Raw genomic sequence first — 72,089 nt, forward strand, 5'->3', positions numbered from 1 at the left:
GGCTATATCATTACATTAGCGCCAAGGTTTTCCCAGGCCAGTTTACGGTGACACTACATGTGTTGACGCAAAACTATGGTGCCAACATTGGCACCCTGGCCACGCTTCACCTTCTGCCCTCAGATTCTACAAATGGCCACACTGATGTCCTCCGGCGTCTTGAAAATTCCCACACAGCCGAGAAGGGCATTTTCCCCCCCGCCAATCCATGCTGATTGCCTGCTGCCACTGACTTTGCATACCTTTGCACTGCTAGTTCTTTCCGGAAAGGTAGGCTCCTGCATAGCAGACGGTCCACCCCGAGCACGTTTGGCTCCAGTCCTCACACTGCTGCCACCCTGCTGACTCGCGGCCACGCTGCCACCCTACTTGCTCAGCAGCTGCCTTGCGCGCAAGCTGCCACCATCTTCTCCTGATGATGAAGCCCCCTCTTTACCTGGCTCCCATGTGCGATTGGCTACATCATCATCCACTTCTGTCATTGATGTCACCCTCACCAGTCTCAGGACCACGTTCCTGACCGCTCACAACACCCGCTTCGACACGACTCTCATCATCGCTACTTGCCTGCCTACTAAAAGAAGCAGCATATGGCTGGCCAGTAGCTGCTAACTGTCCTCTAGAATCTAGCGCTCGCTGTAAAGTGGAGCCGAGCCAATGGCATACAAAACTTCTCAAGAAGAAGGAACCGAAAATGAAAAAGGCTGGTTCAGGACAGGTGTGGGCACAGAGCTTGTTCCCGGGCCATGCCAACTAAGCGTCATGTCAGATGAACCCATAGACCCCTGGCTGGGGGTGTCTGATGTCACTTGGGATGAGGTAGAAGACTGAATCAACCATTCAAGTACAGCTGGGTTGCTGGTCAAAACACGACTGCTGGATAACACTGGCAGCTCTGGCCTGTCACTGCGACTGTTGCTACCACCCCCCTTCTTCTGCTGCTACTTCTGCCAGCTCCAGAAGTATTTTGGCCACTGCTCATTCCCTTAGAATGGCCTGTCACCTGACTGTCAAATATACTGTACTGTAACAGTAACTGTAAGGGTAAAAGACCTGTAGTGTCAGTCTGCAATTTCACCCCCGAAACAAGGATAAAGGAATGTTCTTATACAGTTAGGTCCATATACACTCAGCTAAAGAATTATTAGGAACACCTGTTCTATTTCTCATTAATGCGATTATCTAGTCAACCAATCACATGGCAGTTGCTTCAATGCATGTAGGGTTGTGGTCCTGGTCAAGACAATCTCCTGAACTACAAACTGAATGTCAGAATGGGAAAGAAAGGCAATTTAAGCAATTTTGAGCGTGGCATGGTTGTTGGTGCCAGACGGGCCAGTGTGAGTATATCACAATCTGCTCAGTTACTGGGATTTTCACGCACAACCATTTCTAGGGTTTACAAAGAATGATGTGAAAAGGGAAAAACATCCAGTATGCGGCAGTCCTGTGAGCGAAAATGCCTTGTTGATGCTAGAGGTCAGAGGAGAATGGGCCGACTGATTCAAGCTGATAGAAGAGCAACGTTGACTGAAATAACCACTCTTTACAACCGAGGTATGCAGCAAAGCATTTGTGAAGTAACAACACGCACAACCTTGAGGCGGATGGGCTAAAACAGCAGAAGCCCCCCCCCCCCCCCCCCGGGTACCACTCATCTCTACTACAAATAGGAAAAAGAGGCTACAATTTGCATGAGCTCACCAAAATTGGACTGTTGAAGACTGGAAAAATGGTTTCTTGAACATGACAATGAGTTTACTGTACTAAAATAGCCCCCACAGTCACCAGATCTCAACCCAATAGAGTATCTTTGGGATGTGGTGGAACGGGAGCTTCGTGCCCTGGATGTACATCCCTCAAATCTCCATCAACTGCAAGATGCTATCCTATCAATATGGGCCAACATTTCAAAAGAATGCTATCAGCACCTTGTTGAATCAATGCCACGTAGAATTAGTCTTTAACAAGTGAAATGCATGCTCTATTGCTGTGATGGCTAACCTTGGCACTCCAGCTGTGGTAAAACTACAATTCCCAAGATGCCCCCTTGCTTGGCTGCTCTCAGAACTCTATAGAAATATATGGAGCATGCTGGGAGTCGTAGTTTCACCACAACTGGAGTGCCAAGGTTAGCCATCACTGCTCTATTGGATTCAGATCAGGTGACTGACTTTGCCATTCAAGAATATTCCACTTCTTTGCTTTAATAAACTCCTCAGTTGCTTTGGCTTTATGTTTTGAGTCATTGTCTATCTGTATTGTCTATCTGTATTATGAAACGCTGACCAATCAGTTTGGCTGTATTTGGCTGTATTTGAGCACACAGTATGTCTCTAAAAACACCCAAATTCATCTGGCTGCTTCTGTCCTGTGTCACATCATCAATAAACACTAAGGACCCAGTGCCACTGGCAGTCATGCATGTCCAAGCCCTCACACTGCCTCCGCCGTGTTTTACAAATTATGTGGTATGCTTTGGATTATGAGCTATACCATGCCTTATCCATTATTTTTTCTTTCTATCATTCTGATAGAGGTTAATCTTGGTTTCATCTGTCCAAAGAATATTCTTCCAGTAGTGTGCTGGTTTTTTAAGATTTTTCTTTTTTTTTTAGCAAAGTCCAATCTAGCCTTCTTATTCTTGAGGCTTATGAGTGGCTTGCACCATGCAGTGAACCCTCTGTATTTACTTTCATGCAGTCTTCTCTTTATGGTGGATTTGGATATTGATACGCCTATATCCTGGAAAGTGTTGTTCACTCTTAGGTGTTGTGTAGGGGATTCTCTTCACCATGGTAATTATTCTGTGATCATCTACCACTGTTGTCTTCCGTGGGCATCCAGGTCTTTTTGCATTGTTGCTTTCTTTCTCGGAATGTACCAAACTGTAGATTTTGAAACTCCTACCGGTAATAGTGTAGCAATTTCTCGGATTGTTTTTTCTGTTTTCGCAGATGAAGGATGGATTGTTTCACCTGCATGGAGAGCTCCTGTGACAACATGTTTACTTCTCAGCAAAATCTTCAAAATGCAAGCACAACACCTCAAATCAACTTCAGGCCTATTATGTGCTTAATTGAGAATGAAATAATGAAGGAATTGCGCACCCCTGCCCATGAAACAACCTTTGAGTTAATTGCCGTATTACTTTTGGTCCCTTTAAAAAAGGGTCCACATGTAAAGGAGCTGAAACTGTTAAACCCTTCATCCAATTTTAATGTTGATACCCTCAAATGAAAGCTAAAAGTCTGGACTAAGGCTGCAGTAAATGATCATTTTACAAATCGAGTATTCTATCGATTATTTTTTACGATTAATCGAGTACTCTAATAAGAAAAAATGAATTAATAGACTGTTTTCCTTTATAAAAACTCATCAGACCCCCTATCATCAGTCCCCAACACCCTTTGCTCCCCCCTGTGCGATCAGCCCAAGTGCATCAGTTCCCCCCGGTGCCATCAGCTCCACTATTCCCCAGTGCCATCAGCCCCCCGTGCTATCAGCTCCGTTCCCTCAGTGCCATCAGCTCTCCCCCCATTCAGTACCATTAGCTCCACTCCCCCAGTGCCTTCAGCTCTCCCCACCCAGTGCCATCAGCTCTCTGCCTCCCCAGTGCCTTCAGCTCTCTCCCCTTGTGCCAGCAGCAGCATTTTAGAAAAAATACAATACAAAGCGCAAGGAAATTAGACTTCAGGATGAATAAAATTCAGATCGAAATCCGCTTCATCAACTTCGATTCGTTCATCTCTAGTTCCAACCAGATGCAGTACAATGTTTGTGGAACTCCACACAGTACTCCTCTGCCTGTCACTTGCCCTCATTCAGAGACAGAAACTGACTCTCAGCATAAGCCGTCCTGTCCGGCTCATCATATAGCAGGCCCAAAGAAAAGAAAAAACAGTCAACAGAAAAAAGTTTGAGGGAATTGGGTGGCAGTGAAAATGTCCACGCCTGAGGGTCCCTCTGAAGCAGGGAGATAATAATGCCCACCTTGTGAACTTTTGACCCTGATGAGTGAGGTCTAATATGGAAATATAATTTACAGCTCTCCCTAAAGGTGGTGAGAAATTTAGGGTCCCTGGTGAACCGATCAAGGAGGGCTCTACAGGTGAGGGACCCGGACCAATGGGGGGTGCGGACTCCTGCTGCTGAACCCTTTCTGCCAAGTCCATGACTAGCTTGGCAATACCCTCCATCTGGGATGCACAGTCAGCATAGTAGGCAGGAACACACAGACAGTGAGCCCTAACTGGAACCCAGCCCGCTTTCCCAGCCTATTTGCTGTGCATGTCTGCAACTTGGCCAAGTTCCCTGCTCTGCTAGTTGCAAGACAGACAAACACAGAGACGAACAACACAGAAAATATCGTTGTATGGGTATGGCCAGAACTAGGCGGGCAGTACAGTACAAAATTACAAGACAGAGGGTAGTCAGAAAAGCCAAGCCAACGTCGGAACCAAACTGGAATCACAGTACCAAATCACGAAATAGGGAGAGAGGTCCAAAGCAAGCCAAGGTCAATATAACTGTCATGTTCTGGGGTCCGGAACATTTCGCAGACATGACAAGACAGGTAACAGACCAGGAACCAACAGAATACTTTATTACACACGTAATAAATGAACATGAGAGTAAAGCATAAGCAGGTTAGGCAAAAGTGGTAGCACTACCACTGAACCAAGTGCACTGGTAGTCCAGAGGCCAACCCCAGAGGGCGATGATCCAGTAAGCCCTGTTCTTCACAGAGCCCCTGGTGGGGATAACCTTGGCTAAGAGCTCACTGGTCGCACCTCCAAGATGGTCCTGGTACACTTGGCCACTACCTGCTGAGAACCACACTGGTGCAAGCACTAGTGGAAACAGACAACAACAGAAGGACTGGAACCCAAACAAACCCAAACTCAGGACATGAATGAGACAAGACAAATGGGAACCAGCTCTCAAGTAGATGCCTGGATCCCATGCGGAACAGAAGCATAAGAGTCACAGGCAGAGCTTCCCTCTCACAAAGGCAGGACATACACAGGACAGGAACAGAAGCAGAAAGCACAGCCAGGCTATACATGAAACAGACAGGATCAGAAGCAGTGGAGCAAAAGTAGTATTTTCCGAAATACTGCCTGTACCATGAGCAACATAAGAAAGGCAGCAGGAGATTAGGGAGGTTAACAAGTGGCTCAAGAACTGGTGTAGGAAGGAGGGGTTTGGGTTCCTGGAGAACTGGGCCGACTTCTCTGTCAGCTACAGGTTCTATCGTATGGACAGGCTGCACTTCAGTGGGAAAGGGGCAGCTGTGTTGGGAGGAAAGATGGCTAGAAGGTAGGAGGAGTGTTTAAACTAGGGAGTTGGGGGAGGGTAATTACATTATAGGATGGGAACAGTTCAGAAGTAAAGGTGTAAAGGGGTAAAAAATATACATCCTCTTAATTGTATGTATTGTGGGGATTTGCTCTGGTAGACAGTATAGAGGCAAGGAACCAGGATGTAAATCAAACTTCAGTGTTTTATTCACACTCAACAAAAACATAACAGTCTTGGTGCTTGTTCACACACAGCAAAAAAACACAATGTTCACCTGGAATTCTAGGTGTCAGTTCACACCCTGCTGAATGCTCAGCCACAGAAAAGTTTACTGGCCTCTTCCAGGTGGCCTGCATGCCTGTTTACATTCTTCAGCCTTCAGCACAGAGGCTCCACAGCTTCACTGTCAGATGGCGGTAAAATCCACACAGCTGATACTGCTGGCTGAGTTTTTATATCCCAGCCAAAACCCGGATGAATCAGGATATTCTCAGTTCAGTCTTTTTTGACTGTTCAGGACGGAGATAATTTCTCAGCATGCTCCGGTTTTATCTCCGGCCAAAAATGCCAGAATGCAATTTTTTCCATAGGAATGTATTAGTGCATTCAAAATACAGCAATGCCGGATCCGTCCTTCCTGCGCAGACCGAAAAAAAAAAATACCGGATCAGTTTTTCCAGATGACACCGGAAAGACGGATCCGGCATTTCAATGCATTTGCAAGACAGGATCCTGATCAGTCTTACAAATGCCATCAGTTGGCATACGTTTTGACAGATCCGGCAGGCAGTTCCAGCGATGGAACTGCCTGCCGGATTCCTCTGCCGCAAGTGTGAAAGTGCATTTACTATGTTACTGCCAAGCTAGACATGGAACAGACAGGATCAGAAGCAGTTGAGCACTGCCAGGCTATACATGGAACTGGCAGGAACAAGACACAGAACAGGTACAAAAGATCATGCAAGGCATGGACAAGGATACAACAACAACAATGCTTTACCACAATGCTTTACTAGGTGAGTGCACTGTACAGTATTAGAATGTATTGGCTCCGGTGAGCCGAAGTTATTACTTTCTTGAAGTCTTGTGAGACTTTGGGAAATAACTTTGTAAATTAATTTCTGGTTCGGTTCCAAGGTACCAAGGTTGATTCGCTCATCTCTACTCACTAATCTCCCCCAGCGAACATGTGCCGCGGGGAGTAACAGTGAGGTTGCTCTGTTGCTAGAGACAGTGGTGCCTCGTGGGGATGTGGCCTGGCAGCGTGTCTCACTTGTCGCGGCTGCGCTGATGCCCCAGATCACGTCACTGCAGCCCGGCCAGGTAAGTTAGTGACAATTTCTTTGCCAGTCATTGCACCATTTGCCCATACAGTATAGGATTTAAGGTTCTCATTCTCACCTATGAAGCTATCGATAGTGCTGCACCCCCTTCATCTCCTCCCTTATTTATGTCTAACACCTTACCCATGCTCTTTGCTCTTCAAATGATTTATAACTAAGGTTGAGCAGACTCGTGGATGTTCAGGTTCGCCGGGTTCGGCCGAACTTTGGGTCAAAGTTCGGGTTCGGGACCCGAACTTGACCCAAACTCAAATCCGAAACCCATTGAAGTCAATGGGCTTCCGGACTTTGGGGCACTAAAATGGCTGTAAAATAGTCATAGTAAGGGCTAGAGGGCTGCAAAAGGGAGCAAAATGGGGGTAAGAGCAGAACAATTGCCAGGCAAACAAATGTGGATAGTGAAATGTCTTATTAACATAGAATATAAATAAAAAAAATCTTGGACTAGGAGGCAGAGGTCAAAGTGGAGTAGGATGTTTAGGAGGTGGTGGACGTGGTGGTAGAGGTGGAGAAGGAGTTATCCAACTCTAAATTTGGGAAGAACCCAAAACATTGGGAAATAGAAAAGAGAATGCAAAGAGAAAGTGCACTGGAGTTTAACAATGGATGGGTGCGGCCACGTTGGCTAAGGACCGCTGGCTGTGCTTGTCTGTGATCACTCCCCCTGCCATGCTAAACACACGTTCGGACAATACTCTGGCCGCAGGGCAGACCAGCACCTCCAAGGCATAAAGGGCAAGCTCAGGCCATGTGCCCAATTTGGAGACCCAGAAGTTGAATGGGGCAGACCCATCAGTCAGTACGTGTAGGCGTGTGCACACGTACTTTTCCATCATGTTGCTGAAATGTTGCCTCCTGCTAAGACATTCCATATCAGCTGGTGGTGCTGGTTGTTGTCGCATGCTGACAAAGCTTTTCCACATTTCGGCCATACTAACCCTCCCTTCTGAGGTGCTGGCAGTGCCGCAGTTGCTTTGGTGACTTCTTCCTCCTCCTCTGCCTTTCCCTTGTGCTTCCACTGAGCCCCCAGTGATAGGTGGGAATGCCATCAGCACCGCGTCTACCTGCATGTGCTTGTACTCGTGCATCTTCCGATTATGCTCCAGTGACGGAATTAAGAGCGTTGTCCTTGTAGCGGGGATCCAGCAGGGTGGCCACCCAGTAATTAGCACTGGTTAGAATGCGGGCAACTCAGCGGTCGTTGTGCAGGCACTCCTGCATCTAGTCGCTCATGTGTTCAAGGCTGCCCAGAGGCAATGACAAGCTGTCCTCTGTGGGAGGTGTATCGTCTGTGTCCTCTGTAACCCCCCCAGCCACGCTCCAGTGATGGCCATGAGCTGCTTTGGCTGCTATCCTACTGTGAACATGTTTCCTCCTCATCATCATCCTCTTCATCCTCCAGAACTGTGTCCTGGCTAGACAGTTGTGTAACTGGCCTCTGTTGGTGCAGGAACCCATCCTCTGAGCCACTTGTGAATGACTGGCCTGATAACCATGGAAATGACCCTTCTTCCTCCTCCTCCTCCTCTTCCTCCTGTGCCACATCCTCTTCCATCATTGCCTGAAGCACTTTTTCAAGGAGACATAGAAGTGGGATAGTAAAGCTGCGGGTGGCATCATTGGCACTGGCCATCAGGCATCAGGGGCATAGCTAGAAATGACTGGACCCCATAGCAAAAAAATTGTATGGGCCCCCCCCCCTGGATCTCCCACACCGACATAACTCTCGGACCTTGCCACCACATCCGCAGCTCCTCATGCACTTGCGACGGTTTCGCATAGGACTGAGCACAGACAGTTGGTCACTGACAATGCATTTGTGCCAGTGTAGGTAATGTATGAATCTAAATGTCTGTGTATTAAAGTAGGACTAGTCAGAACTGCCGCCCAGACTGCGGGACCACTCTAGGGGTCAAGTCCTGGGGAAAAAAAGTGTGGAAACTCACCAAAGATCCACTGCCACCCTAAGCCCCCCCCCCCCCCCCCCCCAAAAAAAATCAGTGCAACATAAACAAAAACTGGAATTTGCGCTATGTCTGTTCAGACATAATTCGTCTCTTTCATATTATAAGCTCCCCTTATATATAATTTACTTACAGTTCTGAATACTCAGGGGTGCTGGCTGGCTTGGCCTCAGGGGTGCTGGCAGGTTTGGCCTCAGGGGTGCTGGCTGGCTTGGCCTCAGGTGCTGGCTGGCTTGGCCTCAGGGGTGCTGACAGGCTTGGTCTCAGGGGTGCTGGCTGGCTTGGCCTCAGGGGTTCTGGCTGGCTTGGCCTCAGAGGTGCTGGCAGGCTTGGCCTCAGGAGTGCTGGCAGGCTTGGCCTCAGGGGTGCGGGAGACTGTGAGGCCTTTTATCTCCAAGCTGCTCCAGAATTTTTTTTTTTTTAATTATACCTCAGGTCAGACAACCAATCAGACCCCCAATGTTAATCAGACCTCAGCTAACAGCCCCAATAAGATCCCCAATGTTAATAAGACCTCAGATAACACCTCAGCTCAGACCCCAATATGAATGACCCCCAATCACATCTCAAATTAGAGCCCTATGCCTTATAGCAACCCCCAGTAGCCTTATAGTAGCCCCCAGTAGCCTCATAGCAGCCCCCAGTAGCCTCTCCACCAGCCCCCAGTGCCTCTCAATCAGCTCCCAGTGCCTCTCCCCAGCAGCCCTCCAGTGCCTCTCCTTCAGCCCCCAGTCAGTGCCTCTCACCAGCCACAGTACCCTCTCCATCAGCCCCCAGTGCCTCTCCATCAGCCCCAGAGCGCCCTCCCCTGTATTAAAATCATTGGTGGGCAGTGCACCCTCCCCTTTATTAAAATCATTGGTGGGCAGTGCGCCCCCCCAGTATTAAAATCATTGGTGGGCAGTACACCCACCCAGTATTAAAATCATTGTTGGGCAGCGCGCCCTCCCCCATCCCCAGTATTAAAATCATTGGTGGACAGTGCGCCCTCCCCCCCTACCCAGTATTAAAATTATTGGTGGGCAGTGCGCCCTCCCCCAACCCTCCCCCCAAGATTTGTGGCAGCGGAAGTTCAAATTGGAGTCCCAGCAGTGTAATGCTGGGGCTTCGATTGGTTACCATGGCAGCCAGGACGCTACTAAAGTCCTGTCTGCCATTGTCAGTTAGTCAGCAGCATACTTACATGCACTGTGGCAGCTCGATGCTCCTTCTTCCTGTAACTCGTCACAGGTCGGTGCAGCACATTGCTTATGCTTATAGCAATGATCCGCACAGACCTGAGACGAGTTACAAGAAGAAGGAGAGTCGGACGGCCACAGTGCATGGAAGTATGCTGCTGCACAGTCTCTCCAGCATGTGCAAGGTGGAGTTCCACCTTGTGGGTACATTGCATATGAGGCGGTGAGTGTGAAGGCCGTAGTTATGCTGCAGCGCAGACAGGCAATCTTCAGCAGGGTGAGAATGGCAAAAGCGCGTACAGATCGCCCCCACTTTCTGCAGTAGCTCTGACATATCGGGGTAATTTTTCAGGAACCTCTGCACCACCAAATTCAGCACATGCACCAGGCAAGGGATGTGCGTGCGTAAAACCGGCTAGGCCCAGAGCTGTTACGAGATTTCGCCTGTTATCGCACACCACCAGACCAGGCTTTAGGCTCAGTGGCACCAACCACTCATTGGTTTGTTGTTCCATGCCCGTCCACAGCTCCTGCGCTGTGTGTGGTTTTCCCCCAAACAGATGAGTTTCAAAACAGCCTGCTGTCGTTTGCCCCCTGCTGTGCTGAAGTTGATGGTGCAGGTGTCACGTTGACTGGATGAGGAGGCGGTAGAGGAGGAAGCGGAGTAGAAGGAGGAGGCAACAGGAGGAACCAGAAACGTCCTGCAATCCTCGGTTGTGGAAGGACATGAGTCAAACTGCTATCCGCCTCAGGCCCAGCTGCCACTCCATTAACCCAGTCTGCAGCTAGGGAGATAAAACGTTCCTGCCCCTGCTTACTGGTCTGCTTATCGGTGGTTATGTGGACCTTGCCACAAATGGCGTTGTGCAGTGCACAGCTGATTTTGTCTGCCACTTGGTTGTGCAGGGCAGGGATGGTTCGCCTGGAAAAGTAGTGGTGGCTGGGAACTATGTACAGAGGGACAGCCACCTCCATAAGGTGTTTAAAAGTCTCTGTCTCCACCAGACGGAATGACAGCATTTCAAAGGTCAGGAATTTTGAAATGCTGGCATTCAGGGCCAGGGATTGCTGGTGGGTAAGGGCTACTTCCTCTTTCTCTCCAGTGTTTGGGGGATGGGCAGCTGGACACTTCCATGGGACAGTGTGGACATGCTGGGTGACGGTGGTGGAGGTAGTGTTGTTGCTGCCACATGATCTGTTTGCAGGGTGGCATGTGCCACTGTCACTCCAGGGGGGGATGAAGAGGCCGATACTGCAGCAGAAGAGGGAGCAGGAGGAGCCTGAGATCTTTCGTGTTTTTTGAGGTGTTTACTCCACTGCAGCTCGTGCTTTGCATTTATATTCCTGGTCATGCAGGTGGTGCTCAAGTTTAGAACATTTATGCCTTGCTTCAGGCTCACAGCGTGCAAACCACTCGCGTCTTGTCGTCAGAACATTGTCTGAAGCACTGCCACGCCAGGGAACTCCTTGGCGCTGGCTTTGGTGTGCTCAGTCCCTGAGTGCGGTGGAGAGTAGCAGGCGTACTGACTAGGGGATGGCCATTCTTCTTTTGCACCCTCTTTTGCTGTGCGGCTGGCGCTGTGTGACCAACACCTCTTCCTCCGATCTGCACACGTCACTCGCATGACCATGATTCCATGTGAGGTCTAGGACCTCATCATCCTCCACATCACAATACAATCGGTTTATGTCACCCACCGAACTAACAGATGGATTAACTATTATATTTTTGTGTCAGGGGTACAAAGATTGTGTATTGCAACCGCAAAAAAAAAAAGCTATAGATTACCCACAGAATTAACAGCAAGATTAATTATTACATTTCTGTGTCAGGGTTGCCAAGATGGTGCATTGTACCCACAAAAGATCGCTATAGGTCACCCACAGAATTAACAGCCATATTATTTATTATATTTCTGTGTCAGGGGTGCAAAGCTGGTGTATTGCACCCACAAAAAAAATCACTATAGGTCACCCACATTATAAATAGCCAGATGAGATTCCTAACACTTTCCTTCACTTCAGCTGCCTGCTTCCTGTCCCTGCACTCCCCAGGCTGATGGGCGGTGCTACACGTGATCCAGCTTTTATAGAGGCTGGGTCACATGATGCACGGGCCAATCACAGCCATGCCATTACTAGGCATGACTGTAATGGCTTCTAAGTGCCCACAGCATAAAAGTTTGTTGATTGGCTGCCCTGCAGCCTTTCAACAAGCTTTATTAAATGCCCAAACACCAAACTCGAACCCAAACTTTTACATTTCATGTTCACTCAACACTATTTATAACCAATATCCATAATATTCCGAACCTCTCTCTCCTAAGACTTTTCTCAAGCTGCATCGGTTCTTTGAAATGCCCTACTCCAAGCAATTAGGTTAATTCACAACATCCACAATTTTAGGAGCTCCCTAAAAATACATATTTTTAAGGTGGCCTATCACATCCATAATCTAACTCTCCTCCATTCAACCCCCTTTCAACATCATTCTTCTGAACTTGATCCATCATCCAACACTATCCACCACACCACATACACTCAGAATCACTAAGGATATTGGCTGGTGACTCCCCTATTTTGTTAAGGTGGCTGGACTACTGTACAAAATAAGCAGATGTTACCATTTGTGTCATTCCTATCTCCAGATAGATTGTAAGCTGTAAACATGTCATAAAAATGGATATAATGTGTGTCGTTTTGTCAAATATTCTATAATGGGTGCATAAAGAATCCCTAAGGGAGAATTCATTTGAGTTTGAAGCCACAGGAGGTTGGATAGTGAGAGTACAGGTATGTACTAAAGACTACCCAAACCAAACATGACAAAAATATATATTAGGCATTAAAATTCCAAAGAGATTGTAACTGAAAAAAAAATGAATGAAAAATAATTAAAACAAAAGGTTGTAGGCTTTATACATATACTAATTCATTTTCAAAAAGAATTATAAACAAAATTTAAAAATACTGTAGATCATTCACAAGTATTTAATGAGCAAATGCAATCACGGACATATCAATCACCTCAAGGCATGAAATATAAATTATATGTCTCACATTATTAACCCCATATATATTTAGGAACTTGTATAATTAAAAACACTTTTTTCATTTAGTCAGAATATTAAATCAGTCCATTGAATGAAGCAAACCCTACAACAATCTCTCTCTCTCTCTCTCTCTGAAAAGTATCCACTTCCCTGCCCTGCCAAATATTTTCCCTTTAGTCATATGATGCCATTGTTGGTTGTTTATCTATCTCAAAATTTCTGCTAACTTCTCCTCATAATATCTTGAGTTTTCTTCTAAATCCTCCCAGGGAATAAAGGCTTCTTGTTCCCTCTTTGGCTCACTTTTCCCTTCTTCATCCAGAACCATGTCTGGCTCTACAAAATTCTGCCATACATGCAAATAATCAGCACTCTTCATCATTTGCAGTTGGCAGCCAGCAGAGCTTATGCCCCGTAGGGCACCACGGATTTCAGATTCTTCCCACTGTAAAAGCCGAGCGACTACGAAACGTAATTTCACTGTCTTATTCTTTCGTAGACATCGTGCAATGCTGGCTGCACAATTTACACAAGGGCTAGATGACACATAACAGGTGACGTTGATAGCACCAGAACTGAGAAACTGTGGCAGGACAGTAGAGACAAAAGCTTCCTCTGCATGGGCTGAGACATGCTCGTCTTCCAGATACCCACGAAACACCTGGCCTTCTCCTCGCTCTATAGTGTAGCATAATAAAGTTTTATTCCGCCCAGAACTGTACTCCACATTCTTGAACTGGAACATAAAGGAAGAAGCTGGGATGCGGCTCCTAGGAATAACAAATAAAAATAAATGTAATACACCATCACATTTAGTGTGCTAGACTTTAGGAAGGCTTACAGCTGTTAATGTATGACTCATATTAAAGACATTGAATCATAATAAATAAATAAATGAAAAAAAAAGAATATATATATATATATATAAAAATATATTTTATTTTTATTTATAGAGGTATAGTATATGACAATACAATATGCCCATCATTGCTAGGTCTCTTTCACATGTCCGTTTCCATGATGACATCTGTGACGACAAGATGGGCGGTGGTTCATCCTTGAAGATGTCGAAGAAAGATCCATGTTTGGTACATTTTTCCGTTTTTTGCCCTCTGTGTGTCACTCGTATTCCATGGACAATGCTAGGCTACATTTTTTTTTTCTAGAGCATGTCCTAGCAGCAATCCGTGAAAACCATAGGCCAAACACGGATGGCACTCGTGTTGTGTCCAGGGTTTTTACAGACCCATAACTATAATGTGTGTTAGGGATCCATAATCACAGACAAAAATAGGGCATGCTTCCGTGTTGTAACCACAGACAACACACGTCACTGATTCACTGACTTGTGAAAGAGGCCTTATTCATATTTAGAAGGACGAATTCCATATCCTGGGGCAATGTAATCTAGTGACTTCAGATACTCTTCTGTTTGTCATAGTCTATAACAGAATTCCTCTCTCACTTGTACATAATTCCTAGCTTGCCTGCATTCTTGTCATTGTTCAGATACATGAATGCAACCACTCAGTTAAGTCTTTTGTGCCATTGACATGTTCAGGATAGCAAAATGTTTTCTTTGTGTGATTGTGCTGCCCTGGAAGGAGCATCTGTTACTTTAACCTCCGTGTGTCACAGAAATTTTGAAGATATTTTTAGATCTGCTGTAGGCTTCTCTTATCATCTGTCACTTTGCTAATCTCTAATATCCCCTGGCAAAAAAAAGTCTTGTCAAGCATACTGTGGGTTATTTCAGCAAACACCACCGCTTATATGGGGGTGAGGGGGAGAATAGGAATCAGGAAAAGGCAGCATTTAGAAAAATGATAGAGGTTATTAAATAATTATGTTATATTAGGAAAACAGAGCAATTTCCCAAAATATTTATGTTATTTATTCATTTATTCCCACATAAGCAAAGAAAAGCAGGGAGGACCATGTGTCTCCCTGTCATGAAAATTATTAAATGTGGGTTTGTTTTTAAAGGAACTATTCAGAAAAAATCGATTGTACAGTGTTATGCTTTGCCCAGGGTCAAAAGGGGGAGTGTAAGCGATAGAAGTCATACATCACTCCTTCAGGTCCTGCAGTTTTTTTTCTAGAATGTTCCTTTAATCCCTTGGTGACAACAGCGGTCACTAAGGGTCCTTAGGCTGGGCTGCCACCTCTTTGCGATGCCCCAGTCTAGGCAATGCACATGAGAGCCCGTGCTCCTAATATAACGGCCCGCAAAAGCAGGAACACAGATCCAGGCCATTTAACCCCTTGCATGCCATGGGACAATGGCACCCAACGAATGTAAAAGGTTACAGAGGGAGTGGAGTCTCTGTCTCCCATCGGCACTCTGCAAATGAGATTGCAGGGTGCCGCGAGGTGTGTGCAAACAGGCCAGGGCCTAGTATACGCTTCAAGTAAGCCTCCAGTGTTTTCCAGCAGGCGATGCGTCTCTGGTGCAGCCTGCGGATCAACGTCATTATAGAACTGACATTAAAATAAAATGCACTATAGAAATAGTGAGGGAGAGTTGTAAAACCGTTGGAAAGTTGAACTGGCTTATTTGCCCATAGCAACCAAAGGAGTTGTAAAAAAAAGAAAGGCGAAATCTGATTAGTTGCTATGGGCATCTAAGCCAGTTCTACTTTACACCAGTTTAATAAATATCCTCCAATGTAGTGTATTTTAGAAGTGATCAAAGATCGCCTATTATAGTCCCCTTGTAAGACTATTAAATAGTTTTATTGTAGATTTTTAATGTGTGTCTGCAGTAAACCTTTTTGGCGCACAACTCAGGGAACACTATTGCATTTTTTTGCCTTAAGGACCAATAATATTTTCCCCTTTGTGTTCTACTGTAGCAGTCATAACTTTTACATTTTTTCCTTCTAAATTATTTTTATTTTTATGGATTAGTTGTAGGTTTTTAGGAACCATTTTGTGGTATATATATAGTGTATAAAATAAATTATGATTTTATTTTTAAGAGGGAAAGATTAAAAAAACTGCAATTTTTACATTATTTTGTGGAATTTATTTACGGCGTTCACTGTATGGTAAAAGCAACATAATTTTATTATGAGGGTCAGTACAATAATGATAATGCCACATTTGTTTTTCTTTCCTCCTACAGCTTTGCAACTGCTCCCTCTCCTCCTCCTGACTGAAGGGGAGGGGGGTGGGCTGCTTTAACTGCTCATATCTCTGGTTTGGTAGAGATATGGGCTTTGTATGCCAGAATGACAGCACTATCTTCAGTACATGGGCAGATATCACTGTTAGAAATCGGGATGCAGTAAATGTAGCTAAAAGTGAAAGTAAAAGCAGGTTTTACTCCTGATTATTCCCAACTCGATTTGTAAAAGTGATATTTCCTCTCTAGCTTGGACTAAGCTGTCATGAAATGCCAGCTTTCAAACAAGACCAGTTGCATGCTTCTAGCTGCTACCATTAAGGCGATATTAACAGCTAAAGCAGCCCACCCCCCTTCACTTCTCCTAGAGGGCAGAACAGTTAAGTACTTTCCCACAGCTGGGCAGAACAGTTAGGTGATTATTCATCACAAAAAAAAGGGATAAAAAAATGTTATATGCCCCAAAATAATACCGATAAAAACTACAAATTGTCCTTTGAAATATCAAGCCCTCACACAGATTTGTAGAAAGAAAAATAAAAAAAGTTATGGGTCTTGGGATGCAACAATGCAAAAACATTGTGGGGATCATTTATTAAGCTATCTATAATATAATATATATAGATATTAAATATGTCTATATTAGGCATATTTCAGTCACAGGTGGCATGGCAGTTGATTGCAACTATCTGCGACTTCTCCCTGCTCACACCAGGTCTAAAACTGTGGGCGGGGCGTGGGCTGTGAAGGGGATGAGCTGGCAGGCCCAACTCAATTACCATTTTCTACTCCTCATTCAGGAGTAGAAAAAGGTTTAAATGTAAAAGCTAGGAGGCCAATGACGCCGTGCGCTCCTGCAATGCCAGTCCGGTATCTCACGGACCATGTTCCACAGACGTCTGCATGAGGCTTAAGGCAGGGTTTACACATTGCTTTTGAATGGTCCAGACATCACCACCTTACTATCCAGAATCCCATAATGTCTATCTACTATATTATCCTTCTTCTCCTTTCACTTTCTAAAACTTAACATGGGTAAAACAGAATTCATCATCATCATCATCTTCCCCCCCCCATCTTGTTCAACCCCCAAACAGACCTATCTATCACGATCAATGGCTGCACACTCTCCCCGGTCAACCAAGTCCGCTGTCTTGGAGTGACCTTGGATTCTGCCCTCTCCTTCCAACTGCACATCCAAGCCCTTTCCACCACCTGCCGCCTCCAACTCAAAAACATCTCCCGCATGTGCGATTTCCTCAACTTTGAGTCTGCAAAAATGCTTGTACATGCCCTCATCATCTCCCGCCTAGACTACTGCAACATTCTCCTCTGTGGCCTTCCATCTACCACTCTCGCACCCCTCCAATTTATCCTCAACTCTGCTGCCCGACTAATCCAGCTCTCACCCTGTTACTCCTCTGCATCGCCGCTCTGCCAATCCCTTCACTGGCTCCCCATTGCCCAACAAATTCACTTCAAAGTACTAACAAATACATACAGTACAAGGCTGTCCACAACCTGTCCCCTCCCTACATCTCTGAGCTACTTTCTCGATACATCCACACATACACTCTCCGATCCTCACAAGACCTCCTTCTCTCCTCTCCTCTTATCGCCTCTTCCCACAATCGACTCCAAGATTTCTCCCGTGCATCCCCCACACTCTGGAACTCACTACCCCAACATATCAGACTCTCACCTTGTCACAACCAGACAGCTGAGAAGCTCTGACAGAGGCCTTTCAGAACCTCCTCCTTGAGTTTTCTTTGTTGTAGTATTCAGTTCCTCATCTCGTTAGCCTCTCTCAGCTGTCATGTAGTTGGACTGATTGCTTCCCTTTAAATTCCTCCCCATAATGCTTTACTGGGCGGCTTATACTTCTTCCTGGAGTGTGTGTGCATGATGATCCTATTTCCCAGTCTGCTACTAAGTTAAGTGCTGTACATTTATCTGTTATTTTCTGTTTGCTGGATCCCAGGTGACCCTGACTCCCTCCGTGTCTGGTGTAGGGAGCCGGTGGTCGTGTCCCCTCACTATTGTAGGGTGTTCAGGTGTTATATAGTCGAGGTACGTGGATATGCAACCATCCACCTTTGGGATTTTTGCATAGGCTGAGCAGCCAGGGAAAGTGCCAGCTCTTGTGCAGGGGTCTCCCTTTTGGTTCCTTAGCTTTGGATCCAGTGAGTCATATATGCATGTTGCATTGTCTTGTTTCCTGTACACCGTCCGTGACACACCTACAGTGGAATCCTTCAAAAGAAATCTGAAAACCCACCTCTTCAGACAAGCCTACAACCCAGTGACCCTGCTGCCTCTATATCGCCATGACCAACTTCACCCGCACCTACTGTGTCCTTCTCCCATACCATGATTGTAATCCCTCATGGGCAGGGCCCTCTCTCCTTCTGTACCAGTTTGTATCTAGTCTTGTTTATGATTAGTGCAATTGTCTGTATTATGTATGTATATCCTTTTTTATATGTACAGCTTTATGGAATGAAAGGCGCTTTAATAATAATAATAATAATAATAATAATAATAATAATAACTTTTTAAATACGCAAATACAGACACAGCATAAAAAATGCATGCATTTTTAAAGCAATTGCATTTAAACTTGAAACATGTTAAATCCATATATTAATAGCCTATGAAATTATTTACAAGTGAAAAAGATTGATTCAACATGTTGTTTCAACTATTTAAAAAAAATATTAAATCACACAGTTGCATACATTTTTTGCTATGCATTTTAAAAAAAAACAACACAAAAGCAATGTGTCCCATGTATGTAAGGATCAGCCCTATGAAGTGACATACTGTATTGCTAATAGACACAGACCAGGCAGTTGCTATGAGGCCTGTGAGTTTGGGGGCTCGAGTGACCTGCCTGGCTGCCTCTGAGGGGGGAGGGCTCACCGTTTATGGTGGGGCCTGAAGCCTATGTGGTGGGTCTCGCGGAATTATCATGTCATTGCACAAGACCGGGTACAGGAGGTCACAGTGATGTCATCACGATCACCTGTGCCTGGACATAAGAACTCAGGCCACATCGCAGGTGGCGGCAGTGTGCGTAACACAGGTATTTATTTTTTTAACTGTATGTATGCTGGCAGTACTGAGGGGGCGGGGCAGATTATATATATATACTGTACATATATATATATATATATATTTATTACAGAGGGCACATTCTACACATGAGGTCATTCTGTATATTACACAGGGGTGCATTATATATACTGCAGAGTATTCACCCCCCTTGACTTTTTCATATTTTGGTCCCTCAACACCTGGAATTAACATGGATTGTTTGAGGATTTGCATCATTTAATTTACAGAACATGCCCACAACTTTGAAAATGTTTTTTTTATATTTATTGTGAAGCAAACAACAAATATGCCAAAATAACAGAAAAAGTCAATGTGCATAACTATTCACCCCCTAAAGTCAATACTTTGTAGAGACATCTTTTGTGGCAATCACAGCCCCAAGTAGCTTTGGATAAATCTCTATGAGCTTGCCACAACTTACCACTGGGAGTTTTGCCCATTCCTCCTTGCAAAACTGCTCCAGCTCCTAAGTTGGATGGTTTTCGCTTGTGAACAGCAATCTTTAAGTCTGACCACAGATTTTCTATTGGATTGAGATCTGGGTTTTGACTAGGCCATTTCAACACAATTACATGTTTCCACTTAAACCAGTCAAGTCTTGCTTTAGCAGTATGTTTGGGGTTATTGTCCTGTTGAAAGATGAACCTCCGTCCTAGCCTCAAATCATGCACAGAGTGGTACAGGTTTTGCTCAAGAAAATCCCTGTATTTAGCACCATCCATCTTTCCCTCAACTCTGACCAGTTTCCCAGTCCTGGCTGCTGAAAAACATCCCCACAGCATGATGCTGCCACCACCATGTTTCACTGTGGGGATGGTGTTCTTTGGGTGATGTGATGTGTTGGGTTTGCGCCAGACATAGCGCTTTCTTTGATGGCTAAAAAGTTCAATTTTATTCTCATCAGACCAGAGCACCTTCCTCCATACATTTTGGGAGTCTCCCACATGCCTTTTCGCAAACTCACAACGTGCCTTTTTGCTTTTAGCTTCTGGTTACTCTGCCATAAAGCCCAACTCTATGGAGAGTGCGGCTTATTATCATCCTATGTACAGATACTGCAGTCTCTGCTGTGGAACTCTGCAGCTCCTCCAGGGTTACCTTAGGTCTCTGTGCTGCCTCTCTGAATAATGCTCTCCTTACCTGGTCTGTAAGTTTTGGTGGGCGGCAGTCTCTTGGCAGGTTTGCTGTTGTGCCATGTTCTTTCCATTTGGTTATGATAGATTTGATTGTGCTCCAGGGATCATCAAAAATGTAGATTTTTTTTATAACCTAACCCTGACTCGTACTTCTCAACAACATTGTTATATACTTGTTTGGAGAGTTCCTTGGTCTTCATGGTAGTGTTTGGTTAGTGATGCCTCTTGCTTAGGTGTTCCAGCCTCTGGGGCCTTTCAAAAAAGGTGTATATGTGTAATGACAGATCATGTGACACTTAGATTGCACACAGGTGGACATCATTTCACTAATTATGTGACTTCTGAAGGTAATTGGTTGCACCAGAGCTTTTTTTGAGCTTCCTAACAAAGGAGGTGAATACATACGCACATGCCAATTTTCTGTTTTCTATTTCTAAATAATAGTTTTATTTATATATTTTTCTCATTTCACTTCACCAGCTTAGACTATTATGTTCTGATCCATCACATAAATTTCAGATTAATAAAACATTGAACTTAAGGCTTTAATGTACCAAAATACGAAAAAAGTAAATGGGGGGAAAACTTTTGCAAGGCACTGTATATACTACTGAGGGGGCCATGGCGTATTATACTAAAGGGAGGCTATTATACATATATACAAAAGAGGGGCCATTGTATATACTCAGGGGGCCTTATAGGAGGGTACTCTAGGGGTGCCAAGGGGGTACTGTAGGGGGTTATTATAACTAAAAGGGGCAGTGCAGTGGCACTTTATAAATACTGGGGCTACTACAAGGGGTATTATAACAACTGGGGATATTATAGGGTGCTTTATTACTACTGTGAGGTCTATGGGGTGCCTATTCGATTGGCCTTATTACTACTGGGGGCTCTGACAGTATGCCTTATAGAGGGCCCTTGTTACTGCTGGGGGCACTATAGGGGGCTATTTCTCTACTAGGGTCACTGTAGGGGGCACTATTACTATTCATGGCAGTCTGGGAGCACTGGGATTATGGAACTGTTATTTCTGCAGGATAGTATTTTGAGGCATTGGGGAACACAGCAGGCACAGTATTGGAGGCAGCAGCAGGGTGACTATGTTGGGGACTTGGGGGGCTAATAGAAAAGTGAGGAATCTAAGATGTCCGTGCATCAAATTATGCAGGGACAAGACGTGGCTGAAATACTTTGTTGTGGTATTTTGGTCCTAATGGAGAAGATGAGGAAAGAAAACATCTACATCAGAGGAGACATCACTGGATGTAAGAGGTGTGTGGTGCTGTATTCTCCTGTACAGTATGTGTTACAGCACTGTATGTAATTACATATGTCTTTAACAGTAGGGCTGGGAGGAGAGGTTGGATTGAAGATTTGGCATGGGGAGGGGAGGGCACCATTTAATGTGACATATAAACTGTGCCACTCAATTGAAAAACAAACTGTGGTTGCATAAGTGTGCACACCCTCTTATAACTGGGGATGTAGCTGTGTTCAGAATTAAGCAATCACATTCAAAATCATGTTAAATAGGAGTCAGCATACACCTGCCATCATTTAAAGTGCCTCTGATTAACCACAAATAAAGTTCAGCTGCTCTACCTGAAATTTTCTTACTCACATCCCACAGAAAAAGCCATGGTCCACAGAGAGCTTCCAAAGCATCAGAGGGATCTCATTGTTAAACGGTATCAGTCAGGAGAAGGGTACAAAATAATTTTCAAGGCATTACGTAGCATGACAACGACCCAAAGCATACATCCAAATCAACCAAGGAAATTTGCCATGCTTATAGACTCATACCCAAAAAGACTGAGTGCTGTAATAAAATCAAAAGGTGCTTTAACAAAGTATTGGTTTAAGGGTGTGCACACTTATGCAACCATAATATTTTATTTTAATATTTTTTTCTTCTCTCTACCTAAAAGATTTCAGTTTGCTTTTCAATTGAGTTGTACAGTTTGTAGGTCACATTAAAGGTGGAAAAAGTTCTAAAATTATTTATCTTTGTCTAATTTTTTTACATCACAGAAACCTGACATTTTAATAGGGGTGTGTAGACTTTTTATATCCACTGTGTGTATATATATATATATATATATATATATGGAAACGGACAGCACATCCAATAGAAAAATGCAAAAATGTATTCAGCCACAGTGGCACAGTGAGGCGACATTTCGGCTCAAAATACAGAGCCTTTCTCAAGCATCAAACATAAGCATTTTTCTATTGGATGTGCTGTCCATTTCCATCTACATACTTTGGGTAAGCAGTGACAACCCTGGACATAGCACCCGCTCTATCTCCTTTACATTGGTGCTGCCACACTCTTCTATATATATATATATATATATATATATATATATATATATATAAAGAAAAAGAAGCAGCACACAAAGATTAAATGGGTGCAAAATCCTCCTGAGGGACCTGAGACCAAGATCCCAAGTATAGACAAAAAAAGAAAAAGGCCAGCACTCCAATTTGTGATAAGAAAAGCGGACGGTTTATTCACCCATCTAGCAGCAACGTTTCAGCTGGACAAAGGCTCCAATGAGAGAGCTGAAACGTTGCTGCTAGATGGGTGAATAAGCCGTCCACTTTTCTTATCACAAATTGGAGTGCTGCCCCCTTTCTTTTATATATATACATATATATATATATATATATATATATATATAGATATGAAAAATGGCGGCACTGACTGCTATAGAGGAAAAAATAGGGTGCACGTTCCAGGGGAATCGACTCCTTACCCCAATCAATGAATCCAGAAAAAGGACGGCACTCTGGTCTTGAAAAGGTAAAAGTGGTTTTAATCAACCTTGCGGTACAATGTTTCGGCTCCAATACTGAGCCTTTCTCAAGCACTCTTGAGAAAGGCTCAGTATTGGAGCCGAAACGTTGTACCGCAAGGTTGATTAAAACCACTTTTACCTTTTCAAGACCGGAGTGCCGTCCTTTTTCTGGATTTATATATATATATATATATATATATATAAATTGTGTGGGGGCAATACTGAGTTTTGCTATGGGGCTCCATGATTTCTCTATACACCACTGGCCCTATGGTGGTAGACGTTAAGAGGAGACCTAAACCTTTGGTGAAGCACGATTATGCATCAGCACTTCTCAGTGCACTCTGCTCTATCAGGTTTCATCTGCTTTTCCATATCTGATACATTCTCTGTGGATCCATACTCCGCATGCTGGAAACACCGAACAGAGAGAATTAAATATGACAGTGCTGAGTGCTCTGAGAATCGGTGCTGTATGATCATGCTCATGCCCCTTTAATCTTTCAGGAACATATATGGACCCAAGGTATTTATCTATTGTTTGCTGACCAGCTGACTCTGTAACTGGAGATGAAGGTATTGCTATCTCTATTATTGGAACAGTAAAACCATAAGCAAAGGGACAGCCATAGATAAATCACTAACAACAGTAGAAAACTTTCCACTGAAGATAAGGATCTTATTTACTTCCAACACATTCTCACGTACCACATTTAGCAAAAATGTTATCTGTCTTCTGAAGGGTATTATTTATCGGGCTACAGTAAATGGCAGCATTTACAAAGCTACAGAAATTAGGCCCGATGAAAGGAAACTGATTTCTGTTAATTTTGTTTCATTAATTGTATTACTTGCCTATTTTGAAGAGGCTGTACGGCTCTTTCGAAGCCTAAGGGCTTATGCACACGACAGTATTTTGCATTCAGTATACTGCCCGTTTTTTAAGTTCAGTATGCGGTACATATACTGAACCATTCATTTCAATGGTTCAGCAAAAAAAAAGGAAGTGTCTCCGTGTGCATTCCATTTCAGTATTTCCGTACCGTGAAAAGATAGAACATGTCCTATTTTTGTCCGCAAATCACGGTGCTTGGCTCCATTCAAGTCAATGGGTTCGCAAAAAAAACGGAACACATACAGAAATGCATCCATATGTCTTCCGTATCCGTTCCGTTTTTGCTGAACAATCTTTTGAAAATGTTATGCCCAGCCCAATTTTTTCTATCTAATTACTGTATACTGTATATGGCATACGGAAAAACGGAAAGGAAACGGAAACACAACGGAAACAAAAAATGGAACAACGGATCCGTAAAAAATGGACCGCAAAACACTGAAAAAGCCATACTGTCGTGTGCATGAGCCCTAAGTGTGCTGCTGTACAGGCTCTTTCGGGTGCTGTATATATAGAGAATAGCTCCTTACATACAGCTTCCAATGGAACTGATACAATTAATTTTATTTCAGATTCGTATGAAATGTGACATGGACGGTGGGTCATGTGCATAAGCCCAATTATATACAATCAACAGAATGGGCCACTAAACAAGACAATTAGATATTTGCAGATTTGGACTTTCATCTAACCTGGAAACTTGAGATATTTAGTCTGGAACCAAATTCTATATTATAAAACTGAATTATTAGCAATTATTTATTGTAATTCCAATAATAAGCTATCTTGCAATGCTCAGGAGAAATACAATTATCTGCTCTTCAGGCATCATCAGCAGGGGTGGACAGAGCAAGGCAGACTGTAGGGAAGTTTTGCATTTTGTATATGGAATATGGACTGCTCGCAGTTGTCAGTTTTTTATCAGCACAAATGTTTTTCTGGGAGCTGTCTATTCACAGAATGCAAAGTGTGCTAGTGGTGCCTGCAAGGCTGAAGCAGGGATTTACTTGACCTACCACATTGTAGAATTACTAATTGCTAAAATTTCTAAATGTTATAATAATAAACCTAAATTCAGAACAGAGCTTCACTTTAAGGGATTGCTTACTTGATTGCTTAAACTAATAACACACAAATAATTAAATGTTACTGTGTTTTTATTGAACATGTAACCATGTAAACATTCACAGTGCAGGTTGAAAAAGTATGTGAATCCCTAGACTAATGACATCTCCAAGAGCTAATTAGAGTGAGGTGTTAGACAACTGGAGTCCAATCAATGAGATGAGATTGGAGGTGTTGCTTACAGCTGCCGTGCCCTATAATAAAAAAAACACAAGTTCTGGGTTTGCTTTTCACAAGAAGGATTACCTGATGTGAATGCTGCCTCACACAAAAGAGCTCTCAGAAGACCTACGATTAAGAATTGTTGACTTGCATAAAGCAAGTTCATCAGTCCACGGTAAGGAAAATTGTCTATAAATGGAGAAAGTTCAGCACTGCTGCTACTCTCCCCAGGAGAGGCCGTCCTGTAAAGATCACTGCAAGAGCACAGCGCAGACTGCTCAATGAGGTGAAGAAGAATCCTAGAGTGCCAGCTAAAGACTTACAAAAGTCTCTGGCATATGCTAACATCCCTGTTAGCGAATCTACGATAGGTAAAACACTAAACAAGAATGGATTTAATGGGAGGATACCACAGAGGAAGCCACTGCTGTCCAAAAAAACCATTGCTGCACGTTTACAGTTTACACAAGAGCACCTGGATGTTCCACAGCAGTACTGGCAAAATATTCTGTGGACCGATGAAACAAAAGTTGAGTTGTTTGGAAGAAACACACAACACTATGTGTAGAGAAAAAGAGGCACAGCACACCAACATCAAAATCTCATGCCAACTGTGAAGTATGGTGGTGGGGGCATCATGGTTTGGGGCTGCTTTGTTGCGTCAAGGCCTGGAGGGATTGCTATCATTGAAGGAAAAATGAATTCCCAAGTTTTTCAAGACATTTTGCAGGAGAACTTAAATCCATCTGTCCACCAGCTGAAGCTCAACAGAAGTTGGGTATTGCAACAGGACAACGACCCAAAGCATAGAAGTAAATCAACAACAAAATGGCTTAACCAGAAGAATATACGCCTTCTGGAGTGGCCCAGTCAGAGTCCTGACCTCAACCCGATTGAGATGCTGTGGCATGACCTCAAGAAAGCGATTCACACCAGATATCCCAAGAATTTTGCTGAACTGAAACAGTTCTGTATAGAGGAATGGTCAAGAATTACTCCTGACCATTGTGCACGTCTGATCTGCAACTACATGAAACGTTTGGTTGAAGTTTTTGCTGCCAAAGGAGGTTCAGCCAGTTATTAAATGCAAGGTTTCACATACTTTTTCCACCTGCACTGTGAATGTTTACATGGCGTGTTCAATAAAAACATGGTAACATTTAATTATTTGTGTGTTATTAGTTTAAGCAGACTGTGATTGTCTATTGTTGTGACTTAGGCTATTTTCACATTTGCGTTCAGAGCGGATCTGTCTGGTGTCTGCACAGATGGATCTGCTCCTATAATGCAGACGATGAGATCTGTTCAGAACGGATCCGTCTGCATTATATTTTAGAAAAAATTCTAAGTGTGAAAGTTACTCAGACGGATCCGTCCAGACTTTACATTGAAAGTCAATGGGGGACGAATCCATTTGAAAATTGAGCCATATTGTGTCAACTTCAAACGGATCCGCCCCCATTGACTTACATTGTAAGTCTGGACGGATCCGTTTGCCTCCCCATGTCCAGGCAGACACCCGAACGCTGCAAGCAGCGTTCGGGTGTCCATCTGCTGAGCAGAGCAGAGGCCAAACGGTGCCAGACTGATGCATTCTGAGCGGATCCGCATCCACTCAGAATGCATTAGGGCAGTACAGATGCGTTCGGGGCCGCTTGTGAGAGCCTTCAAATGGAACTCACAAACGGAGCCCCGAACGCTAGTGTGAAAGTAGCCTAAGATTCATTCGGAAGCTGCAGTGTTAGTGAGAGCAGGGACAGTGCAGCTGCTGCTGATTTAATAGGGAAATCGATAGCTAGGCCAGTGTATTCAGTGTCCACTCCAGTCCTCAAAGACTCATCTGATCTGCTGTCAGGACAGCGTCCTGACAGCACCCCAAAAAGCCCTTTTTAGGGCTAGTACATCAGTCTGCTTTTTTTTATCTTTTTTTTCTCTGTAATATAATTGCAGTTGCCTGCCAGCGTGTGTGTCAGGCCCACAGCGTGTACTGTGCCCACTACTGCCAGTGCCCAGTGCCACCACTCATATCTGGTGTCACAGTAGCTTGCATTTAAAACAGTAAAACACTTTTTTCACTGTAATATAATTGCAGTTGCCTGCAAGCATGTGTGTCAGGCCCACAGAGTGTACTGTGCCCACTACTGCCAGTGCCCACCACTCATATCTGGTGTCACAGTAGCTTGCATTTAAAACAGTAAAACAATTTTGTCTCTGTAATATAATTGCAGTTGCCTGCCAGCGTGTGTCAGGCACACAGAGTGTACTGTGCCCACTACTGCCAGTGCCCACCACTCATATCGGGTGGCACAGTACCTTGCACGCATAGTACCACTTATCTAAAAAAAAATGACAGGCAGAGGCAGGCCACCCCGCAGGGACCGTCGTGGTCGTGGTGCTGTGTCCAGTGTTCAGAGGCCACGTACCCTGAACTCGAAAAGTTCTGAGGACATAGTTGACTGGCTAACACAAGACACCCAATCTTCTACAGCTTCTGCTCGGAACCTTGCCGCACCATCCTCCTCCAGCTCAGCTTCGGGCACCTCTCAAGTTACCACACACCCGCCTGCCGCCACCACCAACACTAGCACCACAGCTGCTTCACTTGATCTGTCAGAGGAGTTATTTACACATCAGTTGGAAGAAATAAGTGATGTGCAACCATTATTGCCAGAGGATGTAGATAACAGGGATATGTCTCAGTCAGGCAGCATTACACACATGGACGTACGGTGTGATGATGATGATGTTGTACCCGCTGCTGCTTCCTTTGCTGAGTTGTCCGATACAAGTGAAGCGGTTGATGATGACGATGTGTCAGTGGATGTCACATGGGTGCCTGCTCGAATAGAAGAAGAACAGGGGGAAAGTTCAGATGGGGAGACAGAGAGGAGGAGGAGACGAGTTGGAAGCAGGGGTAGGTCGTCGAAAGGAGCTAGTGGCACAGTCAGACAGCATGTATCGGCACCCAGGGTCAGCCAGACAGCACGCCAATCAACGCATGCTGTTGACACCAGAATGCAGTCGTTGCAAAGCTCAGCAGTGTGGCATTTTTTTTGTGAGTCTGCCTCTGATAACAGTGATGCCATTTGCAACTTGTGCCAAAAGAAACTGAGTCGTGGGAAGTCCAACACCCACCTAGGTACAACTGCTTTGCGAAGGCACATGATCTCACATCACAAACGCCTATGGGATCAACACATGATGAGTACAAGCAGCACACAAACTGAAAGCCACCATCCTCCTCCTGGTCCAGCATCTTCAGCCACGTCAACCACTGCTGTCCTCCTTGCCCCCTCTCAACCATCCGCCACTCCGCCTCTCACCTTCAGCAGTTCCTGCTCATCTGCCCACAGTCAGGTGTCTGTCAAGGAAATGTTTGAGCATAAGAAGCCAATGTCACAGAGTCACCCCCTTGCCCAGCGTCTGACAACTGGCTTGTTGGAACTCTTAGCCCGCCAGCTTTTACCATACAAGCTGGTGGAGTCTGAGGCCTTCAAAAAAAATTTAGCTACTGGGACACCGCAGTGGAAGGTACCCGGACAATTTTTTTTTTTAACAAAAGGCAATCCCCAACCTGTACTCTATTGTGGAAAAGGAAGTCATGGCATGTCTGGCACACAGTGTTGGGGCAAGGATCCATCGGAGCACTGATACCTGGTCTACAAAGCACGGTCAGGGCAGGTATATCACGTACACTGCGCATTGGGTAAACCTGCTCACGGCTGCCAAGCATGGAATGCGTGGCTCAGCAGAAGAGTTGGTGATACCTCCTCGACTTGCAGGCAGGCCTGCTGCCACCTCCTCTACTCCTCCTACTCCATCCTCTTCGCTAACCTCCTCGGCTGAGTCCTCTTCTGCTGCTGCGTCTTGCTCCACATCAACGGCACCCCCCCAGCTCCCCAGGGGCTATTCCACATCCTGGAAAAGACAGTGTCACGCCGTCTTGGGGTTGACTTGCCTTAAAGCAGAGAGTCACACCGGACTAGCACTCCTGTCCGACCTGAACGCACAGGTGGATCAGTGGCTGACTCTGCACCAACTGGAGATTGGCCTCTAACTTAAAGGCCCCAGTTCCAGCTGAAGAAAAACAGCTCCAAAGCATGATGCTGCCACTAACATGCTGTGGGTATGGTGTTCTTTTAGTGATGTGCAGTGTTGTTTTTGCGCCAAACATATCTTTTGGAATTATGGCCAAAATGTTCAACCTTCGTTTCATCAGACCAGAACACCTTTTCCCACATGCTTTTGGGAGACTTCAGATGTGTTTTTGCAAAATGTAGCCTGGCTTGGATGTTTTTTATCGTAAGAGAAGGCTTTCATCTTGCTAATCTACCCCATAGTCCAGACATATGAAGAATATGGGAGATTGTTGTCACATGTACCACACAGCCAGTACTTGCCAGATACTCCTGCAGCTCCTTTAATGTTGCTGTGGGCTTCTTGGTAGCCTCCCAGACCAGTTTTCTTCTCGTCTTTTTATCAATTTTGGAGGGACTTCCAGTTCTTGGTAATGTCACTGTTGTGCCATATTTTCTTCACTTGATGATGACTGTCTTCACTGTGTTCTATGGTAAATCTAATGCCTTAGAAATTATTTTTCACCCTTCTCCTGACTGATACCTTTTAACAATGAGATCCCTTTGATGCTTTGGAAGCTCTCTGTGGACCATGGCTTTTGCTGTGGGATGCGAGTAAGAAAATTTCAGGAAAGACCAACTAGAGCAGCTGAACTTTATTTGGGGTTAATCAGATGCACTTTAAATGATGGCAGGTGTGTGCTGACTCCTATTTAACAGGATTTTGAATTTGAAAAAGTTCTGAAATGATTTATATCTGTCTCATTTTTTTACATCACAGAAACCTGACATTTTAACAGGGGTGTGTAGACTTTTTATAGCCACTGTATGTATGGACAGCAGAACCTATCACACTACCTAACACACTGCACTGCAACAGCTACACTATATCAGGATAAAACCTACACTGACTATCTCCCACTAACTATCTGTATTATATATATAAGCTATCTAACTATCTATCTAATGTAATAGGTGGGAAGCACAGAGCACAGCAATGACACTGCTGTCTCTCTCAGAACTTTAAAAAAAACTATAGAAAATGGCTGCTGGGGAGGTTCTTATATAGTAAGGGGTAGGCAACTTTCCTATTGGCTGCCAGGGATGTTGCTAAGCTTAGACAAAGACATTGCAGCCTTCTCATTGGCCCACAAGCAAGAAGCAGGGAGGGATCATGGGTTAAGATGGAAAAAAAAATCTAGAATATTCGAAGTACGAATATATATATTTGTGGTCACGGCTGCGGCTGTGAAGACCTTGTGTAGAAGAGGGGGACAGGCCTGCCCTGTTTACTTACCTCATACCTGGACTTAATGGCTGGTGGTGTGCCCTTAGCCATGAACGCGGGTAGGCCTATAAGGGGGCATACCCTGGTAGAAGTAGAAAAATGAGGGAGGGTGGGAGGGGCGCAGATAGCTCACGGGCAAGGAGGTACGCGTGCCCTGGCTATTTAAAGGCACCTCCGCCCCTCCCACAAATGCAGGCTGACATGTCAGCCTTAACTACATATCACTATATTCTAAATATTAGCAAATTCTCAAAGTGCCGATATTTGTGATTCGAATATTCGCGCCCAACACTAGTCATAGGGTCTCAATACCGGAAAAAAACGCTTCAGTTTTGTCCCCATTCATTGTCAATGGGGATTAAATGCAAGTGAACAGAACGGAATGCTCCAAAATGCATTCCGTTCCATTCTCATATCGGAGAGCAAACCGCAGCATGCTGCGGTTTGCTTTCCATCCTGGGATGCGGAGCAAGATGGATCTGTCATGACCCACATCGCAAGTCAATGGGGATGGATCTGTTTTCTCTGACACAATTTGACACAATAGAAAATGGATCCGTTCCCCTTTGACTTTCAATGGAGTTTATGACGGATCCGTCTTTGCCATGTTAAAGATAATACAACCAGATCCATTCATAACGGATGCAGAAGGTTGTATTATCAGTAACTGAAGCGTTTTTACTGAACCCTGCCGGATCCAGCAAAAACGCTAGTGTAAAAGTAGCCTTAGCCAGAGCAGATCTCTATTGGATGAGCTCAGCTCTGACCGTTGATTTCAAAGAGCACAGTTTTAATGCATAATTTCCTCTGCTGCTAGCTGAAGCAAGACCTTCTCCATGATCAGCTCATCAAGGGACCTGCCACACAATAAGGGCTTGTCATATTTGGACAGACCGGCACACAGCGGAGGAGGAAATTCAAAATCTCTGAATATTAGTGTGTTCCTATTAGGCCTCATGCACACTACCGTTGTTTTATTCCGTGTCCGTTGTGCCGTTTTTCGTGATTTTCTGGGGTCCCATTGACTTTCAATGGGTCCGTTGAAAGCTCAGCTAATGCCTTGTTTGCCATCCGCGTCTGTGGTTCCAGTCCATCAAAAAAATATAACCTGTCCTATTATTTTCACGGAAAACGGTTCGCGGACCCATTCAAGTCAATGGGACCGCTAAAAAACACGGAGGCACAAAAGATTGTCTTCCGCGTGTCCGTGTCTGTTTTTTTCCTATCTTTTGCATGGCAAACTTTACTTTTCTTTATGTCTGGTGGTCCTCCAAAAATAAAGGAAGACACACGGAAACAAAAACGGAAACGGATCACGGAACAGCGGAATCCCATTTTGCGGAACGGAACACAACAACGGTCGTGTGCATGAGGCCTTAGAATGGTTCTTCTAAAAATACTTTTCAGTGATCTGTGCAGCAAGTGCTTCCCTTTTCTGCTGTGTGTGCAGTGTCTCCTCACTGCAAACTTCATTGTTTCATAAACTACACAAGTTCCCCCCCAAGCTGTGTGAGATAATGTGCTTCTATATTTCTGCTAGTTTTCCTCCTGCTGCTCCTCCTGATTGTTCTCATTTACTGTAGCCTGCTGTATGACATCTGACAGAGGATGCAGCTGCAGGATCAATCACTGGAGAGACCTATATTTACTAATGCAAACAGCAGATGCTTAACTTTTGTGGAAATTTGCATGTCTTACTGGTGAGGGGGCAAGCTGGCCTTTAGTATCCTGACTAGTGACAACAATATCTTAGTAAGTGCATGTTTCTATATTTGGTCTTCTGCAGAGGATAGGGAAGGAGATTTGGAGGGGACGGATTTTTTCAACCGCTCTACATAACACAAATGCAGAATGTAACACCCGTATATATATCACTTGGGATACATGATATTTATATTTCTATGTTATTTGGTTTTTAGATGATCAATCTAACTAAAGTGATATAAACAAATAATACATGATACATTGTCACATTAAGGCTACTTTCACACTAGCGTTTTTCATTTCCGGCACTGAGTTCCGTCACAGGGGCTCTATACCGGAAAATAACTGATCAGGCATATCCCCATGCATTCTGAATGGAGAGTAATCCATTCAGGATGCATCAGGAGGTCTTCAGTTTAGTCATTTTGACTGATCAGGCAAAAGAGAAAACCGTAGCATGCCACTGTTTTATCTCCGGCGAAAAAAATTGAAGATTTGCCTGAATGCTGAATCCGGCATTTTTTTCTCCATAGGAATGCATTAGTGCTGGATCCAGCATACAAAATACCGGAATGCACAGACCTTTAAAAATGAGGATAAAATAAATACCGGATCCGTTTTGCCTGATGACACCGGAAAAAACGGAGATGGCATTGCAATGCATTTTTCTGACTGATCAGGCATTTTTCAGACTGATCAGGATCCTGATCAGTCAGAAAAATGACATGCGTTTGCATACAGTTTGCCTGATCAGGCAGGCAGTTCAGGCAACGGAACTGCCTGCCGGAATCAAACAACGCAAGTGTGGAAAGTACCCTTAAAGGGGTTGTCCATTTTATATTAAACATTTATTCCTTTAGGTAACAAGTATAAATGGCTAAAATTAAGCCCCCCCATGGCTTACAGCTACTGTCAAAAGGGCAATAAAAGACAAAAAAAGGGTATTTAAAAAATACAAATCTGTGGGGTCAGCTGTAGCATTTGAAGATTACAAAGGGCTTAATAAAATCTGTAAAAAGGAGATAAAATTAGCAAAAATACAAAAACGAACAGCAGTTAGCAAAAGAGGGCAAAACAAGTCCCCAATTTAAAAAAAAAATATAAATGCTAAAAAACCTAGGTCTGAGCAGGTAGGTCCACTAAATAATGGTTAAGAGGCAGTAGTCACTGAAGATAAGGGAAAGGCAGAGTTACTAAATGTTTTTTTTTTAACTCTGTATATACAAAAGAAGAAAAAGTAGCTGATACCTGTGGTGCTAGGGCTGTTAGTACATCCAGTAATATACTTACTTGGCTAACTGTAGATATGGTCCAAGACAAGTTAAATAGGGTAAATGTGGAAAAGGCTCCAGGTCCAGATGGATTACACCAAAGAGTGCTTAAAGAGCTCCGTTCAGTCATTGTTGTGCCCCTGTTTATAATTTTTAAAGATTCTCTAGGTACTGGTACAGTGCCAAGTGATTGGTGCAAGGCAAATGTGGTGCCCATATTCAAAAAAGGCTCAAGATCCTTCACAGGTATAGAGGAAACGTTTGTCCAGCTCACCTATTCGGCAGATAGTATCCCGTGTGCCCGGAGTCAAGCCAGCAAGTTCTTGGACATATAGACAAAGTAAAATGAGAAGGACGATTACGGCACTTATTGTTCTTCCCATAAAATCTTCCTCTTTATTGAATCACATCATATGCAAAACAGTATCACAAATAAGCAGTTGTTTACGCATTTTGGAGACCTTCTCCTTAGTCGTAACTTAGGTTACAACTAAGGAGGAGGTCTCCGAAACGCGTAAACAACTGTTTGTGATACTGTTCCGCATATGATGTGATTCAATAAAGAGAAAGATTTTATGGGAAGAACAATAAGTGCCGGAATCGTCCTTTTCATTTTACTTTGTCCTTCACAGGTAATTTGAGACCTATAGGCTTGGAAAGTATAGTTTTTAATTGGATTGAAAACTGGCTGAAGGACCATGTCCAGAGAGTTGTGGTCAATGATTCCTATTCAGAATGGTCCCGGGTTATAAGTGGTGTACCCAAGGTTCAGGTCTGGGCCCTTTATTATTTTATTTATTTATTAATGTTATCGAGGATGAGATTAATAGCACCATTTCTATTTTTGAAGATGACACTAAGCTATGTAGAACTGTACAGTCTATGGAAGATATCCATATATTACAAGCTGAACTTGAGGTTCAATGTGGACAAATGTAAAGTTATACATCTTGGTAGTAATAATCTCTGTGCTTCATATGTCCTAGGTGATGTAACACTGGGAAAGTCACTTATAGAGAAAGATTTGGGTTTTCTCGTAGATGGTAGATTAAATTACAGCATACAATGGCAATCAGCTTCTTCTAAGACCTCCAGGAAACTGTCATGCATTAAATGAGGCATGGACTCGCAGGGCAGGGATGTAATATTACCATTTTACAGAGCGTTGGTGCGGCCTTATCTGGAATATGCAGTTCAGTTCTGGGCACCAGTACATAGAAAGGGCGCACTGCTGCTGAAAAAAAGTACAGAGGAGAGCCACTAACATAATAACGGGCATGGAGGGTCTAAGTTATGAAGAAAGACTAAAATAATTGAATTTATTTAGTCTTGAGAAGAGACGTCTAAGGGTGGACATGATTAACCTATACAAATATATAAATGGGCCATACAAAAAATATGGTGAGAAACTGTTCCATGAAAAATGCACTCAAAAGACAAGGGGGCACTGCCTCCAATTGGAAAGGAAAAAGTTCAGTCTCCAGAAGCGTCAAAGCTTCTTTACTGTAAGAACGGTGAAGCTGTGGAATAGACTTCCTCAGGACATGGTCACTAGAGTTGAGCGAACACCTGGATGTTCGGGTTCGAGAAGTTCGGCCGAACATCCCGGAAATGTTCGGGTTCGGGATCCGAACCCGATCCGAACTTCGTCCCGAACCCGAACCCCATTGAAGTCAATGGGGACCCGAACTTTTCGGCACTAAAAAGGCTGTAAAACAGCCCAGGAAAGAGCTAGAGGGCTGCAAAAGGCAGCAACATGTAGGTAAATCCCCTGCAAACAAATGTGGATAGGGAAATGAATTAAAATAAAAATTAAATAAATAAAAATTAACCAAAATCAATTGGAGAGAGGTTCCATAGCAGAGAATCTGGCTTCCCGTCACCCACCACTGGAACAGTCCATTCTCAGATATTTAGGCCCCGGCACCCAGGCAGAGGAGCGAGGTCCCGTAACAGAGAATCTGTCTTCATGTCAGCAGAGAATTAGTCTGCATGTCATAGCAGAGAATGAGGCTTCACGTCAGCCACCACTGCAACAGTCCATTGGCATATATTTAGGCCCAGCACACAGGCAGAGGAGAGAGGTCCCGTAACAGAGAATCTGGCTTCATGTCAGCAGAGAATCAGTCTGCATGTCATAGCAGAGAATGAGGCTTCACGTCACCCACCACTGCAACAGTCCATTGGCATATATTTAGGCCTAGCACACAGGCAGAGCAGAGAGGTCCCGTAACAGACAATCTGGCTTCATGTCAGCAGAGAATCAGTCTGCATGTCATAGCAGAGAATGAGGCTTCACGTCAGCCACCACTGCAACAGTCCATTGGCATATATTTAGGCCTAGCACACAGGCAGAGCAGAGAGGTCCCGTAACAGACAATCTGGCTTCATGTCAGCAGAGAATCAGTCTGCATGTCATAGCAGAGAATCAGGCTTCACGTCAGCCACCACTGCAACAGTCCATTGTCATAAATTTAGGCCCAGCACCCAGGCAGAGGAGAGAGGTCCCGTAACAGAGAATCTGTCTTCATGTCAGCAGAGAATCAGTCTGCATGTCATAGCAGAGAATGAGGCTTCACGTCACCCACCACTGCAACAGTCCATTGGCATATATTTAGGCCTAGCACACAGGCAGAGCAGAGAGGTCCCGTAACAGACAATCTGGCTTCATGTCAGCAGAGAATCAGTCTGCATGTCATAGCAGAGAATCAGGCTTCACGTCAGCCACCACTGCAACAGTCCATTGGCATATATTTAGGCCTAGCACACAGGCAGAGCAGAGAGGTCCCGTAACAGACAATCTGGCTTCATGTCAGCAGAGAATCAGTCTGCATGTCATAGCAGAGAATCAGGCTTCACGTCAGCCACCACTGCAACAGTCCATTGTCATAAATTTAGGCCCAGCACCCAGGCAGAGGAGAGAGGTCCCGTAACAGACAATCTGGCTTCATGTCAGCAGAGAATTAGTCTGCATGTCATAGCAGAGAATCAGGCTTCATGTCAGCCACCACTGCAACAGTCCATTGGCATATATTTAGGCCCAGCACCCAGGCAGAGGAGGGAGGTCCCGTAACAGAGAATCTGTCTTCATGTCAGCAGAGAATCAGTCTGCATGTCATAGCAGAGAATGAGGCTTCACGTCACCCACCACTGCAACAGTCCATTGGCATATATTTAGGCCTAGCACACAGGCAGAGCAGAGAGGTCCCGTAACAGACAATCTGGCTTCATGTCAGCAGAGAATCAGTCTGCATGTCATAGCAGAGAATTAGGCTTCACGTCAGCCACCACTGCAACAGTCCATTGGCATATATTTAGGCCTAGCACACAGGCAGAGCAGAGAGGTCCCGTAACAGACAATCTGGCTTCATGTCAGCAGAGAATCAGTCTGCATGTCATAGCAGAGAATGAGGCTTCACGTCAGCCACCACTGCAACAGTCCATTGGCATATATTTAGGCCCAGCACCCAGGCAGAGGAGGGAGGTCCCGTAACAGAGAATCTGTCTTCATGTCAGCAGAGAATCAGTCTGCATGTCATAGCAGATAATGAGGCTTCACGTCACCCACCACTGCAACAGTCCATTGGCATATATTTAGGCCTAGCACACAGGCAGAGCAGAGAGGTCCCGTAACAGACAATCTGGCTTCATGTCAGCAGAGAATCAGTCTGCATGTCATAGCAGAGAATCAGGCTTCACGTCAGCCACCACTGCAACAGTCCATTGTCATAAATTTAGGCCCAGCACCCAGGCAGAGGAGAGAGGTCCCGTAACAGACAATCTGGCTTCATGTCAGCAGAGAATTAGTCTGCATGTCATAGCAGAGAATCAGGCTTCATGTCAGCCACCACTGCAACAGTCCATTGGCATATATTTAGGCCCAGCACCCAGGCAGAGGAGGGAGGTCCCGTAACAGAGAATCTGTCTTCATGTCAGCAGAGAATCAGTCTGCATGTCATAGCAGAGAATGAGGCTTCACGTCAGCCACCACTGCAACAGTCCATTGGCATATATTTAGGCCTAGCACACAGGCAGAGGAGAGGTTCATTCAACTTTGGGTAGCCTCGCAATATAATGGTAAAATGAAAATAAAAATAGGATTGAATGAGGAAGTGCCCTGGAGTCCAATAATATATGGTTATGGGGAGGTAGTTAATGTCTAATCTGGACAAGGGACGGACAGGTCCTGTGGGATCCATGCCTGGTTCATTTTTATGAACGTCAGCTTGTCCACATTGGCTGTAGACAGGCGGCTGCGTTTGTCTGTAATGACGCCCCCTGCCGTGCTGAATACACGTTCAGACAAAACGCTGGCTGCCGGGCAGGCCAGCACCTCCAAGGCATAAAAGGCTAGCTCTGGCCACGTGGACAATTTAGAGACCCAGAAGTTGAATGGGGCCGAACCATCAGTCAGTACGTGGAGGGGTGTGCACACGTACTGTTCCACCATGTTAGTGAAATGTTGCCTCCTGCTAACACGTTGCGTATCAGGTGGTGGTGCAGTTAGCTGTGGCGTGTTGACAAAAGTTTTCCACATCTCTGCCATGCTAACCCTGCCCTCAGGGGAGCTGGCCGTGACACAGCTGCCTTGGCGACCTCTTGCTCCTCCTCTGCCTTGGCCTTGGGCTTCCACTTGTTCCCCTGTGACATTTGGGAATGCTCTCAGTAGCGCGTCTACCAACGTGCGCTTGTACTCGCGCATCTTCCTATCACGCTCCAGTGCAGGAAGTAAGGTGGGCACATTGTCTTTGTAGCGTGGATCCAGCAGGGTGGCAACCCAGTAGTCCGCACAGGTTAAAATGTGGGCAACTCTGCTGTCGTTGCGCAGGCACTGCAGCATGTAGTCGCTCATGTGTGCCAGGCTGCCCAGGGGTAAGGACAAGCTGTCCTCTGTGGGAGGCGTATCGTCATCGTCCTGCCTTTCCCCCCAGCCACGCACCAGTGATGGACCCGAGCTGCGTTGGGTGCCACCCCGCTGTGACCATGCTTCATCCTCATCCTCCTCCACCTCCTCCTCATCCTCGTCCTCCTCGTCCTCCAGTAGTGGGCCCTGGCTGGCCACATTTGTACCTGGCCTCTGCTGTTGCCAAAAACCTCCCTCTGAGTCACTTCGAAGAGACTGGCCTGAAAGTGCTAAAAATGACCCCTCTTCCTCCTCCTCCTCCTCCTCCTCCTGGGCCACCTCCTCTTCCATCATCGCCCTAAGTGTTTTCTCAAGGAGACATAGAAGTGGTATTGTAACGCTGATAACGGTGTCATCGCCACTGGCCATGTTGGTGGAGTACTCGAAACAGCGCAACAGGGCACACAGGTCTCGCATGGAGGCCCAGTCATTGGTGGTGAAGTGGTGCTGTTCTGTAGTGCGACTGACCCGTGCGTGCTGCAGCTGAAACTCCACTATGGCCTGCTGCTGCTCGCACAGTCTGTCCAGCATGTGCAAGGTGGAGTTCCACCTGGTGGGCACGTCGCATATGAGGCGGTGAGCGGGAAGGCCGAAGTTACGCTGTAGCGCAGACAGGCGAGCAGCAGCAGGATGTGAACGCCGGAAGCGCGAACAGACGGCCCGCACTTTATGCAGCAGCTCTGACATGTCGGGGTAGTTGTGAATGAACTTCTGCACCACCAAATTCAGCACATGCGCCAAGCAAGGGATGTGCGTCAAATTGGCTAGTCCCAGAGCTGCAACGAGATTTCGCCCATTATCACACACCACCAGGCCGGGCTTGAGGCTCACCGGCAGCAACCACTCGTCGGTCTGTTGTTCTATACCCCGCCACAACTCCTGTGCGGTGTGGGGCCTGTCCCCCAAACATATGAGTTTCAGAATGGCCTGCTGACGTTTACCCCGGGCTGTGCTGAAGTTGGTGGTGAAGGTGTGTGGCTGACTGGATGAGCAGGTGGAAGAAGAGGAGGAGGAAGCCGAGAAGGAGGAGGTGGCAACAGGAGGCAAAGAATGTTGCCCTGCGATCCTTGGCGGCGGAAGGACGTGCGCCAAACAGCTCTCCGCCTGGGGCCCAGCTGCCACTACATTTACCCAGTGTGCAGTTAGGGAGATATAGCGTCCCTGGCCGTGCTTACTGGTCCACGTATCTGTGGTTAGGTGGACCTTGCCACAGATGGCGTTGCGCAGTGCACACTTGATTTTATCGGATACTTGGTTGTGCAGGGAAGGCACGGCTCTCTTGGAGAAGTAGTGCCGGCTGGGAACAACATACTGTGGGACAGCAAGCGACATGAGCTGTTTGAAGCTGTCTGTGTCCACCAGCCTAAATGACAGCATTTCATAGGCCAGTAGTTTAGAAATGCTGGCATTCAGGGCCAGGGATCGAGGGTGGCTAGGTGGGAATTTACGCTTTCTATCAAATGTTTGTGAGATGGAGAGCTGAACGCTGGCGTGTGACATGGTTGAGACGCTTGGTGACGGAGGTGGTGGTGGTGGTGTTGGTGGTACATCCCCTGTTTGCTGGGCGGCAGGTGCCAACGTTCCTCCAGAGGCGGAGGAAGAGGCCGAGGCGGCAGCAGCAGAATAGGCCGAGGCGGCAGCAGCAGAAGAGGTAGCAGGGGGAGCCTGAGTGACTTCCTTGGTTTTAAGGTGTTTACTCCACTGCAGTTCATGCTTTGCATGCAGGTGCCTGGTCATGCAGGTTGTGCTCAGGTTCAGAACGTTAATGCCTCGCTTCAGGCTCTGATGGCACAGCGTGCAAACCACTCGGGTCTTGTCGTCAGCACATTGTTTGAAGAAGTGCCATGCCAGGGAACTCCTTGAAGCTGCCTTTGGGGTGCTCGGTCCCAGATGGCGGCGGTCAGTAGCAGGCGGAGTCTCTTGGCGGCGGGTGTTCTGCTTTTGCCCACTGCTCCCTCTTTTGCTACGCTGTTGGCTCGGTCTCACCACTGCCTCTTCCTCCGAACTGTGAAAGTCAGTGGCACGACCTTCATTCCATGTGGGGTCTAGGACCTCATCGTCCCCTGCATCGTCTTCCACCCAGTCTTGATCCCTGACCTCCTGTTCAGTCTGCACACTGCAGAAAGACGCAGCAGTTGGCACCTGTGTTTCGTCATCATCAGAGACATGCTGAGGTGGTATTCCCATGTCCTCATCATCAGGAAACATAAGTGGTTGTGCGTCAGTGCATTCTATGTCTTTCACCGCTGGGGAAGGGCTAGGTGGATGCCCTTGGGAAACCCTGCCAGCGGAGTCTTCAAACAGCATAAGAGACTGCTGCATAACTTGAGGCTGAGACAGTTTCCCTGGTATGCATGGGGGTGATGTGACAGACTGATGGGGTTGGTTTTCAGGCGCCATCTGTGCGCTTTCTGCAGAAGACTGGGTGGGAGATAATGTGAACGTGCTGGATCCACTGTCGGCCACCCAATTGACTAATGCCTGTACCTGCTCAGGCCTTACCATCCTTAGAACGGCATTGGGCCCCACCATATATCGCTGTAAATTCTGGCGGCTACTGGGACCTGAGGTAGTTGGTACACTAGGACGTGTGGATGTGGCAGAACGGCCACGTCCTCTCCCAGCACCAGAGGGTCCACTAACACCACCACGACCATGTCCACGTCCGCGTCCCTTACTAGATGTTTTTCTCATTGTTATGGTTCACCACAACAACAAATATATTATTTGGCCCAATGTATTGTATTCAAATTCAGCGGGATATAAATTTGAGGCCTAGTATTTAGGCGCTGGGTGACCGGTATGGATTTAGTGACAGAATTAGACTTGGAAATGCACAGAAGCGTGTGTGTGAAGTTATTCTGAATGACCCTATGTGCACCTTCAATATGATCTACCCTTTTAGGGATAGATTTCAAATAGCTCTGATATAGCAGAAACGACTAAATTATGAAATTGCTAAATTGGGAATTGTATTTCAACCCAGAACAAAAAATGTGCTTTGACGGACACTAAATAACTTTCCCAGCCACAACAGGACAGCGGTAACGAGAGATTTAGCGGGATATAAATTTGAGGCCTAGTATTTAGGCGCTGGGTGACAGGTATGGGTTTAGTGACAGAATTAGATTTGGAAATGCACAGTAGCGGGTGTGTGAAGTTATTCTGAATGACCCTATGTGCACCTTGAATATTATATACCCTTTTAGGGATAGATTTCAAATAGCTCTGATATAGCAGAAACCACTAAATTATGAAATTGCTAAATTGGGAATTGTATTTCAACCCAGAACAAGAAATGTGCTTGAACGGACACTAAATAACTCGCCCAGCTACAGCACTAGGGACAGATTTAGCGGGATATAAATTTGAGGCCTAGTATTTAGGCGCTGGGTGACAGGTATGGGTTTAGTGCCAGAATTAGACTTGGAAATACACAGTAGCGGGTGTGTGTGAAGTTATTCTGAATGACCCAATGTGCACCTTGAATATTATATACCCTTTTAGGGATAGATTTCAAATAGCTCTGATATAGCAGAAACCACTAAATTATGAAATTGCTAAATTGGGAATTGTATTTCAACCCAGAACAAGAAATGTGCTTGAACGGACACTAAATAACTCGCCCAGCTACAGCACTAAGGACAGATTTAGCGGGATATAAATTTGAGGCCTAGTATTTAGGCGCTGGGTGACAGGTATGGGTTTAGTGCCAGAATTAGACTTGGAAATACACAGTAGCGGGTGTGTGTGAAGTTATTCTGAATGACCCAATGTGCACCTTGAATATTATATACCCTTTTAGGGATCGATTTCAAATAGCTCTGATATAGCAGAAACCACTAAATTATGAAATTGCTAAATTGGGAATTGTATTTCAACCCAGAACAAGAAATGTGCTTGAACGGACACTAAATAACTCGCCCAGCTACAGCACTAAGGACAGATTTAGCGGGATATAAATTTGAGGCCTAGTATTTAGGCGCTGGGTGACAGGTATGGGTTTAGTGCCAGAATTAGACTTGGAAATACACAGTAGCGGGTGTGTGTGAAGTTATTCTGAATGACCCAATGTGCACCTTGAATATTATATACCCTTTTAGGGATAGATTTCAAATAGCTCTGATATAGCAGAAACCACTAAATTATGAAATTGCTAAATTGGGAATTGTATTTCAACCCAGAACAAGAAATGTGCTTGAACGGACACTAAATAACTCGCCCAGCTACAGCACTAGGGACAGATTTAGCGGGATATAAATTTGAGGCCTAGTATTTAGGCGCTGGGTGACAGGTATGGGTTTAGTGCCAGAATTAGACTTGGAAATACACAGTAGCGGGTGTGTGTGAAGTTATTCTGAATGACCCAATGTGCACCTTGAATATTATATACCCTTTTAGGGATAGATTTCAAATAGCTCTGATATAGCAGAAACCACTAAATTATGAAATTGCTAAATTGGGAATTGTATTTCAACCAAGAACAAGAAATGTGCTTGAACGGACACTAAATAACTCGCCCAGCTACAGCACTAAGGACAGATTTAGCGGGATATAAATTTGAGGCCTAGTATTTAGGCGCTGGGTGACAGGTATGGGTTTAGTGCCAGAATTAGACTTGGAAATACACAGTAGCGGGTATGTGTGAAGTTATTCTGAATGACCCAATGTGCACCTTGAATATTATATACCCTTTTAGGGATAGATTTCAAATAGCTCTGATATAGCAGAAACCACTAAATTATGAAATTGCTAAATTGGGAATTGTATTTCAACCCAGAACAAGAAATGTGCTTGAACGGACACTAAATAACTCGCCCAGCTACAGCACTAGGGACAGATTTAGCTGGATATAAATTTGAGGCCTAGTATTTAGGCGCTGGGTGACAGGTATGGGTTTAGTGCCAGAATTAGACTTGGAAATACACAGTAGCGGGTGTGTGTGAAGTTATTCTGAATGACCCAATGTGCACCTTGAATATTATATACCCTTTTAGGGATAGATTTCAAATAGCTCTGATATAGCAGAAACCACTAAATTATGAAATTGCTAAATTGGGAATTGTATTTCAACCCAGAACAAGAAATGTGCTTGAACGGACACTAAATAACTCGCCCAGCTACAGCACTAGGGACAGATTTAGCGGGATATAAATTTGAGGCCTAGTATTTAGGCGCTGGGTGACAGGTATGGGTTTAGTGCCAGAATTAGACTTGGAAATACACAGTAGCGGGTGTGTGTGAAGTTATTCTGAATGACCCAATGTGCACCTTGAATATTATATACCCTTTTAGGGATAGATTTCAAATAGCTCTGATATAGCAGAAACCACTAAATTATGAAATTGCTAAATTGGGAATTGTATTTCAACCCAGAACAAGAAATGTGCTTGAACGGACACTAAATAACTCGCCCAGCTACAGCACTAAGGACAGATTTAGCGGGATATAAATTTGAGGCCTAGTATTTAGGCGCTGGGTGACAGGTATGGGTTTAGTGCCAGAATTAGACTTGGAAATACACAGTAGCGGGTGTGTGTGAAGTTATTCTGAATGACCCAATGTGCACCTTGAATATTATATACCCTTTTAGGGATAGATTTCAAATAGCTCTGATATAGCAGAAACCACTAAATTATGAAATTGCTAAATTGGGAATTGTATTTCAACCCAGAACAAGAAATGTGCTTGAACGGACACTAAATAACTCGCCCAGCTACAGCACTAGGGACAGATTTAGCGGGATATAAATTTGAGGCCTAGTATTTAGGCGCTGGGTGACAGGTATGGGTTTAGTGCCAGAGTTAGACTTGGAAATACACAGTAGCGGGTGTGTGTGAAGTTATTCTGAATGACCCAATGTGCACCTTGAATATTATATACCCTTTTAGGGATAGATTTCAAATAGCTCTGATATAGCAGAAACCACTAAATTATGAAATTGCTAAATTGGGAATTGTATTTCAACCCAGAACAAGAAATGTGCTTGAACGGACACTAAATAACTCGCCCAGCTACAGCACTAGGGACAGATTTAGCTGGATATAAATTTGAGGCCTAGTATTTAGGCGCTGGGTGACAGGTATGGGTTTAGTGCCAGAATTAGACTTGGAAATACACAGTAGCGGGTGTGTGTGAAGTTATTCTGAATGACCCAATGTGCACCTTGAATATTATATACCCTTTTAGGGATAGATTTCAAATAGCTCTGATATAGCAGAAACCACTAAATTATGAAATTGCTAAATTGGGAATTGTATTTCAACCCAGAACAAGAAATGTGCTTGAACGGACACTAAATAACTCGCCCAGCTACAGCACTAAGGACAGATTTAGCGGGATATAAATTTGAGGCCTAGTATTTAGGCGCTGGGTGACCGGTATGGATTTAGTGACAGAATTAGACTGGGATATGGCCAAAAAATAAACAGACTATTGCTGGTTAAATGCACTTGGTGTGACAGCTTCACCCTGATGTAGGCTTTAGCCAAAAAACAACCACACCATTGAGGGTTAAATGCACTTGGTGACAGGCGCAGCTTGCCCCTGATTTAGTATATGGCCAAAAAATGAACAGACTATTGCTGGTTAAATGCACTTGGTGTGACAGCTTCACCCTGATGTAGGCTTTAGCCAAAAAACAACCACACCATTGAGGGTTAAATGCACTTGGTGACAGGCGCAGCTTGCCCCTGATTTTGTATATGGCCAAAAAATGAACAGACTATTGCTGGTTAAATGCACTTGGTGTGACAGCTTCACCCTGATGTAGGCTTTAGCCAAAAAACAACCACACCATTGAGGGTTAAATGCACTTGGTCGCAGCTTGTGCTGGCGCACCACAAGACACAAAATGGCCGCCGATCACCCCAGAAAAATGTGACTGACAAACGGTCTGGGCAGCCTAAAAACAGTGAGCAATTGAGGATCAGCAGCTCAATGATCCACAGCTGCAGATCGATCAGTTAATCAAGTCCTTTGGAGGAGTTAATCTGCCTAATCTCGCCCTACTGTCGCAGCCGCAACCTCTCCCTACGCTAATCAGAGCAGAGTGACGGGCGGCGCTATGTGACTCCAGCTTAAATAGAGGCTGGGTCACATGGTGCTCTGGCCAATCACAGCCATGCCAATAGTAGGCATGGCTGTGATGGCCTCTTGGGGCAAGTAGTATGACGCTTGTTGATTGGCTGCTTTGCAGCCTTTCAAAAAGCGCCAAGAAAGCGTCACAAAAGCGCGAAGAAAGCGACGAACACCGAACCCGAACCCGGACTTTTACGAAAATGTCCGGGTTCGGGTCCGTGTCACGGACACCCCAAAATTCGGTACGAACCCGAACTATACAGTTCGAGTTCGCTCATCCCTAATGGTCACAGCAGGACAGCAGGGTTTAGATTAATTCTTAAAAGTAAAAATCATTAATGCTTATGAAAATGTGTAGATATCTGAGTCTCAATTCCTTCTAAGATTTGCGTCCCCACCTATCCCTTGGTTGAAATTGATGGACTTTTTTCAACTGTATTATCTATGTAACTATATCAGTGGCCTATCTAACAGATGGATCATCAATATGACACCCCACACTCCCACGGATCAGCTGTTCTGCGGTAGCTGAAATGCTGACTTCATTCAGTGGGGCAGTGCTGCATTTACAGTTCCATCCTCCACTATATACAATGGACTGAGCTGTAGTTCCAGCAACAAAGCTACTGCGGAACAGCTGATATGTGGGGATGTGTGATGTCAGACCCCTGCCAATCAGATATTGATTGCCTATCCTGAAGATAGGTCATCAATTATCAGTATAAAATAGCTGGAAAACACCTTTAATGTTGGATATTTTATCAAGAGAATGGCAATTATTACTGGTCACTGAGGACATTTAACTCAGCTATATAAGTACATTACTGTTCAGCAAGTAAACAGCTAGAAAATATGCCAGTCACCACATTTCAATGTAGTCACTATAATCGGAGCATTAAAAGACATGGGGCCAGATTTATCATGACTCTGACAGCTCACTCCACTTTCACATATGGCTAAAGTCAGTTTTAGCCAAGTCAGATTTATGATCGGCCCTTTAAGACTGTAATAAATGTGGTTTGACGGTAGCAGTTTATCCGTCAGTAAGCAGCTTTACAAAAGTCGCACATCTTTGCGAAAAAGTTGCACGTTTTATGAAAAAGTCGCATGTTCTATTAAAAAGTCCCATAAGATAAGCATGGTCCTCACTGGAGTGAAATTGCGACTTTTTTGCGACTTTTTAAATAGTCCCAATAGTAAATCTGTCTAGAGATTCACTTACATAAGAAAACACGCCCATTTTCAGAAAACTGGCGAGCATAGTGCAGAGCAGAAAAAAGTCGCAAATTTGTGCGCAGTTTTAGCGTTTGGGACTTTTTTGGGGGACTTTTTCACTCCATTATTCTGACCTGAGCTAATGATAAATCTGGCCCATAGTCTGTTTCTGGTTGATTCTTAAAGTGAAATATTTCTGCGTACTGAACACGAGAGCACTTGTAACTTACCGTTTCTTCAGTGGTAAACATAAAAAAATAAATCTAACTTGAATGCATTACTTTTAAAATATCCTTTCAGTATTGTGTCTTTTGGTTGAGATAAAACAGAGAACATACAAGAAACACTACTGTAAAACAATACTTTAGGACTGTATATTCCATGTGTTGTATAAATCACCTTAATGCTTCTTTCACACTGTTCTTTTGTAGCTTTTTTAGTTTGAAATAGAAACTGCATTAATTTCATGGCTTTTTTAAACTTTTTTTTTAAAACAATTTCATCTTTATGCCACAAAATATGCTGTGTATGAGACTACCCTTGAAGTAATTTATACACTTACCCTTCCACTATTTCAAAAGGAGGCAACTCTTCCAGTTCTTTCTTCTCGGAATTCTCTTCTCCTGGCACCTCTGAACTTTCTGGTGGATCCTTGGGTACCTCATTATTGTTATTAGACTGAGATTTGTTATTTCTCTGGGCCATGGTGAGATGAATGGATTTATAAATTAACAGAACAGATAAACAATAGGCAGTTTCATAGGAGATGCACTACGGGAAGAAGAAATGGAAAGGATTGCTGTAAGGAGTCAGAGACCAGGGGATGGCTGACACAGCACTTGGGTGGAGAGCAGATTTATCTAGGTTCTAAATATGGCACCTAGGAGTGACAGTGACAGGGTGACCTCTCTGGAATGGACATCCCCCACTACTTGGCAGATATCCCTTTGCTGAAAGCAGACTGCAGTTAATGACCAAAAAGAAGGCAGATGAAAGCAACATCTTTATTTTTTAGCAGTAGTGGTTAAATTAACGAAGCCATGTACCGTATTAGTTTTTTTCTGCACATGAGCGACAAGTGTCTACAGCTTTGTAACATTTGTTAGCCCTCATTACCCTAAGACAAAATGATGGGCACAGATGGTCATGTTTCTAAATGCATGCTTAATATGGCTGAATTATCATTATAGCATATATAGTCATAATTTAAAACGTTTATGAAAATTATGGTAACAATCCAGTTTAGATAATCTAACTACATATTATGTAACACTAATACTATTGTAAGAATCAGGCCTCATGCACACGACCGTTGTTGTGTTTCGTTCCGCAAAATGGGGTTCCGTTGTTCCGTGATCCGTTTCCGTTTTTGTTTCCATGTGTCTGTATTTTTGGAGGATCACCAGACATAAAGGAAAGTAAAAGAAAGTCTAAGTCAAGTTTGCCATGCAAATGATAGGAAAAAAACGGAGGCGGATGACAATCTTGTGTGCCTCCGCATTTTTTTCTCTGACCCATTGACTTAAATGGGTCCGCAAACCGTTTTCCGTGAAAAAAATAGGAAAGGTTATATTTTTTTGACGGACTGGAACCATGGATCACGGACACGGATGACAAACGGTGCATTAGCCAAGTTTTCCACGGACCTATTGAAAGTCAATAGGTCCGCAGAAAATCACAAAAAACGGAACAACGGACATGGAATGAAACAATGGTCGTGTGCATGAGGCCTCAGTCTGTGAGATAACTCTGCATGGCTGCAAGCAATTTCAAATTCAGAATCTGTGCCCAGCAGGTATTATTATAATCAGATACAGTTGTGGCCATGTCCTATAATGGATACAGTTATGTGCTGTTCCCCTAAAATAACACATACTACGGTAGCTGTCATATGAATGGAAACTTCAAATGCAGCTGCACCAGTCATCATGAATAAACTGACAGCACAGTTCATACTCTGTGCTGTGTTAAGGTGCATTCACATGACCGTATATATTTTGCGGTCTGCAAAACGTGAATTCTTAAAAAATAAGGATGACCTGGATGCATCCAGGTTTTTTTTGTAGATCCATTGTAACAAGTGAAAGGCCAATTCATTGGCCTGGATTTGTGGGAGGGGCTGGCCTGCCTACATCAACGGCTTGCGCCCCTCCCACCTTGTACGTCGTTCAGCGTTCTGGTTGAGCACGTACCTGGAATCGATCCTGCAGGCGACGGTAAGGAACATTCGGGTCCGGTAAGCACGGTCGGCCCCTTGGTGAGTGGGGACCCCGTGCTCTGGACAGTGCATGACCGTAGGGCAGCTCTTCTCCCCCCCCCCTCTCGTGGTGCCGGTGAGTCCGCTGGCAGCTGGGGGCGGTGCACGCCGGGGAGCTCTCCGCTCCGGCAATGTGTCTGGAGGCCGCGCTGACTCCCCTCGCAGCAGTGCGCACGGCCGGCGGCGGGCCAGCCCCTTAGGCGAAGGGGGGGGGCTCCCCCGCACTGTGCGTTCTGCTTGGGAGCAGGGCGGCCTCCCACGTGGCACGCTCGTTGGTCTGGCGGGGGGCGGAGTCAGGATGTTTCGGGCCTCCCCCCGCCCGGCTTGTGTCAGGGGTTTGCGCTGGGTCCCCACGTGGTGGAGCGCCCAGCCAGCGGAGGGTCAGCCCCTTAGGCTATGGGGGTCCCCCGTTCTGGGCGCTCTGCCTGGGTGCAGTGCTGCCCCCCTCGTGGCACGCTTATTTCCCGGCGGGGGGCGGGGCTTTGATGTTTAGTGCCTCCCCCTGCCCGGCTCTATGTCAGGGGGTTTGCGCCGTGTCCCCATGTGGTAGGGTGCCCAGCCGGCGGAAGGTCAGTCCCTCAGGCTTTGGGGGGCTCCCCCGCACTGGGCGCTCTGCCAGGGAACGGTGCGGCCCCCCACGTGGCAACATTTCACCGACTGGTGGGGGCGGGGCCCACGTTAGCTGGGCTACCCCCCTTACCGGTCCACGCCAGGGTGCAGCGCTGCTCCCCACGTGATAGATGCGCCCGGCCGGCAGGTGGGTCGGCCCATGGAGATCGAAGGGCCCCCCCGCACCGGGCTCTCTATCAGGGAGTCGCGCGTGCTCCCCACGTGGCTCACGAATGGCGTCCGTGTGGGGTGGAGGCCACCGAGCAGAGAGTATTCCCCCGCGCTGTCCCTCGATGCCTGGGAGTTTCGTGCTCCCCACGTGGTCATCGTGGGGGGGGCATGGGTGGCGCGGTGGTCCCGCCCCTTACCCGCTTTAAAGTCTGGCACGGGCCGCCGTGCCGCTTAGATAGGCAGGGATCCGTGATTACACTAAGGTCGGTCAGGGGGTACGGGCGTTAGCCGTCGGCTGGCCTCCTCCTACCGGCTGCTCTCTAAGTTCAGTACCACGTCTTCATGTCTTACTTTTCGCTTGGTTGTTTTGCTTCGCATGCGCATCCAGAGTTGATGCTTATTGTTTTGCTTCTAGGTCATAGTCGGTCTTACTTACGTCCTGAGGTTGTGGCCTGTCGGTAAGGTAGTAGGGGAACAGGCGGGGGTAGGGGGTGTAGTGGCCGTACTAGCAGGGTCGTGTCTCATGCTCTGTCTCACGTTCAGGTTTCATTGTTTTCTAACTCCCCTCAGTGGTCTTTCTGTAGTTTTCCAAGCCGGTAAGTATATCATGTTTTCTCTGCATGGTACTTATGGGTGTCGGTTACGGTCCACTTCCTCACAGTCCTTCTGGTGTTAATGTGCGGAGCTCACGGGGGCGGGTCACCTTTGATACACGGCCGGGCTGGTCACTGGTGCTGGCGGTCACCCAGTGTTGCTGGTCACTTACGTTACTGTTTCCACAGCTGTGATGTTGCACGCATCGGACATTGTCGAGGCGTCCGTGGATGAGAATGTGGCAGGAGCGTCTGAAGGGGGCAGTTTACCGTCTCTGAGAGCTTGGACTATCCCTAGGCTCATGTCGGAACTAACTAAGAAGGGTGTCCCCTTCCCGGCTGCCGCCAGGAAGGCGGAATTATATCGGTTATGGAAAGACTCTGTGGCCTCCAGTCAAGACGTACTCCCCATGGCCACGGTGCAAACATCGCTCGCGCAGCTACATGTCATGCTGAACGGCCTTACGGCAGCTGTAACTTCCTTACAAGCGAGGTTGGAGTCAGTGGAGTCTCGCGACTCGGTCGTTCCTGCTCCCCCCCCTGATGTTCCGGTAGCCACTACCTCTGCCCTAGGGGAAACCCGTACTGCCCTGGCTGTTCCCAATGTGGCGCCCTCTCATTTTGTCCCGACCAACGTCAGGAAAGACATCCTAGAGGGTAGGGATGTTAACCTTGCATCTTTATTGATAGCTTCCAGGGATCTGTCCGATAACAAGGTTATAGCTTGCGGGGAAGTCTCGGTGGTACTGAGAGGCCGCGACCACAGGCTTAACCGCAAGTTAATATGTTATATGTTCGGCTAGGCCGGATAGGAGGGAGGAGCTTGATCTTTACCTTTTTCGTGTGACTTATCGCCATTATTTTACAGTTAGGGCCCGGAGCGATGTTGTCCAAGGCTGATATTTCGGACGCCTTTAAGTTACTGCCCATTATGCCAGCGCTCTGGCAGTGGCACGGCATTAAGTGGAAAGACCAATATTATTTCTCCACCAAGCTCACCTTCGGTTCCAAGAGCAGCCCCTGGCTCTTTGATCAGCTGGCTCAGGCCCTTCATTGGATATTAGAACAAAAAGTCCGCTGCGAGTTTGTCATCCATTATCTCGACGACTTCCTGCTGATCGAGAGGCCAGGGGCTGCTCCCCTAGGCTTGGGGAAGTTACTGAGGTGTTTCTCTCAGCTAGGTGTACCAGTCTCCCCCAAGAAAGTCGAAGGCCCGTCCACAGTCATCACCTTCCTGGGCATTGAGCTTGACTCGCAGGGCATGTTAGCCAGGTTACCGTCAGACAAGTTGGCTAGGATTAGGGAAGTCATCCACAGGTTCTTAGTCAGGACGGTGGTCACCAAGGCGGACTTACAGTCGCTACTGGGCATGTTGAATTTCGCCATGCGCATTATCCCGCAGGGCAGGTCTTTCATCTCCCGGTTGCTGGTGCTTCTCGCAGCGGCTCCGGAACAGGACAGCCCAGTGCGTCTGGACAGTCAGGCCTTGGCAGACCTTCACATGTGGGACCACTTTCTCTGCCGATGGAATGGGGTGTCTTTGTTTATCCCTGAGTTGACCAGCCAATCCCCGGTAGTGTTTTCTGATGCGGCTGCTAGTTCAGGGTTTTCTGCTATTTTTGGCACCCACTGGGTCGCAGACAAATGGCCGGCTGAGGTCAGACAGATCCCGGGTTTCCTACATACCTCAGCGCTGTTCGAACTGTACCCCATTGTGGTAGCTACCCATGTGTGGGGCAGTAACTGGGTCAATCGCTCTGTCTTGTTTGTTACCGATAACGCTGCGGTGGTTGACGTTTTGAATAGTGGGTTGTCTAAATCCTTGCATGTCATGTGTCTCTTGAGACGTTTAGTTCAACTCTCCCTTCATTATCATTTCCGTGTCTATAGCACGCATGTACCAGGCTCACAAAACGTGGCTGCTGACGCCTTATCTAGGGCTAATTTCTCCCTTTTCTTTCAGGTCATGCCAGAGGCAGATGTCGTGGGTGCTACCGTCCCTCCCCACGAGTCATTAGTACTAATGTGACCAGACACCTAGAGACGGCCCACGCCTTAATAGCCAAGTCCCTGTCAGCAAACACAACCAGGGCATATAACACCGGGTGGAGGGTGTTTTGTAGGTTTCAGCAGGAGTGTCCTCAGGGGGAGTCCAGTTTCGTGGAGTATATCCTTACTTTCATTGGCTACTGCCATGCAGAGCTTAGGCTATCCCATACCACAGTGAAGACATACTTGTCGGGGGTGCAGCATTTCCTTTCGGTCAGTCATCCCGAACGGGCATCGGTTTTCTCCATACATGCCGTCAAAGCTGCATTGAGGGGTCTGGGCAGATGTGGATCTGGAGGCCAAGTGCGCAGACAAGCTGTCACCGGGCTCCTTTTCCGCAACTTGTCCGACGTCCTGGATAGGAGCCCTTTCGGGGCCTTGCCTAGCCTGGTGCTCAAGTCCGCTATTTATTTAGCCTTCTATGGCTTCTTAAGACCGGGGGAGTTCACTTGTTCTCCTGGTAGTGACAGGTTTCTCACGGTCAGCCAGTTGGTTCAGTGCACCGAGGGTTACGTGCTACTACTCAGGACGTCCAAAACCTCGCAGACGGGTCCCCCAGTTCCGGTGTCTTTTTTCCCCACGGCTCATCAGTGGTGCCCCGTTGCAGTCCTCCGTCAGTTGCAGTCAGCATTATCTGGGCACGGGCCAGATAGTCCTTTACTGCCATTCGGAGTGATGCCACTCACTACGCATCAGTTCGTGTCCCATGTACGCTCCTTAGTGGCCAGTCTGGGCGGTGATCCAGCCGCAATCTCAGGACACTCATTTCGTATAGGTGCCGCGTCCGCGGCCTCTAAGAATCAGGTGCCAGCGCATGTCATCCAGAAGTTAGGGCGTTGGCGCTCCGCGTGTTTTAGCCGATATGTACCTCATCCCAAAACTGAGATGTCTATGGCTTTTCAAAGTTTGGTTTTGTGAGTTATGTTGTAATAAATTATTCCTGCTAACCAGTGTGTCTTTTGCCCTCTTTCAGGCGTCCCCACTTGCGGCACAACTCTAACCGCTGAGGGACAGGGTAGTTAGGTAGGGCAGGGACGCTCCCCTGGTTGCCACGACCACAATAATTATTATTTTCTGCAAAATTTAGAATAGGACATATGTTCTATCTTCAGATGCAGACAGCATGAATTTCGCATCTATAAAGGAGCAAAAATACGTTCATGTAAATGGTGCCTAACCATTATGTAAGAGAATGCAAAAGAGAATGCAAAAAAAAAAATAAAATGCAGTAGCCAAGTGTTGCATGATTTTTAGTCTTGAGTGAGCATATTCTGCCGAATACCGCGTGTGCTCAAGCGCTCTTCTAGAGTCTCCTCCTCGCACATTTGTTGGCTGCTGCCAAGCAGCTAATAAACATGCAGGTAAGTTGTGCCACTCACTGTAATGCCATAGCCATGTTGGTTACTGGCATTACAGTGATTGGCTGGCCGGAATGCGTCATTGGGTGCTATAAAGCACCCGATGACACGTGGTTCGGCTCAGTCTTAGTCAGGGAGAGCTGTGCTGTAGAAGGGATGGATAGTGTACGGAATAGAAATACATTTTTTTGTTAGGCAGGGTTGGTATTAGAGACCCAAAAGTCCTTTTAAGGACGATTTCTGTGTCTGACAGCAATATATATTTTTAGCACAACCTGCGCTAAATTGTGTGCATTTGTAGAGACCCAAAAGTAATTTTAAGGACTATTGTTGTATCTGGCAGCAATATATATTTTTAGCGCTACATCTCCTGTATAACATTTGCGCATCCTAAAAATATCTGTGACATCCAGTGTACTTTTTCCGTAGATGGTGTCCACTGCAGACAGTTACATTACCTGCGCTACATCTCCTGTATAACGTTTGCGCAGCCTAAAAATATCTGTTACATCCAGTGTACTTTTTCCGTAGATGTTGCGGACAGTGACATTACCTGCGCTACATCTCCTGTTTAACGTGTGCGCAAACTAAAAATATCTGTGACATCCAGTGTACTTTTTCCATAGATGCTGCGGACAGCGACATTATTTGCACTACATCTCCTGTTTAACGTGTGCGCATACTGAAAAATATCTGTGACATCCAGTGTACTTTTTCCGTAGACTGTGTCCACTGCAGACAGTTACATTACCTGCGCTACATCTCCTGTATAACGTTTGCGCAGCCTAAAAATATCTGTTACATCCAGTGTACTTTTTCCGTAGACGTTGCGGACAGTGACATTACCTGCGCTACATCTCCTGTTTAACGTGTGCGCAAACTAAAAATATCTGTGACATCCAGTGTACTTTTTCCACAGATGCTGCGGACAGCGACATTATTTGCACTACATCTCCTGTTTAACGTGTGCGCATACTGAAAAATATCTGTGACATCCAGTGTACTTTTTCCGAAGACTGTGTCCACTGCAGACAGTTACATTACCTGTGCTACATCTCCTGTAGAACGTTTGCACATCCTAAACATATCTGTGACATCCAGTGTACTTTTTCCGTAGACGCTGCAGACAGCAACATTACCTGCGCTATAGCTCCTGTATAAAGTTTCCACATCCCAAGTATCAGCGACATTGACTGCATTTTTTTCTTAGCCACTGTTGACCGCAGCCCAATTACCTGTGGTACCTCTCCTGTATAACGTTACCGCATCCCAAATATCAGTGACATTGACTGTAATTTTTTCTTAGCCACTAGTGACAGCAGCGCCATTACCTGTGGTACCTCTCCTGTATAACATTTCCACATCCCAAATATCTGTCAAATTGACTGTAATTTAATTACGCATACACTTTAAAAAACTGCGCTACTGTAGGTGTGACATACTTGCAAGCATATATACCATTTAATATGATAAAGGCGAGCAGTAAGGGATAGGGAAGTTGCTGTACTGCTGACGGAGCACGCAGAAGCCGGGGCCCTGGGCACGGTGAAACTGTGCCTGCTGCCAGAGCATAAGAAGCACACTCATCCGCGATACATAGCTTCATGTCACAGTTTGCAGGGCAGCGCAGGACACCACTCTTGAAGTCAGCCCAGTGCGAGCAGGTGGTCAGTTGGATTGCAGCAGATAATGCTTCCAGTCTGTTAAGCACAACCCTGTCTTCCGCAAAGTCCAGTCTCAGTAGCCAAGAGTCAACAGAATCCTCGCCCCAATCCTCCTTCCTCACACCATGAAGAGTCTTTGCAAACAAGTGATCCCTCACTCGGTTATTCCGAGGAGCTCTTTTCAGCGCCATTCTTTAATTTGGACCTCTCACCAAGCCCGCTTGAAGAGGGACATGAGGAGATCTTGTGCCCTGATTCCTAAACTCTTGAGCATCCACAGTCATAAAAAGATGGCGTGGGGAACGGCAATTAGTGTTTCACAAGGTGGATGATGATGATGATGAGACACAGTTGCCAATAAGTGAGGTTGTTGTTAGGTCAACAAGTCAGGAGTATGACCAGAGTGAAGAAGTGGAAGAGGAGGTGGTGGACGATGAAATCACTGACCCGACCTGGGAAGATGGCAACCTGACCGAGTACAGCAGTCTAGAGGGATAGGGATCCGCAGCACCTCAACAGGCAGGAAGAGACAATGGGGGGGGGCAAAAGAGAGAAGGCGGGCCACACCAAACAGGCCCACAACTGTTCCCCGGAGCACCCACTTATGGCAACCTCCCTTGCCAAGGGGTAGGTGTTCAGCAGTCTGGCCCTTTTTTGATGAAAGTGTGGATGATAAAAGAATTGTCATTTTCAACAGAGTAGTACAGTACCAAAATGAGCAGGTGCGTGAACACTAGCAACCTAACTACCACCAGCATGATCCGCCACATGGCATCAAAGCACCCTAATTGGTGGGCCGAACACCTGGGTCCACAATTAGTGTCTGCGGGTCAAACCACTGCCTCCTCTTCACCTGTGTTACGTGCTGGCTAGTCCCCTGTCCAGATGACTCCCGCCCTGCATCTGGACTTTTGCAAGCACCATCAGCTAGCACATCCACTTCAGTGTCTCAGCGCAGCATACAGATGTCCATACCCCAGGCCTTTGAATGAAAGTGCAAATGCCCAGTCACCCACAGGCCATAGCACTAAATGCGCACCTTTCCAAATTGCTGGACACTGAGGCTTTCCGCAGCCTGATGGCGGCGGCTGTCCCTCATTACGCAGTCCCCAGGCGCCACTATTTTGCCCGGTGTGCCGTCCCCACCTTACACCAGCATGTGTCCCGTAACATCATCTGTGCACTGACTAACACAGGTCCACTTAACGACTGACACATGAACAAGTGCTTTTGGCCAGGGATGCTACATTTCCCTGATGGCACACTGGGTGAACCTTGTGGAGGCCGGGAACAAGTCGTACCCTGGGTGCTACCGATGCCAAGGATTGCGGGCCCTACTTCCATCAGGATTTCCGCCACCACCTACATTAGAGGCGGCAACCTCCACTTCTCCTCCTCCTCCTCGACTTCCACCTCTGAATGTCAGTAGCTGGAAGCAGTGTAGCACTGCAGTGGGAAAGCGGCAACAGGCTGTGCTGAAACTTATTTTCTGAGGTGACAAACAACACACCGCCGCAGGGCTGTGGCAGGGTTTAAGGTACCAGACTGAGTTGTGGCTCTCGCCACTCAACCTACAACCAGGCATGGTTGTGGGTTGTGTCTGATAATGGCCGTAACTTGGTGGCGGCTTTGGAGCTCGGCAAGCTCACACACATACCATGCCTAGCCCATGTGTTAAACTTAGTGTTTTAGCGGTTTCTCAAACCCTACCCCAATTTGCCTGAGCTACTGGTGAAGGTGCGCTGCATGTGTGCCCATTTCCGAAAGTCATTTACAGCTGCCGCCGGTCTGCCAACGCTGCAGCAGTGCTCACAATTGCCAGATCACTGGCTGTTGTGCGACGTGAGCATGTGCTGGAAATCCACGTTCCAGATGTAGTGATGGACGAATATCTGCCTGGATGATTCGCGAATGCGATCAAATGTTCACGAACCGCAAGTTCGTGGTGGGCCCTATTCACTTTAATGGCAGGTGAACCATGTCCTGCAGCCACCAAATACTTACAAGAAGTGCACAAATCATCCCACAACATGGAAAGTGACATACCAGAGGGGGATGAATGGAAAAAATTCCCCCCAAAAATATGTATTTTAATCGGGGGCCATTTTTATGCGTCTTAAAGGGGGATTCTCTGAAATGTGCACTGCTGGAGCCTAGAAATTTTTTATTTTAGGCCATAGGGGTACGGCCCATAAAAATTAAGCATTCAGCTGACAAAAGAAATTGTGATTATGTGGCTTGAGGTACATTATGGATAAAAATAGATAACATTTTAATGTAGGCCACTGGAGTACAGTTCCCAAACATTCACTGAATAGAAAAAAGTGATTATGTGACTGGAGGTATATTAGACAGTCATTGGATATCAATTTTACTGCAGGCAAGTGGACTATAGGCCCCAAAAATTATTCATTCACCGTACAGAAAAGAACAATTGATAATGTGGCTGGAGGTACATTAGGCAGTCACCGTATAACAATTTTACTATTGGCCAGTTAGATTACAGGCCCAAAAAATGATGCATTCACAGTGCATAAATAATCAAGTGATTATGTGGCTGGAGGTATATTAGACGGTCAATGGATATCAATTTTACTGCAGGCCAGTGGAGTACAGGCCCCAAATATTAGGCATTCACCGGACAGAAAAGTACAAGTAAGGCCAAATGCACACGGCTGTACAAGCAGAGGCGGCATGAAGCGCGTGGCGTCATAGCAACCAATGACGCCGTGCGCTCCTGCTCTCAGCATGAATCCAGACCGTGTTACCACGGACCGCTCACGGCCGTGAAAACACGGCCATGTGCATTCAGCCTAATTATGTGGCTGGAGGTATATTAGATGGTCATTGGATATCAATTTTACTGCAGGCCAGTACAAATAGATGTCAAATACATATGTTTAAAAGAACAAAAAATATAAAATTGGATTAAAAACGTGGCTAATAAAATGCCCCCTCTTAAAAAACAAAAATTATAATAGTTAAAATTCGATAACACGTGGTCGTCACTGCTGTTGATCTCCTCCGAGATCCCAAACATTAGGCATTCCCAGGACAGAAAAGGCCTTTTATGCTGCTGTTTCTACCTTAGACAGGGACCATTATTTGTTCTGGATGGTGGCGTTTTTTTGTGGGCTGTCATGAGGAAATTCAATTAAACGTGGTCATCACAGGTGTTGAATTCCTTAGAGATCTATGCCTAATTCATTTTTAGAGATGTGAGGTATTCCACACTGTCGACAGTCACGATCCCGCCTGCTGCACTGAACGTCCTTTTGGACAGGACACTCAACGAAGGGCAAGCCAAGAGTTCCATGGCAAATTGTGCCAGCTCTGGCCACATGTCAATCCTGCACATCCAGTAGTCAAGGGATTCCTCGGTTCTCAGAGCATCCACATCAGCCGTTAACCCGATGTAGTTGGACACATTTTGGTTTTGATGTTACCCGAGGTTGGATCCGGTAGGCGGCTGTCGATGGGTTGGCTGCAAGAATGATCTCATATCCGAAGTGACCAAAACATCTTCAAACCGCCCTCTTCTTGCATGTGCTGTAGGATTGGTACTCGCAAATGTTTCTCTGTGAGTGGAAATTCCTCTGCCAGAGCCCTCAACAGCAGAAGACAGCATCTCTCGCAGCAAGGCCTGGAAATGCTGCATTCTGACAGCCCTCTGTGATGCTGGTAACATGTCCGCCATTTTGGGTTTGTACCGGGGGTCTAAGTACGTTGCCACCCAGCACTGGTAGTTGCCCTTTATGCTTTTTATCCCTCTTCAAACACTGTACCATGAAGACCCCTATTTACACAAAATTGGAAGCTGTCGAGCGGCATGGCTCCTGCTCATTGCCCAGGAAAAAGTCATCCTCGGTCTCCTCCTCCCATTCACGGACAACACCAGGGATCCCAGAAAAGTTTAAAGCCTGCTCTTCTTGCTCCTCCTCCTCCTATCCCCAGGCACCATCCTCCTCTGACTCCACTTCAGACTCCTGCTGACTTGTCTCGGATGGAGTAGCCCCCCCTGGGAATTCATTCAGCATTGTGACTTCCTCATCTTCCTGCTCCTCAACGGCTTGATCTGGAGCAATACAGGCTCCAGAAAGAAGGCGTAAGGTACGATGCCACTGATGGCGCCCTGGCTGCGACTGATTAGTTTGGTGATCTCATCAAATGGCCACAGAAGTTTGCATGCGTCGCGCATGAGCAGCCACTGGCACAGTGGAAAAAAACAAGCTCCCCAGAACCTGTCCTGCCGCAGAGTTCGCACAGATAGTGGTTCATGGCAAGTTTCTGCTGGAGAAGCCTATCAAGTATATACAAGGTGGAGTTCCAGCACATCGGCAGTGACATATCAGATGTCTGACGGGCAAGTGGTGTCACCGCTGAACATCAGCAAGGCGAGCCATGGCCATGTAAGATCTTTTAAAATGGCCAGAGATTTTCGTTGCCTGCCGCAAGATGTCCTGGACCACGGGGTATTTGGCTACGAATCGCTACACTACTAAGTGCAGGACGTGTGCCATGCATGGCATGTGTGTCATTTTGCCCTGTTTCAGCGCGCTCAGCAGATTGGCACCATTGCTGCACACCACTTTACCAACTGTCAAATTGAGCGGGGTTAGCCACTGATCGGCCTGTGACCGCAGAGCTGAAAGGAGTGCAGGACCGGTGTGGCTCTTGGTTTCCAGGCACAGCAGCCGCAGCACAGCATGGCAATGACTTACCTGGCACATTGAAAAGGTTCTGGGGAGCTTGGGTGGTGCAGCGGAAGAGGCGGTAGCAATGGAAAAGGAGAAGTCAGCCGAGGATGAGATGGAGGAGGAGGAGAAAAAGAGGCAGGCCTGCAGTAAGGCGGTAACACGAAATCCACATGGGTGCTATGGGTTACATGCTTGACAGCCATCAGAAGGTCTACCCAGTGGGCTGTAAAAGTTGTGTACCTTCCCTGTCCGTGTTTGCTAGACCAGGTGTCTGTGGTCAGATGTATCTTGGCACCGACACTGTGTGCCTGAGATATATTAACTTGTCACCAAACGTGGACATATAGTTCAGGGATGCCCTTCTGGGATAAATATTTCCTTCCAGAACCTTCCATTACAGTGTGCCAATAGCCACAAACTTTCAGAGATTTTAAATACCGTCATTTGGTGCCCCAATATTGAATTCAGGCCTACACTAGTTCAGGCCGTGTGAGATACACCCTCTACATACAGGGGTTTGAATCAGGCATTTAAAATACAGCCATTTGAAATACAGCCATTTTGTGCAAAGATATATTTACTTCAGGCCTACACTGGTTCCGACCGTGTGAGATACACCCTTTACATTCTCTCATTCTATTCTACTATTAATTTAACACCCATTTAGGGCAAGATCCTAAATTTGAGAGCGTCAAATAAGGGACGTGGCCCAGGTCGTGGTGCTGCTGGTGGAGCTCCTGTTGCAGGGAGAGGACATGGTCGATCTGTGCCAGCTACATGCACAAGTGAAACCCCTTCCTCAGCTGCGAGTAGGCGACAAAACCTGCAGCGGCATTTGGTCTGGCCTAATGTGGCTCTACGAATGGTGAGGCCTGAACAAGTACAGGCGATAGTAGATTGGGTTGCTGACAGTGGATCTAGTTCCTTCACATTGTCTCCCACCCAGTCTCCTGCTGAAAGACCACAGTTGGCACCTGCAGCTGATGTCCATCAGTCTTTCACCTCACCCCCTTGCAAATCAGCCAAGCAGTCTGAGTACCAAGTCATGCAGCAGTGTCTTCTGCTTTTTGATGACTCTGATAGCAGGGTTTCCCAGGCCCACCACCTAGACCTGCCCCAGACGTGGAAGAGATTAGGTGCACCGATGCCCAACCACTTATTTTTCAAGATGAGTACATGGGAGGACAATCGCAGCACGTCTCGGATGATGACAAAACACAGATGCCAACTGCTGGGGCTTTCGAAATTGTGCAGACCGACAAGGAAGTCAGGGGTGAAGACTGGATGGAAGATGATGTGGAGGACGATAAGGTCCTCGACCCCACACGGAATCAAGGTCATGCTAGTGACATATGTAGTTCGGAGGAAGAAGAGGAGGTTGTCACACAGAACCACCAGCACAGCAGAAGAGGGAGCAGGGTGCAAAAGCAGAGCGGCCATCCTCTAGATAGTACGCCTCCTACTGCCCACCGCAGCAAGGGACCGAGCACACCAAAGCCGGCTCCAAGGAGTTCCCTGGCGGGGCAGTTCTTCACACAATGTGCTGACATCAAGACACAAGTGGTTTGCATGCTGTGCAATCAGAGCTTGAAGCGAGGCAAAAACGGTCTCAACCTGAGCACAGCCTGCATGATCAGGCATTTAAGTGCAAAGCACGAGCTGCAGTGGAGTAGACACCTCAAAAACCAAAAAAGGTCTCTGGCTCCTCCTGCTTCCTCTTCTGCTGTAGTTTCAGCCTCTTCATCCACCTCTGGAGTGACAGTGCCACCTGGCACCCCACAAACAGAGGATCTGCCAGCAACACCAACACCTGGGTCACCAAGCATCTCCACAATGTCCCACGGAAGCGTTCAGCTTTCCATATCCCAAATGCTGGAGAGAAAGAGGAAGTACCCCCCTACTCACCAACGATCCCTAGCCCTGAATGTCAGGATTTCTAAATTACTTGCCTTTGTAATGCTGTCATTCCGTCTGGTGGAGATGGACAGTTTTAAGGCCTTGTGGTGGCTGTCCCACAGTACGTCATGCCCAGACGCCACTACTTTTCAAGGCGAGCCATCCCTTCCCTGCACAACCAAGTAGGGGACAAAATAAGGTGTGCACTGCACAACGCCTTCTGTGGCAAGATGCATCTGACTACGGATACATGGACCAGTAAGCCCGGTCAGGGCCGTTATATCTCCATAACAGCACACTGGGTAAATGCAGTGGTGGCTGGGCCTGAGGTGGATAGCAGTTTGGCGCATGTCCTTCCATCACTGAGGATTGCAGTGCACTTCAGTTTGCCTCCTGTTGCTTCCTCTTCCTACTCTGCTTCCTCATCCTCTACCAGCTCTTCTTCATCCAGTTAGCGTAACACCTTCACCACCAACTTCAGCACAGCCAGAGGTAAACGACAGCAGGCAGTTTTAAAACGTATCTGTTTGGGGGATAAACCCCACACCGCGCAGGAGCTGTGGACGGGCCTTTAACAAAAGACGGATGAGTGGTTTGTGCCAGTCAGCCTCAAGCCCGGCGTGGTGGTGTGCGATAATGGGCGAAATCTCGTAGCAGCTCTAGGACTAGCCAATTTGACTTACATCCCTTGCCTGGCTAATGTGCTGAATTTGGTGGTGCAGAGATTCCTTAAAACTTACCCCGATATGTCAGAGCTGCTGCATAAAGTGCAGGCCGTCTGTGCGCGCTTTTGGCGTTCTCACCCAGCTGCTGCTCGCCTGTCAGCGCTGCAGTGTAACTTTGGCCTTCCAGCTCACCGCCTCATATACTATGTGCCCACAAGGTGGAACTCCACCTTGCACATGCTGGCCAGACTGTGCGAGCAGCAGCAGGCGATAGTGGAGTTTCAGCTGCAGCACGCACGAGTGAGTCGCTCGGCAGAACAGCACCACTTCACCACCAATGACTGGGCCTCCATGCGAGACCTGTGTTCCTTGTTGTGCTGTTTCGAGTACTCCACCAACATGGCCAGTGCCGATAACGCAGTTCTCAGCGTTACTATACCACTTCTATGCCTCCTTGAAAAAATGCTCCTGGCGATGATGGAAGATAATGTGGCACAGGAGGAGGAGGAGGAAGAGGGGTCATTTTCGTAGGGTTTCCGGCCAGTCATTCCCAAGTGGCTCTGAGGGTGGGTTTGTGCACCCACAAACCCAAGGTACACAGTTGTCCAACCAGGGCACAGTTCTGGAGGATGATGAGCTGGAGGATGAGGAGGAGTAGATGGAGGAGGAGGAACCATGTTCACAGCAGGGTAGCACCCAGACCAGCTCATGGCCATCACTGGTGCGTGGATGGGGGCATACAGAGGACACAGACAATACACCTCCCACAGAGGACAGCTTTTCATTGCCTCTGGGCAGCCTGGCACACATTAGCCATTACATGCCACAGTGTCTCAGCAACGACCGCCGAGTTTCCTACATTCTAACTTGTGCTGATTACTGGGTTCCCACGCTGCTGGATCCCCGTTGCAAGGACAACGTACCGTCTTTAATTCCCTCACTGGACCGTGATCAGAAGATGCGCGAGTACAAGCGCACGCTGGTAGACGCACTGCTGGTGGCATTCCCACCTGACAGCAGGGGCACAGTGGAAGCACAAGATGAAGGCAGAGTACGAGGTCGCCAACGCAGCTGGGGCACCACCAGCACCTCAGAAGGCAGGGTTAGCATGGCCGAAATGTGGAAAAACCTTGTCAGCACGCCACAACAACCAGCACCACCAGCTGATATGGAATGTCTTAGCAGGAGGCAGCATTTCACCAACATGGTGGAGCAGTATGTGTGCACACACCTACACGTAATGAATGACGGGTCTGCCCCCTTCAACTTCTGGGTCTCCAAATTGGGCACATGGCCGGAGCTTGCCCTTTATGCCTTGGAGATGCTGGCGTGCCCTGCAGCCAGTGTATTATCTGAACATGTTTCCTAGCATGGTAGGGGGCGTCATAACAGACAAGCGCAGCCGCCTGTCCACGGCCAATGTGGACAAGCTCACGTTCATTAAAATGAACCAGGCATGGATCCCTCAGGACTTGTCCGTACCTTGTGCAGAATAGACATGTATACCGGCACTAACCAGCCATTGTTATACTGCAGCGCAATTGCTCATTCTTGTATTTTGGATATTGCACACTCTTTTAAAGTGTATCCTAATTTAAAAAAATTAAAAAAAATATTAAAACCAAAACCTGTGTTGGTTACATCGTCCTCCTCCACCAACGCTTCCACCTACACCGCTACGTCCACCGCCTCCTCAAACTCCTACTTCATATTGAACTCCACCTCATAAATCAAATTTTTTTTTTTTATTTGTATGTATTTTATTTTATAACATTTCACTAGTAGCTTTGTCATTTACATTTTCTGGCAAAATTAACAAATTTTTGGGTGTTATAGTACCACTGCTCTACCAAGTAGACAGGTTAAACAAAAAAAACAAAAAACTGTCAATTATATATTCTGGTGAAATTTACCAATTTTTGGGAGTGATGTACCACTCCTATACCTAGTAGACCCCAAAAAAAATTGTCAGTTACATTTTTGGGTGAAATTAACCAATTTTTGGGTGTAATATACCCCTACTCTACCTAGTTGACAGCTTAAATATTTCAATAATTTTTCTGTTACACATTCTTGAGTTGACATTATACAATTTTAGACGTGAATAAACACGTGCTTTGCATAGGTGACAGGGAATACAATTTTATATATTATTCAGAAATTAATGCGCGCCACATCCTTTCATTCAATGCTTAAACTTTGAAAAGTTGTCACACTTTTACGCTTTAATAATTTCTCCCATATTTCAACTCAATAATTTAAAATTTGAAAAAATGAATCCTACCTTTCTCTCACTCACATCTCTGGCCTGGAACCCTGATTCCCCGCCACCAGTGGTTTCTGCTGTATCAGGCCAAGTTTAAATCTATCCATAAAAGGGTATATTAGATTGAAGGTGCGGATAGGGTCATTCTCAATAACTTCACACGCTACCGTGCATTTCCAAGTCTAATTCTGTCCGTAAACGTATACCTGTCATCCAGCGCCTAAATACTAGGCCTACAATTTATATTCAGCTAAATCTGTCATTATTGCTGTGGCTGGTCAAGTTAATTGGTGTCCGTTGAAGCACAGTTTTTGTTCTGGGTTTAAATTCAATTCCCAACTTAGCAATTCCCTAAATTTGTGGTTTCTGCTGTATCAGGCTTACTTTAAATCTATCCATAAAAGGGTATATTAGATTTAAGGTGCGGATAGTGTCATCCTCAATAACTTCACACGCTACTGTGTATTTCCAAGTATAATTCTGTCTGTAAACGTATACCTGTCATACAGGGCCTAAATACTAGGCCTATAATTTATATTCAGCTAAATCTGTCATTATTGCTGTGGTTGGTGAAGTTATTTGGTGTCTGTCAAAGCACAGTTTTTGTTCTGGGTTGAAATACAATTCCCAACTTAGCAATTCTCTAAATCAGTGGTTTCTGCTGTATCAGGCCTACTTTAAATCTATCCATAAAAGGGTATATTAGATTGAAGGTGCGGATAGGGTCATTCTCAATAACTTCACACGCTACCGTGCATTTCCAAGTCTAATTCTGTCCGTAAACGTATATTTGTCATCCAGCGCCTAAATACTAGGCCTACAATTTATATTCAGCTAAATCTGTCATTATTGCTGTGGCTGGTCAAGTTATTTGGTGTCCGTTAAAGCATAGTTTTTGTTCTGGGTTGAAATACAATTCCCAACTTAGCAATTCCCTAAATTAGTGGTTTCTGCTGTATCAGGCTTACTTTAAATCTATCCATAAAAGGGTATATTAGATTGAAGGTGCGGATAGGGTCATTCTCAATAACTTCACACGCTACCGTGCATTTCCAAGTCTAATTCTGTCCGTAAACGTATATTTGTCATCCAGCGCCTAAATACTAGGCCTACATTTTATATTCAGCTAAATCTGTCATTATTGCTGTCGCTGGTCAAGTTATTTGGTGTCCGTCAAAGCACAGTTTTTGTTCTGGGTTGAAATAATATTTCCAAGTTAGCAATTCCCTAAATCAGTGGTTTCTGCTGTATCAGGCCTACTTTAAATCTATCCATAAAAGGGTATATTAGATTGAAGGTGCGGATAGGGTCATCCTCAATAACTTCACACGCTACCGTGCATTTCCAAGTCTAATTCTGTCCGTAAACATATACCTGTCATCCAGCGCCTAAATACTAGGCCTACAATTTATATTCAGCTAAATCTGTCGTTATTGCTGTGGCTGGTCAAGTTATTTGGTGTCCGTTAAAGCACAGTTTTTGTTCTGGGTTGAAATACAATTCCCAACTTAGCAATTCCCTAAATTTGTGGTTTCTGCTGTATCAGGCCTACTTTAAATCTATCCATAAAAGGGTATATTAGATTGAAGGTGCGGATAGGGTCATTCTCAATAACTTCACATGCTACCGTGCATTTCCAAGTCTAATTCTGTCCGTAAACGTATACCTGTCATCCAGCGCCTAAATACTAGGCCTACAATTTATATTCAGCTAAATCTGTCATTATTGCTGTGGCTTGTCAAGTTATTTGGTGTCCGTTAAAGCACAGTTTTTGTTCTGGGTTTAAATACAATTCCCAACTTAGCAATTCCCTAAATTAGTGGTTTCTGCTGTATCAGGCCTACTTTAAATCTATCCATAAAAGGGTATATTAGATTGAAGGTGCGGATAGGGTCATTCTCAATAACTTCAAACGCTACCGTGCATTTCCAAGTCTAATTCTGTCCGTAAACGTATACCTGTCATCCAGCGCCTAAATACTAGGCCTACAATTTATATTCAGCTAAATCTGTCATTATTGCTGTGGCTGGTCAAGTTATTTGGTGTCCGTTGAAGCACTGTTTTTGTTCTGGGTTTAAATACAATTCCCAACTTAGCAATTCCCTAAATTAGTGGTTTCTGCTGTATCAGGCTTACTTTAAATCTATCCATAAAAGGGTATATTAGATTGAAGGTGCGGATAAGGTCATCCTCAATAACTTCACACGCTACCGTGCATTTCCAAGTCTAATTCTGTCCGTAAACATATACCTGTCATCCAGCGCCTAAATACTAGGCCTACAATTTATATTCAGCAAAATCTGTCGTTATTGCTGTGGCTGGTCAAGTTATTTGGTGTCCGTTAAAGCACAGTTTTTGTTCTGGGTTGAAATACAATTCCCAACTTAGCAATTCCCTAAATTTGTGGTTTCTGCTGTATCAGGCCTACTTTAAATCTATCCATAAAAGGGTATATTAGATTGAAGGTGCGGATAGGGTCATTCTCAATAACTTCACACGCTACCGTGCATTTCCAAGTCTAATTCTGTCCGTAAACGTATACCTGTCATCCAGCGCCTAAATATTAGGCCTACAATTTATATTCAGCTAAATCTGTCATTATTGCTGTGGCTGGTCAAGTTATTTGGTGTCCGTTGAAGCACAGTTTTTGTTCTGGGTTTAAATACAATTCCCAACTTAGCAATTCCCTAAATTAGTGGTTTCTGCTGTATCAGGCTTACTTTAAATCTATCCATAAAAGGGTATATTAGATTGAAGGTGCGGATAAGGTCATCCTCAATAACTTCACACGCTACCGTGCATTTCCAAGTCTAATTCTGTATGTAAATGTATACCTGTCATCCAGCGCCTAAATACTAGGCCTACAATTTATATTCAGCAAAATCTGTCGTTATTGCTGTGGCTGGTCAAGTTATTTGGTGTCCGTTAAAGCACAGTTTTTGTTCTGGGTTGAAATACAATTCCCAACTTAGCAATTCCCTAAATTTGTGGTTTCTGCTGTATCAGGCCTACTTTAAATCTATCCATAAAAGGGTATATTAGATTGAAGGTGCGGATAGGGTCATTCTCAATAACTTCACACGCTACCGTGCATTTCCAAGTCTAATTCTGTCCGTAAACGTATACCTGTCATCCAGCGCCTAAATATTAGGCCTACAATTTATATTCAGCTAAATCTGTCATTATTGCTGTGGCTGGTCAAGTTATTTGGTGTCCGTTGAAGCACAGTTTTTGTTCTGGGTTTAAATACAATTCCCAACTTAGCAATTCCCTAAATTAGTGGTTTCTGCTGTATCAGGCTTACTTTAAATCTATCCATAAAAGGGTATATTAGATTGAAGGTGCGGATAAGGTCATCCTCAATAACTTCACACGCTACCGTGCATTTCCAAGTCTAATTCTGTATGTAAATGTATACCTGTCATCCAGCGCCTAAATACTAGGCCTACAATTTATATTCAGCTAAATCTGTCATTATTGCTGTGGCTGGTCAAGTTATTTGGTGTCTGTTAAAGCACAGTTTTTGTTCTGGGTTGAAATACAATTCCCAACTTAGCAATTCCCTAAATCAGTGGTTTCTGCTGTATCAGACCTACTTTAAATCTATCCATAAAAGGGTATATCAGATTGAAGGTGCGGATAGGGTCATCCTCAATAACTTCACACGCTACCGTGCATTTCCAAGTCTAATTCTGTCCGTAAACGTATTCCTGTCATCCAGGGCCTGAATACTAGGCCTACAATTTTTATTCAGCTAAATCTGTCATTATTTCTGTGGCTGGTCAAGTTATTTGGTGTCCGTTAAAGTACAGTTTTTGTTCTGGGTTCAAATACAATTCCCAACTTAGCATTTCCCTAAATTAGTGGTTTCTGCTGTATCAGGCCTACTTTAAATCTATCCATAAAAGGGTATATTATATTTAAGGTGCGGATAGTGTCATCCTCAATAACTTCACACGCTACCGTGCATTTCCAAGTCTAATTCTGTCCGTAAACGTATACCTCTCATCCAGGGCCTAAATACTAGGCCTACAATTTATATTCATCTAAATCTGTCATTATTGCTGTGGCTGGTCAAGTAATTTGGTGTCCGTTAAAGCACAGTTTTTGTTCTGGGTTGAAATACAATTCCCAACTTAGCAATTCCCTAAATTAGTGGTTTCTGCTGTATCAGGCTTACTTTAAATCTATCCATAAAAGGGTATATTAGATTTAAGGTGCGGATAGTGTCATCCTCAATAACTTCACACGCTACCGTGTATTTCCAAGTCTAATTCTGTCCGTAAACGTATACCTGTCATCCAGGGTCTAAATACTAGGCCTACAATTTATATTCAGCTAAATCTGTAGTTACTGCTGTGCCTGTATTAGTGTAATACCGTACCTAAATAGATAGCCAAATAGTTTTAGGTGTCTGTAAAAAAAGGCCTGAATTTGAATTCAATACATTGGGCCAAATAATTTTTTTCTTATTGTGGTGAACAGTAACAATGAGGAAAACATCTAGTAAGGGACGCGGACATGGTCGTGGTGGTGTTAGTGGACCCTCTGGTGCTGGGAGAGGACGTGGCCGTTCTGCCACAGCCACATGTCGTAGTGAACCAACTACCTCAGGTCCCAGTAGCCACCAGAATTTACAGCGATATTTGGTGGGGCCCAATGCTGTTCTAAGGATGGTAAGGCCTGAGCAGGTACAGACATTAGTCAATTAGATGGCCGACAGTGGATCCAGCACGTTCACATTATCTCCCACCCAGTCTTCTGCAGAAAGCGCACAGATGGCGCCTGAAAACCAAGCCCATCAGTCTGTCACATCACCCCCATGCATATCAGGGAAACTGTCTGAGCCTCAAGTTATGCAGCAGTCTCTTATGCTGTTTGAAGACTCTGCTGGTAGGGTTTCCCAAGGGCATCCACCTAGCCCTTCCCCAGCGGTGGAAGACATAGAATGCACTGACGCACAACCACTTATGTTTCCTGATGATGAGGACATGGGAATACCACCTCAGCACGTCTCTGATGATGACGAAACACAGGTGCCAACTGCTGCGTCTTTCTGCAGTGTGCAGACTGAACAGGAGGTCAGGGAGGAAGACTGGGTGGAAAACGATGCAGGGGACGATGAGGTCCTAGACCCCACATGGAATGAAGATCGTGCCACTGACTTTCACAGTTCGGAGGAAGAGGCTATGGTGAGACCGAGCCAACAGCGTAGCAAAAGAGGGAGCAGTGGGCAAAAGCAGAGCACCCGCCTCCAAGAGACTCCACCTGCTACTTACCGCCGCCGAGCACCCCAAAGGCAGCTTCAAGGAGTTCCCTGGCATGGCACTTCTTGAAACAATGTGCTGACGACAAGACCCGAGTGGTTTGCACGCTGTGCCATCAGAGCCTGAAGCATTAACGTTATGAACCTTAGCACAACCTGCATGACCAGGCACTTGCATGCAAAGCATGAACTGCAGTGGAGCACACACCTTAAAAACAAGGAACTCACTCAGGCTCCCCCTGCTACCTCTTCTGCTGCTGCCGCCTCGGCCTCTTCTGCTGCTGCCGCCTCGGCTTCTTCCTCCGCTTCTGGAGGAACGTTGGCGCCTGCCACCCAGCAAACAGGGGGTGTACCACCACCTCCGTCACCAAGCATCTCAACCATGTCACACAGCAGCGTTCAGCTCTCCATCTCACAAACATTTAAGAGAAAGCGTAAATTCCCACCTAGCTAGCCTCGATCCCTGGCCCTGAATGCCAGCATTTCTAAACTACTGGCCTATGAAATGCTGTCATTCAGGCTGGTGGACACAGACAGCTTCAAACAGCTCCTGTCGCTTGCTGTCCCACAGTATGTTGTTCTCAGCCGCCACTACTTCTCCAAGAGAGCCATGCCGTCCCTGCACAACCAAGTATCCGATAAAATCAAGTGTGCACTGCGCAACGCCATCTGTGGCAAGGTCCACCTAACCACAGATACGTGGACCAGTAAGCACGGCCAGGGACGCTATATCTCCCCAACTGCACACTGGGTAAATGTAGTGGCAGCTGGGCCCCAGGCGGAGAGCTGTTTGGCGCACGTCCTTCCGCCGCCAAGGATCGCAGGGCAACATTCTTTGCCTCCTGTTGCCTCCTCCTCCTACTCGCCTTCCTCCTCCTCTTCTTCCACCTGCTCATCCAGTCAGCCACGCACCTTCACCACCAACTTCAGCACAGCCCGGGGTAAACGTCAGCAGGCCATTCTGAAACTTATATGTTTGGGGGACAGGCCCCACACCGCACAGGAGTTGTGGCGGGGTATAGAACAAAAGACCGACGAGTGGTTGCTGCCGGTGAGCCTCAAGCCTGGTCTGGTGGTGTGCGATAATGGGCGAAATCTCGTTGCAGCTCTGGGACTAGCCGGTTTGACGCACATCCCTTGCCTAGCGCATGTGCTGAATTTGGTGGTGCAGAAGTTCATTCACAACTACCCCGACATATCAGAGCTGCTGCATAAAGTGCGGGCCGTCTGTTCGCGCCTCCGGCGTTCACATCCTGCCGCTGCTCGCCTGTCTGCGCTACAGCGTAACTTCAGCCTTCCCGCTCACCACCTAATATGCAACGTGCCTACCAGGTGGAACTCCACCTTGCACATGGTGGACAGACTGTGCGAGCAGCAACAGGCCATAGTGGAGTTTCAGCTGCAGCACGCACAGGTCAGTCGCACTGCGGAACAGCACCACTTCACCAACAATGACTGGGCCTCCATGCGAGACCTGTGTGCCCTGTTGCGCTGTTTTGAGTACTCCACCAACATGGCCAGTGGTGATGACGCCGTTATCAGCGTTACAATACCACTTCTATGTCTCCTTGAGAAAACACTTAGGGCGATGATGGAAGAGAAGGTGGCCCAGGAGGAGGAGGAGGAGGAGGAAGAGGGGTCATTTTTAGTACTTTCAGGCCAGTCTCTTAGATGTGACTCGGAGGGAGGTTTTTTGCAACAGCAGAGGCCAGGTACAAATGTGGCCAGCCAGGGCCCATTACTGGAGGACGATGATGAGGAGGAGGTGGAAGAGGATGAGGATGAAGCATGTTCACAGCGGGGTGGCACCCAACGCAGCTCGGGCCCATCACTGGTGCGTGGCTGGGGAGAAA

At 45.9% G+C, this 72,089-nt stretch overlaps 1 protein-coding gene across 1 annotated transcript; it reads right to left on the bottom strand.

Moving 5' to 3' along the window:
- Positions 1-12,764: 12,764 nt before the first annotated feature.
- On the bottom strand, positions 12,765-47,585 carry LOC122932445 (C->U-editing enzyme APOBEC-2-like). The gene is made up of 2 exons (XM_044286846.1): positions 47,308-47,585; positions 12,765-13,612 (listed from the first exon to the last, which is right to left on the bottom strand). Exons 1-2 carry the CDS (start codon positions 47,448-47,450, stop codon positions 13,048-13,050), a joined length of 708 nt encoding a protein of 235 aa, XP_044142781.1. The 5' UTR covers positions 47,451-47,585; the 3' UTR covers positions 12,765-13,047.
- Between the last annotated feature and the right edge of the window lie 24,504 nt (positions 47,586-72,089).

The sequence above is a fragment of the Bufo gargarizans genome, chromosome 3 (genome assembly GCF_014858855.1).
Source record: "Bufo gargarizans isolate SCDJY-AF-19 chromosome 3, ASM1485885v1, whole genome shotgun sequence".
NCBI lineage: Eukaryota > Metazoa > Chordata > Amphibia > Anura > Bufonidae > Bufo > Bufo gargarizans.

Coding starts and splice junctions, on each gene's coding strand:
- LOC122932445 (XM_044286846.1), bottom strand. CDS start 47,450: ATGGCCCAGAGAAATAACAAATCTCAGTCTAATAACAATAATGAGGTA. Junction 13,613..47,307: donor CCTTTTGAAATAGTGGAAGG/GTAAGTGTATAA, acceptor TGTTATTCCTAG/GAGCCGCATCCCAGCTTCTT.